Source organism: Hyla sarda, chromosome 3 (assembly GCF_029499605.1).
Source record: "Hyla sarda isolate aHylSar1 chromosome 3, aHylSar1.hap1, whole genome shotgun sequence".
NCBI lineage: Eukaryota > Metazoa > Chordata > Amphibia > Anura > Hylidae > Hyla > Hyla sarda.
In genome coordinates, this window is record NC_079191.1 from 441,111,511 (window position 1) to 441,183,599 (window position 72,089).

Here is a 72,089-nt window from a genome sequence, read left to right on the forward strand (position 1 = left end):
TCAGATGGAAACTGAGGCCAAAGCCACAGCCGTCCGTGTAAAAGAAGAAAAACTGCTTGTGGGGCAAAAGCTACTGGAGACAGGGATGCTTTCTCTAAAAAAGGCGGAGTCTGAACAATGGACGCAAGAAACAGTAGAGTCTGAAGACCATGAGGAGAAACCATATGGGAAGTCCTCTGAAGCTGCAGAGATATTAACATTGCATGGTGAAAATTCTGAGGCAGAGAAGTTCTCTGAGGTAGAAGTTAAACCAGAGATAACTGCAGAAGCTGCAAGTAAAGTCAGTGACACATCTGAAGGTGCAGGTGAAAAACTGGTTAAAGGCGCCAAGAGTTCTCAGCCTAAAAATGAGCCTGTGAAAGTCGGTGTCCCTAAAGAAAGGGCTAATAAGAAAGCAGAGTCCTTAAAAAGAGGTCACTGTGATAGAAGATTGGGTCGTGGTGGAAACCCTGAGAGGCACTGGATTAGAAAACACTGGAAGAAAGTCCGCAGAAGTAGAATTTGGAGAAGAGTCCGTCTCAAGGAGAAGATGGACAGGTGCATTAAAGGGAAGCCTCCTGAAATTGTGGAGGATGACTTAGAAGACCTGCAAATGGGTGATACAGGCTCGGTTGGCCACCAGCAAAGTTCGTGCAATGGTCATACCAGTGACAGAAGAAGACAATGGCCTAGAGCATCTGCCTTGTCCGCACCTAGTGTCCAGAGCACTGCACAGACCAAGATGAAGAACCTGGTGTTGGAAAGGTGTGACATGAATGGAGCTTTTTACAAGGAATTTGTCAAAGGTGACCAAAAGTCTTGTGCTCGGTGGCTGATGAAAGTGCGAATGAAAGAAGGGTGCACCATTGAAGTGGTGCAGATAAAATCTACTGATGAAGGAAGCCAATTGCCTCAAAACCTGTTGGACGTAGCTGTTCAAGGAAAAGGAAAGGCAGTTGGACTCTGCCTTTTGAATACAAGTGCTCCTTCCCGGTGGTCTGAGCAGAGGGGGGGGATATGTGGCAGTGTGGCAAGTAAAGGGTGTATTTCCCTTGCTATCTCTGCAGAATGCTCCACCTGTGGCCTGATTTAATGAGGTATCAGGAAGGGAAAGTGTGTGTTTTAAAAGGAAAAGAGACAGAATAGTTGGGGCTCTTCCTAGGAGACAGCATGTGGGCTGTAGGGAAGAGACAGAGGCTGCTGAGGAGTACACAGCCCGAGCTATGAGTGGCTCAAAGAGAGTGACATGAATTGTGAGTAGAAGGTTGCAGGGGACATATGTTTAACCGGCTGAGGGAAGCTCAGCGGTTGTTAGTCAAGACAAGCTGATCTGTTTAGTCAGTGACCAGACGGTCTAGGATTTTGTTTTGTTCCTGCTTTTTGTTTATTTCTTTCCCTGCAACCTGTCTAATAAAACTGGCAAGGTGCCAGATTTGCATTATAAGCATTTGTTTGCTGGTTTATTGAGAAGAAACGCATCCTGTGGCGTGGTCCAGGACGATCCCCGAGCTAATCCCCAAGACGGATCATCACAATATATATATATTTGTATTATTATTCTTTAAATTACTGGACCGGAATAAAAAAAACTCTAATATGGCGGAACGCTGCGCGACCGAGATTATATTTCTAGGTAACCGGAGGGCGGGACGCGCTGCCATCTTTTAGATTAAAGATTAACGTGTGTAGCGCCAATATGTAGGAGGAATCTCAACTAAATGAAGTGTTCGCAACAAGTTGTTTTTTTACTTCTTAACCCTTTAATACCATGCTCCCCCCCACAGCCATTGGCTCCTCCCCCTGTCAATCTTGCTTGTGACTGCCAGGACTGTATTGTCCAGCCGTCACAATAGGCCGCTATCCTCCTGCACAGTTCGGCACATGGTGATGAGTGATGTCATGGTGCACTGAAACGCGTGCGGATGAGAAACAGAAGAGGAGCGGACATGCACTAGACTGCGCTGGAGCCATCAACTAGGTGAGTATGTTTTTTTTTTTTTTTTATTAATCTTGCGAAGACAACTATCTATAGGGGGGGCTGCTACATTTGGGGGAATGGAGGGGCAGCTATCTACAGGTGGGGCACCTATAAAGGGGCAACTACACTGCTCCAAAAAATAAAGTGAACACTAAACACCACAATGTAACTCCAAGTCACTGACACTTGTGTGAGATCCCACTGTCCACTCAGGAAGAACACTGATTGACAATCAATTCCACATGGAACAGACAACAGGTGGAAATTATAGGCAATTAGCAAGACACCCCCAATAAAGGAGTGGTTGTGCAGGTGGTGACCACAGACCACTTCTCAGTTCCTATGCTTCCTGGCTGATGTTTTGGTCACTTTTGAATGCTGGCGGTGCTTTCACTCTAGTGGTAGCATGAGACGGAGTCTACAACCCACACAAGTGGCTCAGGTAGTGCAGCTCATCCAGGATGGCACATCAATGCGAGCTGTGGCAAGAAGGTTTGCTGTGCCTGTCAGCGTAGTGTCCAGAGCATGGAGGCGCTACCAGGAGACAGGCCAGTACATCAGGAGACGTGGAGGAGGCCGTAGGAGGCAACAAACCAGCAGCAGGACCGCTACCTCCACCTTTGTGTAAGGAGCAGCAGGAGGAGCACTGCCAGAGCCCTGCAAAATGACCTCCAGCAGGACACAAATGTGCATGTGTCCACTCAAACGGACAGAAACAGACTCCATGAGGGTGGTATGAGGGCCCGACATCCACAGGTGGGGGTTGTGCTTACAGCCCAACACCGTGCAGGACGTTTGGCATTTGCCAGAGAACACCACTTGTGTGAGTACTTACATTAGTACACAGGGGGATCACTGAATTTTAAACAACCTTTTCACTTTTTTTCTCTCTACTCTGCCTCTAGGGGGAGGGGTAGATTGGTCACAGGTGCTTAAATCTTAGTTTGGGACTCAGTTCTGAGCGTGCTCTGTCTTGCTTTGAAAGAGAGTTGTAAAACAGGAGTTAGAGATCGCTGTGAGTGTTACTTTGTGAAATCCCCAAATCTAGTCTGGCCCCCATGTTGTAAAATGCAGTCCGGTGCACATGATACACAATGTATACAATCCTCGACCAGCAGTTTGAGGTGCAGATTGTTGTGCGAGTTGTTCATTTGGAAGCCCAGATCCTGGATCTAGAGGAGCGACTGGCAACACTGAGAAGCACTGACAACTTGGGGAGGAGTCTCCGGCTCACTGAGCAAGTACTCTCTGGGGTAGAGGTGGGGAGGATAGTGGGACGGAGGGGCAGGACAGTCAGGCAGTTAGCTGGGTTACAGTCAGAAAACGGGGTAGAGGGAAAAGTGTCAGGGAGGCTAGTCCTGATCTGGAGGGGTAGAGGGAAAAGTGTCAGGAGGCTAGTCCTGATCTGGAGGGGTAGAGGGAAAAGTGTCAGGGAGGCTAGTCCTGATCTGGAGGGGTAGAGGGAAAGTGTCAGGGAGGCTAGTCCTGATCTGGAGGGGTAGAGGGAAAGTGTCAGGGAGGCTAGTCCTGATCTGGAGGGGTAGAAGGAAAGTGTCAGGGAGGCTAGTCCTGATCTGGAGGGGTAGAGGGAAAGTGTCAGGGAGGCTAGTCCTGATCTGGAGGGGTAGAGGGAAAGTGTCAGGGAGGCTAGTCCTGATCTGGAGGGGTAGAGGGAAAAGTGTCAGGGAGGCTAGTCCTGATCTGGACACCCCAACAAGTTTGCCCGGTTGGCAGATGAGGGGGATGCCATTACAGAGCTAGCGGTACTGCAGCAGGACTCTGCCTCTGACCACCAGGGGGTGTCTGCTCCAGTAAGGAGGAAGGGAGGAGTACAGGGCAGGCCAGACAGGTACTAGTGGTGGGGGACTCAATTATTAGGGGACAGACAGGGCAATCTGTCACAAAGACCGGGATCGCCGAACAGTGTGTTGTCTGCCTGGCGCTCGAGTTCGGCACATCGCGGATCGGGTTGACAGGTTGCTGGGTGGGGCTGGAGAAGACCCAGCAGTCATGGTACATATTGGCACCAATGACAAAGTAAGAGGTAGGTGGAGTGTCCTTAAAAATGATTTCAGGGACTTATGCTGCAAGCTTAAGGCAAGGACCTCCAAGGTAGTATTTTCTGAAATATTCCCTGTACCACGAGCCGCACCAGAGAGGCAGCGGGAGATCAGGGAGGTAAACAAATGGCTCAGAAGCTGGTGTAGGAAGGAAGGGTTTGGGTTCATGGAGAACTGGGCTGACTTCGCTGTCGGTTACCGGCTTTACCGTAGGGACGGGCTGCACCTCAATGGGGAGGGGGCGCTGTGCTTGGGGAGAAGATGGCTAGAAGGGTGGAGGAGTGTTTAAACTAGGGACTTGGGGGGAGGGAACCCACAACATAGAGGGGGAAGATAGTGTAGATAGAGAAGGGGGGAATTATTAATGTACCTGGGGGTGGAGCGGAGGGAGTGGTTAGAATAGTTAATAAGGATAGGAGTGGGGGAGGGGTTAGAATAGTTAATAAGGATAGGAGCGGGGGAGGGGTTAGAATAGTTAATATGGATAGAAGCGGGGGAGGGGTTAGGATAGTTAATAAGGATAGGAGCGGGGGAGAGGATAGAATAATTAATAAGGATAGGAGCGGGGGAGGGGTTAGAATAGTTAATAAGGATAGGAGCGGGGGAGGGGTTAGAATAGTTAATAAGGATAGGAGCGGGGGAGGGGTTAGAATAGTTAATAAGGATAGGAGCGGGGGAGGGGATAGAATAATTAATAAGGATAGGAGCGGGGGAGGGGTTAGAATAGTTAATAAGGATAGGAGCGGGGGAGGGGTTAGAATAGTTAATAAGGATAGGAGCGGGGGAGGGGTTAGAATAGTTAATAGGGATAGGAGTGGGGGAGGGGTTAGTATATTAGGGATAGGAGCGGGGGAGGGGTTAGTATAATAGGGATAGTAGCGGGGGAGGGGATAGTATAATAGGGATAGGCTTCATACACAGTGAATTACATGGTGACTAATACCAAACGTCTGACCAATAAACTGATGCCCCGGAGTGGTTATGTCTGAGGAGGATTATGACATCGCGGTATAACAGAGATTTGATTGGACGATCGCTGTGACTGGGCGGTAACATACAGGGTTATAGTCTATTCAGGACGGATCGGACAAAACGGAAATGGGAGGAGTCTGTCCTTATGTAAAGTCCAGTCTGAAGGCCGCAATGCGGGAGGATATACGGGAGGAGACGATAATGTGGAGGCCGCACTGCGGGAGGATATACGGGAGGAGACGATAATGTGGAGGCCGCACTGCGGGAGGATATACAGGAGGAGACGATAATGTGGAGGCCGCACTGCGGGAGGATATACAGGAGGAGAGGATAATGTGGAGGCCGCACTGCGTGAGGATATACAGGAGGAGATGATAATGTGGAGGCCGCACTGCGGGAGGATATACAGGAGGAGATGATAATGTGGAGGCCGCACTGCGGGAGGATATACAGGAGGAGACGATAATGTGGAGGCCGCACTGCGGGAGGATATACAGGAGGAGACAATAATGTGGAGGCCGCACTGCGGGAGGATATACGGGAGGAGACGATAATGTGGAGGCCGCACTGCGGGAGGATATACAGGAGGAGATGATAATGTGGAGGCCGCACTGCGGGAGGATATACAGGAGGAGATGATAATGTGGAGGCCGCACTGCGGGAGGATATACAGGAGGAGACGATAATGTGGAGGCCGCACTGCGGGAGGATATACAGGAGGAGACGATAATGTGGAGGCCGCACTGCGGGAGGATATACAGGAGGAGACAATAATGTGGAGGCCGCACTGCGGGAGGATATACAGGAGGAAATGATAATGTGGAGGCCGCACTGCGGGAGGATATACAGGAGGAGATGATAATGTGGAGGCCGCACTGCGGGAGGATATACAGGAGGAGACGATAATGTGTAGGCCGCACTGCAGGAGGATATACAGGAGGAGACGATAATGTGGAGGCCGCACTGCGGGAGGATATACAGGAGGAGACGATAATGTGGAGGCCGCACTGCGGGAGGATATACGGGAGGAGACGATAATGTGGAGGCCGCACTGCGGGAGGATATACAGGAGGAGATGATAATGTGGAGGCCGCACTGCGGGAGGATATACAGGAGGAGATGATAATGTGGAGGCCGCACTGCGGGAGGATATACAGGAGGAGATGATAATGTGGAGGCCGCACTGCGGGAGGATATACAGGAGGAGATGATAATGTGGAGGCCGCACTGCGGGAGGATATACAGGAGGAGATGATAATGTGGAGGCCGCACTGCGGGAGGATATACAAGAGGAGATGATAATGTGGAGGCCGCACTGCGGGAGGATGTACAGGAGGAGACGATAATGTGGAGGCCACACTGCGGGAGGATATACAGGAGGAGATGATAATGTGGAGGCCGCACTGCGGGAGGATATACAGGAGGAGATGATAATGTGGAGGCCGCACTGCGGGAGGATATACAAGAGGAGATGATAATGTGGAGGCCGCACTGCGGGAGGATGTACAGGAGGAGACGATAATGTGAAGGCCGCACTGCGGGAGGATATACAGGAGGAGATGATAATGTGGAGGCCGCACTGCGGGAGGATATACAGGAGGAGATGATAATGTGGAGGCCGCACTGCGGGAGGATATACAAGAGGAGATGATAATGTGGAGGCCGCACTGCGGGAGGATGTACAGGAGGAGACGATAATGTGGAGGCCACACTGCGGGAGGATATACAGGAGGAGATGATAATGTGGAGGCCGCACTGCGGGAGGATATACAGGAGGAGATGATAATGTGGAGGCCGCACTGCGGGAGGATATACAGGAGGAGATGATAATGTGGAGGCCGCACTGCGGGAGGATATACAGGAGGAGATGATAATGTGGAGGCCGCACTGCGGGAGGATATACAGGAGGAGATGATAATGTGGAGGCCGCACTGTGGGAGGATATACAGGAGGAGATGATAATGTGGAGGCCGCACTGGGGGAGGATATACAGGAGGAGATGATAATGTGGAGGCCGCACTGCGGGAGGATATACAGGAGGAGATGATAATGTGGAGGCCGCACTGCGGGAGGATATACAGGAGGAGATGATAATGTGGAGGCCGCACTGCGGGAGGATATACAGGAGGAGATGATAATGTGGAGGCCGCACTGCGGGAGGATATACAGGAGGAGACGATAATGTGGAGGCCGCACTGCGGGAGGATATACAGGAGGAGATGATAATGTGGAGGCCGCACTGCGGGAGGATATACAGGAGGAGACGATAATGTGGAGGCCGCACTGCGGGAGGATATACAGGAGAAGATGATAATGTGGAGGCCGCACTGTGGGAGGATATACGGGAGGAGATGATAATGTGGAGGCCGCACTGCGGGAGGATATACAGGAGGAGATGATAATGTGGAGGCCGCACTGCGGGAGGATATACAGGAGGAGATGATAATGTGGAGGCCGCACTGCGGGAGGATATACAGGAGGAGATGATAATGTGGAGGCCGCAATGCGGGAGGATATACAGGAGGAGATGATAATGTGGAGGCCGCACTGCGGGAGGATATACAGGAGGAGACGATAATATGGAGGCCGCACTGCGGGTGGATATACAGGAGGAGACGATAATGTGAAGGCCGCACTGCGGGAGGATATACGGGAGGGAGACGATAATGTGGAGGCCGCACTGCGGGAGGATATACAGGAGGAGATGATAATGTGGAGGCCACACTGCGGGAGGATATACAGGAGGAGATGATAATGTGGAGGCCGCACTGCGGGAGGATATACAGGAGGAGATGATAATGTGGAGGCCACACTGCGGGAGGATATACTGGAGGAGACGATAATGTGGAGGCCGCATTGCGGGAGGATATACAGGAGGAGACGATAATGTGGAGGCCGCACTGCGGGAGGATATACAGGAGGAGATGATAATGTGGAGGCCGCACTGCGGGAGGATATACAGGAGGAGACGATAATGTGGAGGCCGCACTGCGGGAGGATATACAGGAGGAGACGATAATGTGGAGGCCACACTGCGGGAGGATATACAGGAGGAGATGATAATGTGGAGGCCACACTGCGGGAGGATATACAGGAGGAGACGATAATGTGGAGGCCGCACTGCGGGAGGATATACAGGAGGAGATGATAATGTGGAGGCCGCACTGCGGGAGGATATACAGGAGGAGATGATAATGTGGAGGCCGCACTGCGGGAGGATATACGGGAGGAGACGATAATGTGGAGGCCGCACTGCGGGAGGATATACAGGAGGAGACGATAATGTGGAGGCCGCACTGCGGGAGGATATACAGGAGGAGACGATAATGTGAAGGCCGCACTGCGGGAGGATATACGGGAGGGAGACGATAATGTGGAGGCCGCACTGCGGGAGGATATACAGGAGGAGATGATAATGTGGAGGCCGCACTGCGGGAGGATATACTGGAGGAGACGATAATGTGGAGGCCGCATTGCGGGAGGATATACAGGAGGAGACGATAATGTGGAGGCCGCACTGCGGGAGGATATACAGGAGGAGATGATAATGTGGAGGCCGCACTGCGGGAGGATATACAGGAGGAGATGATAATGTGGAGGCCGCACTGCGGGAGGATATACAGGAGGAGACGATAATGTGGAGGCCGCACTGCGGGAGGATATACAGGAGGAGATGATAATGTGGAGGCCGCACTGCGGGAGGATATACAGGAGGAGATGATAATGTGGAGGCCACACTGCGGGAGGATATACAGGAGGAGATGATAATGTGGAGGCCGCACTGCGGGAGGATATACAGGAGAAGATGATAATGTGGAGGCCGCACTGTGGGAGGATATACGGGAGGAGATGATAATGTGGAGGCCGCACTGCGGGAGGATATACAGGAGGAGATGATAATGTGGAGGCCGCACTGCGGGAGGATATACAGGAGGAGATGATAATGTGGAGGCCGCACTGCGGGAGGATATACGGGAGGAGATGATAATGTGGAGGCCGCACTGCGGGAGGATATACAGGAGGAGATGATAATGTGGAGGCCACACTGCGGGAGGATATACAGGAGGAGATGATAATGTGGAGGCCGCACTGCGGGAGGATATACGGGAGGAGACGATAATGTGGAGGCCGCACTGCGGGAGGATATACGGGAGGAGACGATATTGTGGAGGCCGCACTGCGGGAGGATATACAGGAGGAGAGGATAATGTGGAGGCCGCACTGCGGGAGGATATACAGGAGGAGATGATAATGTGGAGGCCGCACTGCGGGAGGATATACAGGAGGAGAGGATAATGTGGAGGCCGCACTGCGGGAGGATATACGGGAGGAGACGATAATGTGGAGGCCGCACTGCGGGAGGATATACGGGAGGAGACGATATTGTGGAGGCCGCACTGCGGGAGGATATACGGGAGGAGACGATATTGTGGAGGCCGCACTGCGGGAGGATATACATGAGGAGACGATATTGTGGAGGCCGCACTGCGGGAGGATATACATGAGGAGACGATATTGTGGAGTCATTATGGGTAGAAATATATGGAGATAAAAATAAAAAAATTCTGATCGGGTTATAACCTATAAACCTCCAAACATAATGGAAGAGGCAGAAGATCAATTACTGAGGAAATAAACACAAATCAGAACGAGGTGATAATAATGGAGACTGAGTCCTGTGAATCTCATAAAGGAGACAGGTTTCTGACTTTACCTTAAAGGGGTACTCCGGTGAAAACCCTTTTTCTTTTAAATCAACTGGTGGCAGAAAGTTAAACATATTTGTAAATGACTTCTATTTAAAAATCTTAATCCTTCCAGTACTTATTAGCTGCTGAATGCTACAGAGGAAATTCCTTTCTTTTTGGAACACTGATGACATCACGAGCACAGTGCTCTCTGCTGTCATCTCTGTCCATTTTAGCAACCGTGCATAGATATATTCTAAGGGCAGCATGGTGGCTTAGTGGTTAGCACTGCTGCCTTGCAGTGCTGGGGACTTGGTTCAAATCCCACTAAGGACAACAATAAATAAAGCGTTATTATTATTATAATAACATCAGCAGAGAGAACTGTGCTCGTGATGTCATCAGAGAGCATTCCAAAAAGAAAAGAATTTCCTCTGTAGCATTCAGCAGCTAATAAGTACAGGAAGGATTAAGATTTTTTAATAGAAGTAATTTACAAATATGTTTAACTTTCTGCCACCAGTTGATTTAAAAGAAAAAAGGTTTTCACTGGAGTACCCCTTTAATATTAACCAACAGACCTGACAGAGTAACTAATGTGCAGGTAGAAGGACACCTAGGAAATAGTGATCATAATTTAATACATTATAACTTGTTCTTCAATAAGGGAATCTCTCGAGGGGCCACAAAAACAATGAACTTTAGGAAGGCAAAGTCCGATCAACTCAGAGAAGCCCTGAACAATATAAAATGGGATAATGTCCTCAAAAAGAACAATACTGACACTAGATGGGAGACTTTTAAAAATATCTTAAAGGGGTGTTCCAGGAATTTTTTTTTTTATTTGACTTTGCTACAGGGACTGTAAAGTTAGTGTAGTCCATAATATAGTGTCTGTACCTGTGTGTGATGGTTTTATCTCAATTCTTCTGTGATTTTCACCCCAATATTTATTTTTACCAGCATACAAAATGACTGTTGTCTCAGATTTTTCCCAGGTTGCAATGCTGCCGAGACCTGACCTCACTAGTCAGCTGATGACAGGGAGCCTGTCTGCTTCAATGGGTGGAGCGATCGCTTGGTGAGAGAGAGATCAATCTGCAACTAATGCAACAGCTGGAGGCACCCTGATTGAAAACCACAGGTCTTTTGAATGGATGCAGCTCATTTATGCTTCAATGGGTGGGGTGGCTGATGTGTGGGAGGGAGGAAAATGGAAAATGGAATTGTGGGATTTGTAGTAAAAAAAAAAGAAAAGTCAAACAGGAAATACCAGTTCACAAAAAGCTAGCCACAGTGTTCTGGTAATCTCACAGCATAGCCATTTAGCCCCAAGACAAGCAGATCCATCCTAAGCCTGTCCATTACTGTCTGCCAGGTACGTACTAAAATCACCTTATGGTAGAGAACCCCTTTAAACTCTCACTGTAAGATGTACATACCTTATGGGAATAAAAGGGTCAGAAATAAAAGAAAACCAATATGGATGAATAAAAATGTTAAGGGGGCAATAAATGACACAATAAAGCATTTAAACTACTAAAACAGGACGGCAGTGAAGAAGCATCAGCCCCTTAAGGATCCATGACATACCGGTAAACCATGAGTCCGCTCCCGTCCTATAACGCAGGCCTTGGCGTGGCCCCGCGTCATAGCGGGTTGGGCCCTGCCTCTATCGCTGTCCGGGACCCGTGGCTAATAGCGCGCGGCACTGAACGCCACGTCAAAAGTGAAAGTAAATCATTGCCAGTTAGCTCAGGGGGCTGTTCGGGATGTCCGCGGCGAAATCGTGGCATCCCGAACAGCTGTAACACAGCAGGAGGGTCCCTACCTTCCTCCTCGCTGTCCGATCGCCGAATGACTGCTCAGTGACGGAGATCCAGACATGAGCAGTCAAGCGGCAGAATCATTGATCAATGGTTTCCGATGAGAAACTATTGATCAATGAAAAGATCAGTGTGTGCAGTGTTATAGCCCCCTATGGGATAACAATGATCAGTATAAGAGATCAATGTGTGCAGTGTTATAGTCCCCTATGGGATAACAATGATCAATGTAAGAGATCAGTGTGTGCAGTGTTATAGCCCCCTATGGGATAACAATGATCAGTGTAAAAGATCAGTGTGTGCAGTGTTATAGGTCCCTATGGGATAACAATGATCAGTGTAAAAAAATCAGTTTGTGCAGTGTTATAGGTCCCTATGGGACAACAATGATCAGTATAAGAGATCAGTGTGTGCAGTGTTATAGGTCCCTATGGGATAATAATGATCAGTATAAGAGATCAGTGTGTGCAGTGTTATAGGTCCCTATGGGATAATAATGATCAGTATAAGAGATCAGTGTGTGCAGTGTTATAGGTCCCTATGGGATAACAATGATCAGTGTAAAAGATCAGTGTGTGCAGTGTTATAGGTCCCTATGGGAGCTATTACATTGCAAAAAAAAAGTGGGGGAAAAAGTGAATAAAGATAATTTAACCCCTTCCCTAATAAAAGTTTGAATCAGTCCCCTTTTCTCATAAAAAAAAACAAAAACGGTGCAAATAAAAATAAACATATATGGTATCGCCGCATGCGGAAATGTGTGAATTATAGAAATATATCATTAATTAAACCGCACGGTCAATGGCGTACGCGCAAAAAAATTCAAAAGTACAAAATAGTGTGTTTTTGGTCACTTTTATATCTTGAAAAAATGTCGATAAGTCCTATCAATGCAAAAATAATACCACTAAAAACTTCAGATCACGGCGCAAAAAATGAACCCTCATACCGCCCCATACACGGAAAAATAAAAAAGTTATAGGAGTCAGAAGATGACAATTGTAAACATGTACATTTTCATGCATGTAGTTATGATTTTTTTCAAGAAGTCCGACAAAATCAAACCTACCGTATTTATCGGCGTATAACACGCACTTTTTAGGCTAAAATTTTTAGCCTAAAGTCTGTGTGCGTGTTATACGCCGATACACCCCCAGGAAAGGCAGGGGGAGAGAGGCCGTCGCTGCCCGCTTCTCTCCCCCTGCCTTTCCTGGGGTCTAGAGCGCTGCTGTCGGCCCTTTTCACCTCCTGGTTATCGGCGCCGCTGCCCGTTCTGTCCCCCTGACTATCGGTGCCGGCGCCCCACTGCCGGTGCCGATAGCCAGGGGGAGAGAAGCGGCGCCGACAGCCAGGGGGAGAGAAGGGCCAGCGGCACCCATTGCCGGCGCCGCTGCCCCGTTGCCTCCCCCCATCCCCGGTGGCATAATTACCTGAGTCCGGTCCGCGCTGCTCCAGGCCTCCGTCGTGCGTCCCCGGCGTCATTGCTATGCACGGCGCGGCGCATGACGTCAGAGCGCCGCGCCGTTCAGCGCATAGCAATGACGCCGGGGACGCACGACGGAGGCCTGGAGCAGCGGAGCAGCGCGGACCGGACTCAGGTAATTATGCCACCGGGGATGGGGGGAGGCAACGGGGCAGCGGCACCGGCAATGGGTGCCGCTGCCCCTTCTCTCCCCCTGGCTGTCGGCAACGCTTCTCTCTCCCTGGCTATCGCTGGCTAACCAGGGGGTGAAAAGGGCCGACAGCAGCGCTCTAGACCCCAGGAAAGGCAGGGGGAGAGAAGCGGGCAGCGACGGCCTCTCTCCCCCTGCCTTTCCTGGGGGTATATCGGGGTATACACGCGCACCCTCATTTTTTCATGGATATTTGGGTAAAAAACTTTTTTTACCCAAATATCCGTGGTAAAATGAGGGTGCGTGTTATAGGCCGGTGCGTGGTATACCCCGATAAATATGGTATATAAGTAGGGGATCATTTTAACTGTATCTACCTACAGAATTATTGGGTAAAATGACATAATGACAAAGTAGAATTGGTGGCGTAAAAATTAAGCCATCATATGGATTTTTAGGTGCAAAATTGAAAGAGTTATGATTTTTTTAACCCCTTAAGGACCCAGCCATTTTACACCTCAGGACCCGGCCATTTTTTGCACATCTGACCACTGTCACTTTAAACATTAATAACTCTGATGCTTTTAGTTATCATTCTGATTCCGAGATTGTTTTTTCGTGACATATTCTACTTTAACATAGTGGTAAAATTTTGTGGTATCTTGCATCCTTTCTTGGTGAAAAATCCCAAAATTTGATGAAAAATTTGAAAATTTTGCATTTTTCTAACTTTGAAGCTCTCTGCTTGTAAGGAAAATGGATATTCCAAATATTTTTTTTTTTATTCACATATACAATATGTCTATTTTATGTTTGCATCATAAAATGTATGTGTTTTTACTTTTGGAAGACACCAGAGGGCTTCAAAGTTCAGCAGCAATTTTCCAATTTTTCACAAAATTTCCAAACTCACAATTTTTCATGGACCAGTTCAGTTTTGAAGTGGATTTGAAGGGTCTTTATATTAGAAATACCCCATAAAAGACCCCATTATAAAAACTGCACCCCCCAAAGTATTCAAAATGACATTCAGTCCGCGTTTTAACCCTTTAGGTGTTTCACAGGAATAGCAGCAAAGTGAAGGAGAAAATTCACAATCTCCATTTTTTACACTCGCATGTTCTTGTAGACCCAATTTTTGAATTTTTACAAGGGGAAAAAGGAGAAAATGTATACTTATATTTGTAGCCCAATTTCTCTCGAGTAAGCACATACCTCATATGTCTATGTAAGCCCCTATGGTGCCAGGACAGCAAAAAAAAAAACACATGGCATACCATTTTGGAAACTAGACCCCTTGAGGTATGTAACAAGGAATAAAGTGAACCTTAATACCCCACAGGTGTTTCACGACTTTTGCATATGTAAAAAAATAAAAATAAAATTTCACTAAAATGTGTGTTTCCCCCCAAATTTAACATTTTTGCAAGGGCTAATAGCAGAAAATACCCCCCAAACATTGTAACCCCATCTCTTCTGAGTATGAAGGTACCCCATAAGTTGACCTGAGGTGTACTATGGGTGAACTACAATGCTCAGAAGAGAAGGAGTCATATTTGGCTTTTTGAGAGCAAATTTTGCTCGGGGGCATGTCGCATTTAGGAAGCCCCTATGGTGCCAGGACAGCAAAAAAAAAACACATGGCATACCATTTTGGAAACTAGACCCCTTGTGGAACGTAACAAGAAATAAAGTGAGCCTTAATACCCCACAGGGGTTTCACGACTTTTGCATACGTAAAAAATAAATAAATAAAAATCACTAAAAGGTGTGTTTCCCCCCCAAATTTCACATTTTTGCAAGGGTTAATAGCAGAAAATACCCCCCAAAATTTGTAACCACATCTCTTCTGAGTATGGAGGTACCCCAAAAGTTGACCTGAAGTGCACTACGGACGAACTACAATGCTCAGAAGAGAAGGAGTCATATTTGGCTTTTTGAGAGCAAATTTTGCTCGGGGGGCATGTCGCATTTAGGAAGCCTATATGGTGCCAGGACAGCAAAATAACCCCCACATGGCATACCATTTTGGAAACTAGACCCCTTGAGGAACATAAGAAGGCGTAAAGTTAGCATTTACCCCCCACTGGTGTCTGTCATATCTTTGGAACAGTGGGCTGTACAACATTTTTAATTTGCACAGCCCACTCTTCCAAAGATCTGTCAGACACCAGTGGGGTGTAAATTCTCACTGCACCCCTTATTACATTCCGTGAGGGGTGTAGTTTCCGAAATGGGGTCACATGTGGGGTTTTGTTTTTTTTGCGTTTGTCAAAACCGCTGTAACAATCAGCCACCCCTGTGAAAATCACCTCAAATGTACATGGTGCACTCTCCCTTCTAAGCCTTGTTGTGCGCCCCCAGAGCAGTTTGCACCCACATATGTGGTATCTCCGTAGTTGGGAGAAATTGCGTTACAAATTTTGGGGGGCTTTTTTCCCCTTTACCTCTTGTCAAAATGAAAAGTATAGGGCAACACCAGCATGTTAGTGTAAAAAGTTTATTTTTTTTACACTAACATGCTGGTGTAGACCCCAACTTCACCTTTTCATAAGGGGTGAAAGGAGAAAAAGACCCCGAAGACCCCCCATATGTGACCCTAAACTGTTGCCCTGAAATACGACAGGGCTCCAAAGTGAGAGCGCCATGCGCATTTGAGGCCTGAATTAGGGATTTGCATAGGGGTGGACATAGGGGTATTCTACGACAGTGATTCCCAAACAGGGTGCCTCCAGCTGCTGCAAAACTCCCAGCATGCCTGGACAGTCAACGGCTGTCCGGCAATACTGGGAGTTGTTGTTTTGCAACAGCTGGAGGCTCCATTTTGGAAAGAGTGGCGTACCAGGCGTTTTTCATTTTTATTGGGGAGGGGGCTGTGTAGGGGTATGTGTATATGTAGTGTTTTTTTAGTTTTTATTTTATTTTGTGTTAGTGTAGTGTAGTGTTTTTAGGGTACGGGCGGGGGATTACAGCGAGTTTGAGCTGCCGCGCAAAATTTGCTGCATTGCAAACTTGCAGCCCGATACTCACTGTAAGCCCCCTGCCCATGTGAGTGTACCCTGTACATTCACAGGGGGGGGGGGGGGGACCTCCAACTGTTGCAAAACTACTACTCCCAGCATGCCTGAGAATGTTTGGGAGTTGTGGTTTTGCAACAGCTGGAGGCACACGGGTTGGGAAACACTGAGTTAGGAAACAATGTTTCCCAACCAGTGTGCCTCCAGCTGTTGCAAAACTACAACTCCCAAACATTCTCAGGCATGCTGGGAGTAGTAGTTCGGCAACATCTTTAGAGCCAGATGTTGCCGAACTACAACTTCCAGCATGCTTGGAGTTGTAGTTTTGCAACATCTGGAGGACTACAGTTTGCAGACCACTAATACAGTGGTTCCCAATCTGTGCCCTTCCAGATGTTGCAAAACTACAACCCCCAGTATGCCAAAACTGTCCAGGCATGCTGGGAGTTGTAGTTCTGCAACATCTGAAGGGCCAGATGTTACAGCACTACAACTCCCAGCATGCCTGGACAGTAAGGGCATGCTGAGGATGTGTAGTTTTGCAACATCTGCAAGGGCACAGTGGTCCAAAAACTGTGGACCTCCAGATGTTGCAAAACTGCAACTCCCAGCATGCCCAGACGCCAAGGGCTGTCTGGGCATGCTGGGAGTTGTAGTTTACAGGGTCCTATTACAGCAATGCATGTCGCTTTACGGCGACGTGCATTGCTGTAAAGGGCCCGACCGCGGCTGAAGATATACTCACCTGTCGCCACCGCCGCCATCTTCCTCGCCGGGATCCGTGTCTTCAGGGACGAGGTAAGTACCGGGGCCAGCACTCCCCCGTCCCCCGCCGCGTCCTCCGGTCTTCCTCCCGTCCTCTCCGGACTTTCAGGGGCCGGGCAGGGCTGGAGGAAGTAACCGCCCCCCCTCCTGCGATTGGTCGGTTAACTAACCGACAGATCGCAGGGAATAGGAGGAGGTTGCCGGCTTGCCACCTCGCTCCTATACGTTAGAATGGTCCTGGCTGTCTGTGACAGCCGGGATCATGCGAAATTACCGGGCGGTCGGGTCCCAGAGACCCGATCAGCCCGGTATCGCCGCAGATCGCAAGGGCGATTTCCCTTGCGATTTGCGGCGATCGCCGACATGGGGGGCCTACATGGCCCCCCTCAGCGTTTGCCCTGGATGCCTGCTGAAGGATTTCAGCAGGCATCCAGTTCCGATCTCTGCCCGGCGAGCGGCAGAGACCGGAAAACGCCAGGACATACGGGGACGTCCTGGGTCCTTAAGGCCCAGGGTGCGGGGACGTCCCCGTACGTCCTGGGTCAAAATGTTCTTTAACTATATAAATAGCAAAATGGATTAAAATGAAAGTGTTGGCCCTTTAAAATATGATGAGGAAGAAATTATAGACGGGGATCAGGAAAAAGCAAATATATTAAACAAATTCTTCTCCACTGTATTCACTGAGGAAAATGAAATACCAGGTGAAATATGAGATAAGGTAAACTCCCCTGTACAGGTCACCTGTCTAACCTAGGAAGAAGTACAGGTCACCTGTCTAACCCAGGAAGAAGTACAGGTCACCTGTCTAACCCATGAAGTACAGATCACCTGTCTAAACCAGGAAGAAGTACAGTGCCGCCTACAAAAAATCAAAATGGACAAATCACCAGGTCCAGATGGCATTCACCCCCGTGTTCTAAAGGAATTAAGTAATGTAATAGACAGACCCCTATTTTAAATATTCAGGGAATTAGCATCCCTATTTAGTTAGTACTAGAAACCCCCTTTACGTAGTCCTGACACGGACAGAGGTGTCAGCAGAGAGCACTGTGGACAAGACAAAAAAGAAATTCAAAAAGAAAATAATTTCCTCTGCAGCATACAGCTGCTAAAAAGTACTGGAAGGGTAAAACATTTTTAATAGAAGTAATTTACAAATCTGTTTAACTTTATGGCACCAGTCGATTTAAAAAATGTTTTCCACCGGAGCACCCCTTTAAATTCATCTCAGAACGACCGAACGGCGGGCCCTGCTGTGATTTGCTAATACTGTCCTAAACAAAGCAGCTCTCTGATGCCACCGATTGGACATAGCTTCACCTTGAAAGTCTGATTCCATTAAGAAGCCTTAGAACATGACTGGGGATTTAAATCAAGTTTAACAAGAGATAGGTTTGCCATCTGTAGACCACTGTTTCAGGGTTATAGGCCTCATCAGTACGGAGCAGGGTGCTGGCAGGTTTTGGACAGGTCTGTTCTCATGGAGTCTTTTTAACCCTTTGGTCACACGATGATAGACCTCTCTGCAGCCATCCAGATCCCTGCTCTACTTGTTTAATTATTGCTATTTGTTGTTACATTTAAAATTCAACAGAATTTACTTGCAATAAAAAAGGACAAAAACAAATGTTTTATATTTATTTTATTTTAGAAATGAGTCCATAAATCTGAATGAGGTTGTTGGAGAATCTCCATAGAATCTCTGTTAATTTGCACATAAAGACTAAAACCTGAACCAATCTGCACCGATCTGAACATTTTGCGTAAATTCCTTGGCTGTAATAGAATGTAACCGTATGGAGATCTGGAGAGGATTGTGCGCTCGTCTATAGTCACATGTGCGGACGGCTATTACTCCACTAATGACTTTATAATTGAAAGCCCCAGTAATATTGCAGCAAATGGGCCCATTGTAGAGAAGGTAATGGAAAGTTCCGCGGTGCTTGTCGGCCGGCGAGGATTGTGTAATTGTTTCCTTTGTGTCTGGGCGCGTTATCAATAAAGTCTTTAGAAGGGACGTTCACTTCTGTTTTTTCTCATTAAATTAAATTAACTGGAAAGGAAAATATATTTCACTATAATAACAAAAACATAAACATGTGAAATAATAGAAAAGACATCGATGTCATAATTACAGCGAGAAGAAGCGCGGACGATCAGGAGAGGCGCCAAAGTGTGTCTGAACAGTGCGTAATCTCATCGATAGAAAGATAATGTATACATGTTACCTGCAGTCCTATGTAACACCACAGATAACACAGTGATAACTCTCTGAGTACAGATAATGTATACATGTTACCAGCAGTCCTATGTAACACCACAGATAACAGTGATAACTCTCTGAGTACAGATAATTTATAGATGTGACCTGCAGTCCTATGTAACACCACAGATAACAGTGATAACTCTCTGAGTACAGATAATGTATAGATGTGACCTGCAGTCCTATGTAACACCACAGATAACAGTGATAACTCTCTGAGTACAGATAATTTATAGATGTGACCTGCAGTCCTATGTAACACCACAGATAACACAGTGATAACTCTCTGAGTACAGATAATGTATAGATGTGACCTGCAGTCCTATGTAACACCACAGATAACAGTGATAACTCTCTGAGTACAGATCATGTATAGATGTGACCTGCAGTCCTATGTAACACCACAGATAACAGTGATAACTCTCTGAGTACAGATAATGTATAGATGTGACCTGCAGTCCTATGTAACACCACAGATAACACAGTGATAACTCTCTGAGTACAGATAATGTATACATGTTACCAGCAGTCCTATGTAACACCACAGATAACAGTGATAACTCTCTGAGTACAGATAATTTATAGATGTGACCTGCAGTCCTATGTAACACCACAGATAACACAGTGATAACTCTCTGAGTACAGATAATGTATAGATGTGACCTGCAGTCCTATGTAACACCACAGATAACAGTGATAACTCTCTGAGTACAGATAATGTATAGATGTGACCTGCAGTCCTATGTAACACCACAGATAACAGTGATAACTCTCTGAGTACAGATAATGTATATATGTGACCTGCAGTCCTATGTAACACCACAGATAACACAGTGATAACTCTCTGAGTACAGATAATGTATAGATGTGACCTGCAGTCCTATGTAACACCACAGATAACACAGTGATAACTCTCTGAGTACAGATAATGTATAGATGTGACCTGCAGTCCTATGTAACACCACAGATAACACAGTGATAACTCTCTGAGTACAGATAATGTATAGATGTGACCTGCAGTCCTATGTAACACCACAGATAACAGTGATAACTCTCTGAGTACAGATAATGTATAGATGTGACCTGCAGTCCTATGTAACACCACAGATAACACAGTGATAACTCTCTGAGTACAGATAATGTATAGATGTGACCTGCAGTCCTATGTAACACCACAGATAACACAGTGATAACTCTCTGAGTACAGATAATGTATAGATGTGACCTGCAGTCCTATGTAACACCACAGATAACAGTGATAACTCTCTGAGTACAGATAATGTATAGATGTGACCTGCAGTCCTATGTAACACCACAGATAACACAGTGATAACTCTCTGAGTACAGATAATGTATAGATGTGACCTGCAGTCCTATGTAACACCACAGATAACAGTGATAACTCTCTGAGTACAGATAATGTATAGATGTGACCTGCAGTCCTATGTAACACCACAGATAACACAGTGATAACTCTCTGAGTACAGATAATGTATAGATGTGACCTGCAGTCCTATGTAACACCACAGATAACACAGTGATAACTCTCTGAGTACAGATAATGTATAGATGTGACCTGCAGTCCTATGTAACACCACAGATAACAGTGATAACTCTCTGAGTACAGATAATGTATAGATGTGACCTGCAGTCCTATGTAACACTACAGATAACACAGTGATAACTCTCTGAGTACAGATAATGTATAGATGTGACCTGCAGTCCTATGTAACACCACAGATAACAGTGATAACTCTCTGAGTACAGATAATGTATAGATGTGACCTGCAGTCCTATGTAATACCACAGATAACACAATGATAACTCTCTGAGTACAGATAATGTATAGATGTGACCTGCAGTCCTATGTAACACCACAGATAACAGTGATAACTCTCTGAGTACAGATAATGTATAGATGTGACCTGCAGTCCTATGTAACACCATAGATAACACAGTGATAACTATCTGAGTACAGATAATGTATAGATGTGACCTGCAGTCCTATGTAACACCACAGATAACAGTGATAACTCTCTGAGTACAGATAATGTATAGATGTGACCTGCAGTCCTATGTAACACCACAGATAACAGTGATAACTCTCTGAGTACAGATAATTTATAGATGTGACCTGCAGTCCTATGTAACACCACAAATAACACATTGATAACTCTCTGAGTACAGATAATGTATAGATGTGACCTGCAGTCCTATGTAACACCACAGATAACAGTGATAACTCTCTGAGTACAGATAATGTATAGATGTGACCTGCAGTCCTATGTAACACCACAGATAACAGTGATAACTCTCTGAGTACAGATAATGTATAGATGTGACCTGCAGTCCTATGTAACACCACAGATAACACAGTGATAACTCTCTGAGTACAGATAATGTATAGATGTGACCTGCAGTCCTATGTAACACCACAGGTAACAGTGATAACTCTCTGAGTACAGATAATGTATAGATGTGACCTGCAGTCCTATGTAACACCACAGATAACACAGTGATAACTCTCTGAGTACAGATAATGTATAGATGTGACCTGCAGTCCTATGTAACACTACAGATAACACAGTGATAACTCTCTGAGTACAGATAATGTATAGATGTGACCTGCAGTCCTATGTAACACCACAGATAACACAGTGATAACTCTCTGAGTACAGATAATGTATAGATGTGACCTGCAGTCCTATGTAACACCACAGATAACAGTGAAAACTCTCTGAGTACAGATAATGTATAGATGTGACCTGCAGTCCTATGTAACACCACAGATAACAGTGATAACTCTCTGAGTACAGATAATGTATAGATGTGACCTGCAGTCCTATGTAACACCACAGGTAACAGTGATAACTTTCTGAGTACAGATAATGTATAGATGTGACGTGCAGTCCTATGTAACACCACAGATAACAGTGATAACTCTCTGAGTACAGATAATGTATAGATGTGAGCTGCAGTCCTATGTAACACCACAGATAACAGTGATAACTCTCTGAGTACAGATAATGTATAGATGTGACCTGCAGTCCTATGTAACACCACAGATAACACAGTGATAACTCTCTGAGTACAGATAATGTATAGATGTGACCTGCAGTCCTATGTAACACTACAGATAACACAGTGATAACTCTCTGAGTACAGATAATGTATAGATGTGACCTGCAGTCCTATGTAACACCATAGATGACACTGTGATAACTCTCTGAGTACAGATAATGTATAGATGTGACCTGCAGTCCTATGTAACACCACAGATAACAGTGATAACTCTCTGAGTACAGATAATGTATAGATGTGACCTGCAGTCCTATGTAACACCACAGATAACACAATGATAACTCTGAGTACAGATAATGTATAGATGTGACCTGCAGTCCTATGTAACACCACAGATAACACAGTGATAACTCTCTGAGTACAGATAATGTATAGATGTGACCTGCAGCCCTATGTAACACCACAGATAACACAGTGATATCTCTCTGAGTACAGATAATGTATAGATGTGACCTGCAGTCCTATGTAACACCACAGATAACAGTGATAACTCTCTGAGTACAGATAATGTATAGATGTGACCTGCAGTCCTATGTAACACCACAGATAACACAGTGATAACTCTCTGAGTACAGATAATGTATAGATGTGACCTGCAGTCCTATGTAACACTACAGATAACACAGTGATAACTCTCTGAGTACAGATAATGTATAGATGTGACCTGCAGTCCTATGTAACACCACAGATAACACAGTGATAACTCTTTGAGTACAGATAATGTATAGATGTGACCTGCAGTCCTATGTAACACCATAGATAACACAGTGATAACTCTCTGAGTACAGATAATGTATAGATGTGACCTGCAGTCCTATGTAACACCACAGATAACAGTGATAACTCTCTGAGTACAGATAATTTATAGATGTGACCTGCAGTCCTATGTAACACCACAAATAACACATTGATAACTCTCTGAGTACAGATAATGTATAGATGTGACCTGCAGTCCTATGTAACACCACAGATAACAGTGATAACTCTCTGAGTACAGATAATGTATAGATGTGACCTGCAGTCCTATGTAACACCACAGATAACAGTGATATCTCTCTGAGTACAGATAATGTATAGATGTGACCTGCAGTCCTATGTAACACCACAGATAAAAGTGATAACTCTCTGAGTACAGATAATGTATAGATGTGACCTGCAGTCCTATGTAACACCACAGATAACAGTGATAACTCTCTGAGTACAGATAATGTATAGATGTGACCTGCAGTCCTATGTAACACCACAGATAACACAGTGATAACTCTCTGAGTACAGATAATGTATAGATGTGACCTGCAGTCCTATGTAACACCACAGATAACACAGTGATAACTCTCTGTGTACAGATAATGTATAGATGTGACCTGCAGTCCTATGTAACACCACAGATAACGGTGATAACTCTCTGAGTACAGATAATGTATATATGTGACCTGCAGTCCTATGTAACACCACAGATAACACAGTGATAACTCTCTGAGTACAGATAATGTATAGATGTGACCTGCAGTCCTATGTAACACCACAGATAACACAGCGATAACTCTCTGAGTACAGATAATGTATAGATGTGACCTGCAGTCCTATGTAACACCACAGATAACAGTGATAACGCTCTGAGTACAGATAATGTATAGATGTGACCTGCAGTCCTATGTAACACCACAGATAACAGTTATAACTCTCTGAGTACAGATAATGTATAGATGTTCCCTGCAGTCCTATGTAACACCACAGATAACACAGTGATAACTCTCTGAGTACAGATAATGTATAGATGTGACCTGCAGTCCCATGTAACACCACAGATAACACAGTGATAACTCTCTGAGTACAGATAATGTATAGATGTGACCTGCAGTCCTATGTAACACCACAGATAACACAGTGATAACTCTCTGAGTACAGATAATGTATAGATGTGACCTGCAGTCCTATGTAACACCACAGATAACACAGTGATAACTCTCTGAGTACAGATAATGTATAGATGTGACACAGTGATAACTCTCTGAGTACAGATAATGTATAGATGTGACCTGCAGTCCTATGTAACACCACAGATAACACAGTGATAACTCTCTGAGTACAGATAATGTATAGATGTGACCTGCAGTCCTATGTAACACCACAGATAACAGTGATAACTCTCTGAGTACAGATAATGTATAGATGTGACCTGCAGTCCTATGTAACACCACAGACAACAAAGTGATAACTCTCTGAGTACAGATAATGTAGTAGATGTGACCTGCAGTCCTATGTAACACCACAGATAACAGTGATAACTCTCTGAGTACAGATAATGTATAGATGTGACCTGCAGTCCTATGTAACACCACAGATAACAGTGATAACTCTCTGAGTACAGATAATGTATAGATGTGACCTGCAGTCCTATGTAACACCACAGATTACACAGTGATAACTCTCTGAGTACAGATAATGTATAGATGTGACCTGCAGTCCTATGTAACACCACAGATAACACAATGATAACTCTCTGAGTACAGATAATGTATAGATTTGACCTGCAGTCCTATGTAACACCACAGATAACACAGTGATAACTCTCTGAGTACAGATAATGTATAGATGAAACCTGCAGTCCTATGTAACACCACAGATAACAGTGATAACTCTCTGAGTACAGATAATGTATAGATGTGACCTGCAGTCCTATGTAACACCACAGATAACAGTGATAACTCTCTGAGTACAGATAATGTATAGATGTGACCTGCAGTCCTATGTAACACCACAGATAACACAGTGATAACTCTCTGAGTACAGATAATGTATAGATGTGACCTGCAGTCCTATGTAACATCACAGATAACACAGTGATAACTCTCTGAGTACAGATAATGTATAGATGTGACCTGCAGTCCTATGTAACACCACAGATAACACAGTGATAACTCTCTGAGTACAGATAATGTATAGATGTGACCTGCAGTCCTATGTAACACCATAGATGACACTGTGATAACTCTCTGAGTGCAGATAATGTATAGATGTGACCTGCAGTCCTATGTAACACCACAGATAACAGTGATAACTCTCTGAGTACAGATAATGTATAGATGTGAGCTGCAGTCCTATGTAACACCACAGATAACAGTGATATCTCTCTGAGTACAGATAATGTATAGATGTGACCTGCAGTCCTATGTAACACCACAGATAACACAGTGATAACTCTCTGAGTACAGATAATGTATAGATGTGACCTGCAGTCCTATGTAACACCACAGATAACAGTGATAACTCTCTGAGTACAGATAATGTATAGATGTGACCTGCAGTCCTATGTAACACCACATATAACACAGTGATAACTCTCTGAGTACAGATAATGTATAGATGTGACTTGCAGTCCTATGTAACACCACAGATAACACAGTGATAACTCTCTGAGTACAGATAATGTATAGATGTGACCTGCAGTCCTATGTAACACCACAGATAACACAGTGATAACTCTCTGAGTACAGATAATGTAGTAGATGTGACCTGCAGTCCTATGTAACACCATAGATAACACAGTGATAACTCTATGAGTACAGATAATGTATAGATGTGACCTGCAGTCCTATGTAACACCACAGATAAGAGTGATAACTCTCTGAGTACAGATAATGTATAGATGTGACCTGCAGTCCTATGTAACACCACAGATAACAGTGATAACTCTCTGAGTACAGATAATGTATAGATGTGACCTGCAGTCCTATGTAACACCACAGATAACACAGTGATAACTCTCTGAGTACATATAATGTAGTAGATGTGACCTGCAGTCCTATGTAACACCACAGATAACACAGTGATAACTCTCTGAGTACATATAATGTAGTAGATGTGACCTGCAGTCCTATGTAACACCACAGATAACACAGTGATATCTCTGAGTACAGATAATGTATAGATGTGACCTGCAGTCCTATGTAACACCACAGAAAACAGTGATAACTCTCTGAGTACAGATAATGTAGTAGATGTGACCTGCAGTCCTATGTAACACCACAGATAACACAGTGATAACTCTCTGAGTACATATAATGTAGTAGATGTGACCTGCAGTCCTATGTAACACCACAGATAACACAGTGATATCTCTGAGTACAGATACTGTATAGATGTGACCTGCAGTCCTATGTAACACCACAGATAACAGTGATAACTCTGAGTACAGATAATGTATAGATGTGACCTGCAGTCCTATGTAACACCATAGATGACACTGTGATAACTCTCTGAGTGCAGATAATGTATAGATGTGACCTGCAGTCCTATGTAACACCACAGATAACAGTGATAACTCTCTGAGTACAGATAATGTATAGATGTGAGCTGCAGTCCTATGTAACACCACAGATAACAGTGATATCTCTCTGAGTACAGATAATGTATAGATGTGACCTGCAGTCCTATGTAACACCACAGATAACAGTGATAACTCTCTGAGTACAGATAATGTATAGATGTGACCTGCAGTCCTATGTAACACCACAGATAACACAGTGATAACTCTCTGAGTACAGATAATGTATAGATGTGACCTGCAGTCCTATGTAACACCACAAATAACACAGTGATAACTCTCTGAGTACAGATAATGTAGTAGATGTGACCTGCAGTCCTATGTAACACCATAGATAACACAGTGATAACTCTATGAGTACAGATAATGTATAGATGTGACCTGCAGTCCTATGTAACACCACAGATAAGAGTGATAACTCTCTGAGTACAGATAATGTATAGATGTGACCTGCAGTCCTATGTAACACCACAGATAACAGTGATAACTCTCTGAGTACAGATAATGTATAGATGTGACCTGCAGTCCTATGTAACACCACAGATAACACAGTGATAACTCTCTGAGTACATATAATGTAGTAGATGTGACCTGCAGTCCTATGTAACACCACAGATAACACAGTGATATCTCTGAGTACAGATACTGTATAGATGTGACCTGCAGTCCTATGTAACACCACAGATAACAGTGATAACTCTGAGTACAGATAATGTATAGATGTGACCTGCAGTCCTATGTAACACCACAGATAACAGTGATAACTCTCTGAGTACAGATAATGTATAGATGTGACCTGCAGTCCTATGTAACACCACAGAAAACAGTGATAACTCTCTGAGTGCAGATAATGTATAGATGTCACCTGCAGTCCTATGTAACACCACAGATAAAAGTGATAACTCTCTGAGTACAGATAATGTATAGATGTGACCTGCAGTCCTATGTAACACCACAGATAACAGTGATAACTCTCTGAGTACAGATAATGTATAGATGTGACCTGCAGTCCTATGTAACACCACAGATAACACAGTGATAACTCTCTGAGTACAGATAATGTATAGATGTGACCTGCAGTCCTATGTAACACCACAGATAACACAGTGATAACTCTCTGAGTACAGATAATGTATAGATGTGACCTGCAGTCCTATGTAACACCACAGATAACACAGTGATAACTCTCTGAGTACAGATAAAGTATAGATGTGACCTGCAGTCCTATGTAACACCACAGATAACAGTGATAACTCTCTGAGTACAGATAATGTGACCTGCAGTCCTATGTAACACCACAGATAACACAGTGATAACTCTCTGAGTACAGATAATGTAGTAGATGTGACCTGCAGTCCTATGTAACACCACAGATAACACAGTGATAACTCTCTGAGTACAGATAATGTATAGATGTGACCTGCAGTCCTATGTAACACCACAGATAACACAGTGATATCTCTCTGAGTACAGATCATGTAGTAGATGTCACCTGCAGTCCTATGTAACACCACAGATAACAGTGATAACTCTCTGAGTACAGATAATGTATAGATGTGACCTGCAGTCCTATGTAACACCACAGATAACACAGTGATAACTCTCTGAGTACAGATAAAGTATAGATGTGACCTGCAGTCCTATGTAACACCACAGATAACACAGTGATAACTCTCTGAGTACAGATAATGTATAGATGTGACCTGCAGTCCTATGTAACACCACAGATAACACAGTGATAACTCTCTGAGTACAGATAATGTAGTAGATGTGACCTGCAGTCCTATGTAACACCACAGATAACAGTGATAACTCTCTGAGTACAGATAATGTATAGATGTGTCCTGCAGTCCCATGTAACACCACAGATAACACAGTGATATCTCTCTGAGTACAGATAATGTAGTAGATGTGACCTGCAGTCCTATGTAACACCACATATAACACAGTGATAACTCTCTGAGTACAGATAATGTATAGATGTGACCTGCAGTCCTATGTAACACCACAGATAACAGTGATAACTCTCTGAGTACAGATAATGTATAGATGTGACCTGCAGTCCTATGTAACACCACAGATAACACAGTGATAACTCTCTGAGTACAGATAATGTATAGATGTGTCCTGCAGTCCTATGTAACACCACAGATAACACAGTGATATCTCTCTGAGTACAGATAATGTAGTAGATGTGACCTGCAGTCCTATGTAACACCACAGATAACAGTGATATCTCTCTGAGTACAGATAATGTAGTAGATTTGACCTGCAGTCCTATGTAACACCACATATAACACAGTGATAACTCTCTGAGTACAGATAATGTATAGATGTGACCTGCAGTCCTATGTAACACCACAGATAACACAGTGATAACTCTCTGAGTACAGATAATGTATAGATGTGACCTGCAGTCCTATGTAACACCACAGATAACAGTGATAACTCTCTGAGTACAGATCATGTATAGATGTGACCTGCAGTCCTATGTAACACCACAGATAACACAGTGATAACTCTCTGAGTGCAGATAATGTATATATGTCACCTGCAGTCCTATGTAACACCACAGATAACACAGTGATAACTCTCTGAGTACAGATAATGTATAGATGTGACCTGCAGTCCTATGTAACACCACAGATAACAGTGATAACTCTCTGAGTACAGATAATGTATAGATGTGACCTGCAGTCCTATGTAACACCACAGATAACAGTGATAACTCTCTGAGTACAGATAATGTATAGATGTGACCTGCAGTCCTATGTAACACCACATATAACACAGTGATAACTCTCTGAGTACAGATAATGTAGTAGATGTGACCTGCAGTCCTATGTAACACCATAGATAACACAGTGATAACTCTATGAGTACAGATAATGTATAGATGTGACCTGCAGTCCTATGTAACACCACAGATAAGAGTGATAACTCTCTGAGTACAGGTAATGTAGTAGATGTGACCTGCAGTCCTATGTAACACCACAGATAACACAGTGATAACTCTCTGAGTACAGATAATGTAGTAGATGTGACCTGCAGTCCTATGTAACACCACAGATAACACAGTGATATCTCTGAGTACAGATACTGTATAGATGTGACCTGCAGTCCTATGTAACACCACAGATAACAGTGATAACTCTGAGTACAGATAATGTATAGATGTGACCTGCAGTCCTATGTAACACCACAGATAACAGTGATAACTCTCTGAGTACAGATAATGTATAGATGTGACCTGCAGTCCTATGTAACACCACAGAAAACAGTGATAACTCTCTGAGTACAGATAATGTAGTAGATGTGACCTGCAGTCCTATGTAACACCACAGATAACAGTGATAACTCTCTGAGTACAGATAATGTATAGATGTGACCTGCAGTCCTATGTAACACCACAGATAACAGTGATAACTCTCTGAGTACAGATAATGTATAGATGTGACCTGCAGTCCTATGTAACACCACAGATAACACAGTGATAACTCTCTGAGTACAGATAATGTATAGATGTGACCTGCAGTCCTATGTAACACCACAGATAACACAGTGATATCTCTCTGAGTACAGATAATGTAGTAGATGTGACCTGCAGTCCTATGTAACACCACAGATAACACAGTGATAACTCTCTGAGTACAGATAATGTATAGATGTGACCTGCAGTCCTATGTAACACCACAGATAACACAGTGATATCTCTCTGAGTACAGATAATGTATAGATGTGACCTGCAGTCCTATGTAACACCACAGATAACAGTGATAACTCTCTGAGTACAGAAAATGTATAGATGTGACCTGCAGTCCTATGTAACACCATAGATAACACAGTGATAACTCTCTGAGTACAGATAATGTATAAATGTGACCTGCAGTCCTATGTAACACCACAGATAACAGTGATAACTCTCTGAGTACAGATAATGTGACCTGCAGTCCTATGTAACACCACAGATAACACAGTGATAACTCTCTGAGTACAGATAATGTAGTAGATGTGACCTGCAGTCCTATGTAACACCACAGATAACACAGTGATAACTCTCTGAGTACAGATAAAGTATAGATGTGACCTGCAGTCCTATGTAACACCACAGATAACAGTGATAACTCTCTGAGTACAGATAATGTGACCTGCAGTCCTATGTAACACCACAGATAACACAGTGATAACTCTCTGAGTACAGATAATGTAGTAGATGTGACCTGCAGTCCTATGTAACACCACAGATAACACAGTGATAACTCTCTGAGTACAGATAATGTATAGATGTGACCTGCAGTCCTATGTAACACCACAGATAACACAGTGATATCTCTCTGAGTACAGATCATGTAGTAGATGTCACCTGCAGTCCTATGTAACACCACAGATAACAGTGATAACTCTCTGAGTACAGATAATGTATAGATGGGACCTGCAGTCCTATGTAACACCACAGATAACACAGTGATAACTCTCTGAGTACAGATAAAGTATAGATGTGACCTGCAGTCCTATGTAACACCACAGATAAAACAGTGATAACTCTCTGAGTACAGATAATGTAGTAGATGTGACCTGCAGTCCTATGTAACACCACAGATAACAGTGATAACTCTCTGAGTACAGATAATGTATAGATGTGACCTGCAGTCCCATGTAACACCACAGATAACACAGTGATATCTCTCTGAGTACAGATAATGTAGTAGATGTGACCTGCAGTCCTATGTAACACCACATATAACACAGTGATAACTCTCTGAGTACAGATAATGTATAGATGTGACCTGCAGTCCTATGTAACACCACAGATAACACAGTGATATCTCTCTGAGTACAGATAATGTAGTAGATGTGACCTGCAGTCCTATGTAACACCACAGATAACAGTGATAACTCTCTGAGTACAGATAATGTATAGATGTGACCTGCAGTCCTATGTAACACCACAGATAACACAGTGATAACTCTCTGAGTACAGATAATGTAGTAGATGTGACCTGCAGTCCTATGTAACACCACAGATAACAGTGATAACTCTCTGAGTACAGATAATGTATAGATGTGACCTGCAGTCCTATGTAACACCACAGATAACACAGTGATATCTCTCTGAGTACAGATAATGTAGTAGATGTGACCTGCAGTCCTATGTAACACCACATATAACACAGTGATAACTCTCTGAGTACAGATAATGTATAGATGTGACCTGCAGTCCTATGTAACACCACAGATAACACAGTGATAACTCTCTGAGTACAGATAATGTATAGATGTCACCTGCAGTCCTATGTAACACCACAGATAACACAGTGATAACTCTCTGAGTACAGACAATGTATAGATGTGACCTGCAGTCCTATGTAACACCACAGATAACACAGTGATAACTCTCTGAGTACAGACAATGTATAGATGTGACCTGCAGTCCTATGTAACACCACAGATAACAGTGATAACTCTCTGAGTACAGACAATGTATAGATGTGACCTGCAGTCCTATGTAACACCACAGATAACAGTGATAACTCTCTGAGTATAATGTATAGATGTGACCTGCAGTCCTATGTAACACCACAGATAACAGTGATAACTCTCTGAGTACAGATAATGTATAGATGTGACCTGCAGTCCTATGTAACACCACAGATAACAGTGATAACTCTCTGAGTACAGATAATGTAGTAGATGTGACCTGCAGTCCTATGTAACACCACAGATAACAGTGATAACTCTCTGAGTATAATGTATAGATGTGACCTGCAGTCCTATGTAACACCACAGATAACAGTGATAACTCTCTGAGTACAGATAATGTATAGATGTGACCTGCAGTCCTATGTAACACCACAGATAACAGTGATAACTCTCTGAGTACAGATAATGTATAGATGTGACCTGCAGTCCTATGTAACACCACGGATAACACAGTGATAACTCTCTGAGTACAGATAATGTATAGATGTGACCTGCAGTCCTATGTAACACCACAGATAACACAGTGATAACTCTCTGAGTACAGATAATGTATAGATGTGACCTGCAGTCCTATGTAACACCACAGATAACAGTGATAACTCTCTGAGTACAGATAATGTATAGATGTGACCTACAGTCCTATGTAACACCACAGATAACACAGTGATAACTCTCTGAGTACAGATAATGTATAGATGTGACCTGCAGTCCTATGTAACACCACATATAACACAGTGATAACTCTCTGAGTACAGATAATGTAGTAGATGTGACCTGCAGTCCTATGTAACACCACAGATAACACAGTGATAACTCTCTGAGTACAGATAATGTATAGATGTGACCTGCAGTCCTATGTAACACCACAGATAACACAGTGATAACTCTCTGAGTACAGATAATGTAGTAGATGTGACCTGCAGTCCTATGTAACACCACAGATAACACAGTGATAACTCTCTGAGTACAGATAATGTATAGATGTAACCTGCAGTCCTATGTAACACCACAGATAACAGTGATAACTCTCTGAGTACAGATAATGTATAGATGTGACCTGCAGTCCTATGTAACACCACAGATAACAGTGATAACTCTCTGAGTACAGATAATGTATAGATGTGACCTGCAGTCCTATGTAACACCACAGATAACACAGTGATATCTCTCTGAGTACAGATAATGTATAGATGTGACCTGCAGTCCTATGTAACACCACAGATAACACAGTGATAACTCTCTGAGTACAGATAATGTATAGATGTGACCTGCAGTCCTATGTAACACCACAGATAACAGTGATAACTCTCTGAGTACAGATAATGTATAGATGTGACCTGCAGTCCTATGTAACACCACAGATAACACAGTGATAACTCTCTGAGTACAGATAATGTATAGATGTGACCTGCAGTCCTATGTAACACCACAGATAACACAGTGATAACTCTCTAAGTACAGACAATGTATAGATGTGACCTGCAGTCCTATGTAACACCACAGATAACAGTGATAACTCTCTAAGTACAGATAATGTATAGATGTGACCTGCAGTCCTATGTAACACCACAGATAACAGTGATAACTCTCTGAGTACAGATAATGTAGTAGATGTGACCTGCAGTCCTATGTAACACCACAGATAACAGTGATAACTCTCTGAGTACAGATAATGTAGTAGATGTGACCTGCAGTCCTATGTAACACCACAGATAACAGTGATAACTCTCTGAGTACAGATAATGTATAGATGTGACCTGCAGTCCTATGTAACACCACAGATAACAGTGATAACTCTCTGAGTACAGATAATGTATAGATGTGACCTGCAGTCCTATGTAACACCACAGATAACACAGTGATAACTCTCTGAGTACAGATAATGTATAGATGTGACCTGCAGTCCTATGTAACACCACAGATAACACAGTGATAACTCTCTGAGTACAGATAATGTATAGATGTGACCTGCAGTCCTATGTAACACCACAGATAACACAGTGATAACTCTCTGAGTACAGGTAATGTATAGATGTGACCTGCAGTCCTATGTAACACCACAGATAACAGTGATAACTCTCTGAGTACAGATAATGTATAGATGTGACCTGCAGTCCTATGTAACACCACAGATAACAGTGATAACTCTCTGAGTACAGATAATGTATAGATGTGACCTGCAGTCCTATGTAACACCACAGATAACAGTGATAACTCTCTGAGTACAGATAATGTATAGATGTGACCTGCAGTCCTATGTAACACCACAGATAACACAGTGATAACTCTCTGAGTACAGATAATGTATAGATGTGACCTGCAGTCCTATGTAACACCACAGATAACAGTGATAACTCTCTGAGTACAGATAATGTATAGATGTGACCTGCAGTCCTATGTAACACCACAGATAAAAGTGATAACTCTCTGAGTACAGATAATGTATAAATGTGTCCTGCAGTCCTATGTAACACCACAGATAACACAGTGATAACTCTCTGAGTACAGATAATGTATAGATGTGACCTGCAGTCCTATGTAACACCACAGATAACAGTGATAACTCTCAGAGTACAGATAATGTATAGATGTGACCTGCAGTCCTATGTAACACCACAGATAACACAGTGATAACTCTCTGAGTACAGATAATGTAGTAGATGTGACCTGCAGTCCTATGTAACACCACAGATAACAGTGATAACTCTCTGAGTACAGATAATGTATAGATGTGACCTGCAGTCCTATGTAACACCATAGATGACACTGTGATAACTCTCTGAGTACAGATAATGTAGTAGATGTCACCTGCAGTCCTATGTAACACCACAGATAACAGTGATAACTCTCTGAGTACAGATAATGTATAGATGTGACCTGCAGTCCTATGTAACACCATAGATGACACTGTGATAACTCTCTGAGTACAGATAATGTATAGATGTGACCTGCAGTCCTATGTAACACCACAGATAACACAGTGATAACTCTCTGAGTACAGATAATGTATAGATGTGACCTGCAGTCCTATGTAACACCACAGATAACACAGTGATAACTCTCTGAGTACAGATAATGTATAGATGTGACCTGCAGTCCTATGTAACACCACAGATAACACAGTGATAATTCTCTGAGTACAGATAATGTATAGATGTCACCTGCAGTCCTATGTAACACCACAGATAACACAGTGATAACTCTCTGAGTACAGATAATATAGATGTGACCTGCAGTCCTATGTAACACCACAGATAACAGTGATAACTCTCTGAGTACAGATAATGTATAGATGTGACCAGCAGTCCTATGTAACACCACAGATAACACAGTGATAACTCTCTGAGTACAGATAATGTATAGATGTGACCTGCAGTCCTATGTAACACCACAGATAACACAGTGATAACTCTCTGAGTACAGATAATGTATAGATGTGACCTGCAGTCCTATGTAACACCACAGATAACACAGTGATAACTCTCTGAGTACAGATAAAGCAGTAGATGAAACCTGCAGTCCTATGTAACACCAAAAATAACACATTGATAACTCTCTGAGTACAGATAATGTATAGATGTGACCTGCAGTCCTATGTAACACCACAGATAACACAGTGATAACTCTCTGAGTACAGATAAAGCAGTAGATGTGACCTGCAGTCCTATGTAACACCACAAATAACACATTGATAACTCTCTGAGTACAGATAATGTATAGATGTGATCTGCAGTCCTATGTAACACCACAGATAACAGTGATAACTCTCTGAGTACAGATAATGTATAGATGTGACCTGCAGTCCTATGTAACACCACAGATAACAGTGATAACTCTCTGAGTACAGATAATGTATAGATGTGACCTGCAGTCCTATGTAACACCACAGATAACACAGTGATAACTCTCTGAGTACAGATAATGTATAGATGAGACCTGCAGTCCTATGTAACACCACAGATAACACAGTGATAACTCTCTGAGCACAGATAATGTATAGATGTGACCTGCAGTCCTATGTAACACCACAGATAACACAGTGATAACTCTCTGAGTACAGATAATGTATAGATGTGACCTGCAGTCCTATGTAACACCACAGATAATGGTGATAACTCTCTGAGTACAGATAATGTATAGATGTGACCTGCAGTCCTATGTAACACCACAGATAACACAGTGATATCTCTCTGAGTACAGATAATGTATAGATGTGACCTGCAGTCCTATGTAACACTACAGATAACAGTGATAACTCTCTGAGTACAGATAATGTATAGATGTGACCTGCAGTCCTATGTAACACCACAGATAAAAGTGATAACTCTCTGAGTACAGATAATGTAGTAGATGTGACCTGCAGTCCTATGTAACACCACATATAACACAGTGATAACTCTCTCAGTACAGATAATGTATAGATGTGACCTGCAGTCCTATGTAACACCACAGATAACAGTGATAACTCTCTGAGTACAGATAATGTATAGATGTGACCTGCAGTCCTATGTAACACCACAGATAACACAGTGATAACTCTCTGAGTACAGATAATGTAGTAGATGTGACCTGCAGTCCTATGTAACACCACAGATAACAGTGATATCTCTCTGAGTACAGATAATGTATAGATGTGACCTGCAGTCCTATGTAACACCACAGATAACACAGTGATAACTCTCTGAGTACAGATAATGTATAGATGTGACCTGCAGTCCTATGTAACACCAGAGATAACAGTGATAACTCTCTGAGTACAGATAATGTATAGATGTGACCTGCAGTCCTATGTAACACCACAGATAACACAGTGATAACTCTCTGAGTACAGATAATGTATAGATGTGACCTGCAGTCCTATGTAACACCACAGATAACACAGTGATAACTCTCTGAGTACAGATAATGTAGTAGATGTGACCTGCAGTCCTATGTAACACCACAGATAACAGTGATAACTCTCTGAGTACAGATAATGTATAAATGTGACCTGCAGTCCTATGTAACACCACAGATAACACAGTGATAACTCTCTGAGTACAGATAATGTATAGATGTGACCTGCAGTCCTATGTAACACCACAGATAACACAGTGATAACTCTCTGAGTACAGATAATGTAGTAGATGTGACCTGCAGTCCTATGTAACACCACAGACATGTAACATAATTTCAGCTCTGCTACATCTGTTTGTAGTTTAGTTTTTGGCTCAGATACTCTTATGATGATTTGTCTTTCTGGTAAGGACAGTGGCCCCATCCTTGTCTCTATTTCCGGCGGACGCAGCGTTGTTGCGGACACATTTTGGGCACATGACCGCTCGCCCTGTGTCGTCTCCTCAGATTCTCCGCACGTCTTTATTTTTCCGCTTTTTCTTCCTTCGTTTCTATAATTCCTGTTCTTATTCGGAGGAGACGCCTCAGGTCAGAGACTTTTCCCTTGATATTGGGATTATTCAGTGAGATTCGCTCCATTATCATACAGCAGGCGGCGGTGATGGCGGCGGCTTCACCCATTCGCTGCGGCTGCCGATGTTACATTACAGCGCGCTCTGTTCTGTTTCCTGAATGACAGATCGTTATTATTGATACATGAGTTTTCCATCAGAGTCGGAGCCACAATAACCGAGCAATCACATAGCAACAGATGATAGCGGTGCAGAGACTGTGACCTGCTAGGGACTGTGAACCACAAGAGGCTGTGACCTGCTAGAGACTGTGACCTGCTAGAGACTTTGACCTGCTAGATACTATGAACCACTAGAGACTGTGACCTGCTAGAGACTGTGACCTGCTAGAGACTTTGACCTGGCAGATACTATGAACCACTAGAGACTGTGACCTTCTAGAGACTATGAACCACTAGAGACTGTGACCTGCTAGAGATGGTGACCTCCTCAATATTATGAACCACTAGAGACTGTGACCTGCTAGAGACTGTGACCTGCTTGAGTCTATGAACCACTAGAGACTGTGACCTGCTAGAGACTGCAACCTGCTAGATTCTGTGACCTGCTAGATACTGTGAACGCTTGAGACTGTGACCTGCTAGATATTATGAACCACTAGAAACTGTGACCTGCTGGAGACTGTGACTTGCTAGAGACTGTGACCTCCTAGATACTATGAACCACTAGAGACTGTAACCTGCTAAAGACTGTGACCTGCTAGAAACTGTGACCTGCTGGAGACTGTGACCTGCTCGATACTATGAACCACTAGAGACTGTGACCTGGTAGATACTATGAACCACTAGAGACTGTGACCTGGTAGAGACTGTGACCTGCAAGAGACTGTGACCTGCTAGATACTAAGAACCACTAGAGACTGTACCCTGCTAGAGACTGTGACCTCCTCCATACTGTGAACCACTAGAGACTGTGACTTGCAATAGACTGTAACCTGCTAAAGACTATTAACCACTATAGACTGTGACCTGCTAGAGAATGTGACCTGCTAGATACTATGAACCACTAGAGACTGTGACCTGGCAGAGACTGTGACCTGCAAGAGACTGTGACCTGCTAGATACTAAGAACCACTAGAGACTGTAACCTGCTAGAGACTGTGACCTCCTCGATACTATGAACCACTAGAGACTGTGACTTGCAATAGACTGTAACCTGCTAGAGACTATTAACCACTATAGACTGTGACCTGCTAGATACTGTGACCTGCTAGATACTGTGAGCGCTAGAGACTGTGACCTGCTAGATATTATTAACCACTAGAGACTGTGACCTGTTAGAGACTATGACCTGCTAGAGACTGTGACCTGTTAATTACTATAAACCACTAGAGACTGTGACCTGCTAGAGACTGTGACCTGCAAGAGACTGTGACCTGCTAGATACTATGAACCACTAGAGACTGTAAGCTCCTCGATACTATGAACCACTAGAGACTGTGACCTGCTAGAGACTGTGACATGCTAGAGACTATGAACCACTATAGACTGTGACCTGCTAGATACTGTGACCTGCTAGATACTGTGAGCGCTAGTGACTGTGACTTGCTAGATATTATGAACTTCTGGAGACTGTGACTTGCTAGAGACTGTGACCTGCTAGAGACTGTGACCTGCTAGATACTATGAACCACTAGAGACTGTAACCTCCTAGAGACTGTGACCTGCTAGAGACTGTGACCTTCTAGAGACTGTGACCTGCTAGATACTATGAACCACTAGAGACTGTAACCTGCTAGAGACTGTGACCTGCTAGAAACTATGAACCACTAGAGACTGTAACCTGCTAGAGACTGTGACCTCCTCGATACTATGAACCACTAGAGACTGTAACCTGCTAGAGACTTTCACCTGCTAGAGACTGTGACCTGCTGGAGACTGTGACCTGCTAGATACTATGAACCACTAGAGACTGTGAGCGCTAGAGACTGTGACCTGCTAGATATTATGAACCACTAGAGACTGTGACCTGCTAGAGACTGTGACCTGCTAGAGACTGTGACCTGCTAGATACTGTGAATCACTAGAGACTGTAACCTGACAGAGACTGTGACCTGGTAGAGACTGTGACCTGCTAGATACTATGAACCCTAGAGACTGTAACCTGCTAGAGACTGTGACCTGCTAGATACTATGAGCCACTAGAGACTGTGACCTGCTAGATACTTTGAGCTGCTCGAGACTGTGACCTGCTTGATAATATGAACCACTAGAGACTGTAACCTGCTAGAGACTGTGACCTGCTAGATACTATGATCCACTAGAGACTGTGACCTGCTAGATACTATTAACCACTAGAGACTGTGACCTGCTAGATACTATGAACCACTAGAGACTGTGACCTGCTAGATACTATGATCCACTAGAGACTGTGACCTGCTAGATACTATGAACCACTAGAGACTGTGACCTGCTAGATACTATGAACCACTAGAGACTGTGACCTGCTAGATACTATGAACCACTAGAGAGTGTGACCTGCTAGATACTGTGAGCTGCTAGAGATTGTGACCTGCTAGATACTATAAACCACTAGAGACTGTAACCTGCTAGAGACTGTGACCTGCTAGAGACCGTGACCTGCTAGATACTGTGACCTGCTAGATACTATGAACCACTAGAGACTGTAACCTGCTAGAGACTGTGACCTGCTGGAGACTGTGACCTGCTAGATACTATGAACCACTAGAGACTGTGAGCACTAGAGACTGTGACCTGCTAGATATTATGAACCACTAGAGACTGTGACCTGCTAGATACTATGAATCACTAGAGACTGTAACCTGCTAGAGACTGGACCTGCTAGATACTATGAACCACTAGAGACTGTAACCTGCTAGAGACTTGATTTGCTAGACACTATGAACCACTAGAGACTGTGACCTGCAAGAGACTGTGACCTGCTAGATACTATGAACCACTAGAGACTGTGATCTGCTAGAGACTGTGAGCTGCTAGATTCTATGAACCACTAGAGACTGTGACCTGCTAGAGACTGTGAGCTGCTAGATACTATGAACCACTAGAGACTGTGACCTGCTAGATACTATGAACCATTAGAGACTGTGACCTGCTAGATACTATGAACCACTAGAGACTGTGACCTGCTAGATACTATGAACCACTAAAGACTGTTACCTGCTAGATACTGTGAGCTGCTAGAGACTGTGACCTGCTAGATACTATGAACCACTAGAGACTGTAACCTGCTAGAGACTGTGAGCTGCTAGATACTATGAACTACTAGAGACTGTAACCTGCTAGAGACTGTGAGCTGCTAGATATTATGAACCACTAGAGACTGTGAGCTGCTAGATACTATGAACCACCAGAGACTGTGACCTGCTAGATACTATGAACCACTAGAGACTGTGACCTGCTAGATACTATGAACCACTAGAGACTGTGACCTGCTAGATACTATGAACCACCAGAGACTGTGACCTGCTAGATACTATGAACCACTAGAGACTGTGACCTGCAAGATACTATGAACCACTAGAGACTGTGATCTGCTAGATACTATGAACCGCTAGAGACTGTAACCTGCTAGATACTATGAACCACTAGAGACTGGGGGCACTAGATACGGTGAGCCACTAGTAACCTGTGAGCTGCTAGAGACTGTGTGCTGCTAGAGACTGTGTGCTGCTAGAGACTGTAAGGCTGCTTTCACACTATACTTTTGCTCCATTAAAGCAACTTATTACCGTGAGCCACTAGAGACTGTGAGCGGCTGGAGCAGTGTTTCCCAAATTCCTTTGGCTGTCCGGGCTGCTGGGAGTTGTAGTTTTGCAACAGCTGGAGGCACCCTGCTTGAGAAACCCTGTTCTAGAGACTGTGAGCTGCTAGTAACCATGATCCGCTAGAGACTGTGAGCTGCTAGAGACTATGAGCCACTAGAGACTGTGAACTGCTACAGACCGTGAGGCGCTAGAGACCAAAAGCTGCTTGAGACCGAGAGCTGCTAGAGACCATAACAATAGAGACTGTGAACCAATAGAGACTGTAAGCTATTAGAGGCTGTAAACCTCAAGAGACGGTGAGTCACTGGAGACCTTAAAGGGGTACACCGGTGTGGAAAAAAAAAATCATATCAACTGGCTCCAGAAAGTTAAACAGATTTGTAAATTTCTTCTATTAAAAAATCTTAATCCTTCCAGTACTTATCAAGTTGTGTAGTTCTTTCCAGTCTGACCACAGTGCTCTCTGCTGATACCTCTGTCCGAGTCAGGAACTACACAGAGAAGGTGTAAAACCCCTCTTTGGCTCTGGACAGTTCCTGACATGGACAGAGGTGTCAGCAGAGAGCACTGTGGTCAGACTGGAAAGAAATTAAAAAACAAAAGAACTTCCTGTGGAGCATACTGCATCTGATAAGTACTGGAAGGGTTAAGATTTTTAAATAGAAGTAATTTACAAATCTGTTTAACTTTCTTGCACCGGTTGATAAAAAAAATAAAAATAATTTTCCACCGGAGGACCCTTTTAAAGAGTACTTAAAGGGGTACTTCTCCCCTAGACATGATACTATCCAAAGGATAGGGGATAACATGTCTGGTCGCGGGAGGGTCCAAGCCGCTGTCTCCAGACCGACAATGCGATGTTCATGAACCTGAATGCTCCCGGCTTCCATGGTCGTGATGTCACTAGCCATCACGCCCCTTCCATAGACATGAATGGAGGGGGCGTGACGGCGGAGATTGCCCGTCATTCGGTACGGAGCAGAGTTTACTCCATGTATCGGATGACTGGGGTGCCATGCTGGAGATGCTTCGGATCGGGGACCACATGTCTAGAAGCAGAGTACCCCTTAACCTCTTCAGGACGCAGGGTGTACCTGTACGCCCTGCACTCGGTCCCGGTGTTTAAAACGGGGTCACGCCGTGACCCCGCGTCATACCGTGTCGGTCCCGGTGGCTTATGATAGCCGGGACCCTGGGCTAATAGCACGAGGCACAGATCGTTGTGTCGCGCGCTATTAACCCTTCAGACGCGGCGATCAAAGTTGATCGCTGGCGTCAAAAACGAAAGTAAAAGCTTCCCGGCAGTTCAGTCGGGCCGATCGGGACTATCGCGATAAAATTGTGATGTCCCGATCAGCTAGGACGCGAGCGGAGGTCCTCTTACCATGCTCCGTCGTGTCCGATCGGCGTTTGATTACTCCAAGCCTGAGATACAGGCTTGAGCAATTGAGCCCCTATAACGCTGATCCATCCGAAGCTATGGCTTTGCAGGGATCAGGGTAAAAGATCAGTGTGTGCAGTGTTATAGTCTCCTATTGGATAACAATGATCAATGTAAGAGATCAGTGGGTGCAGTGTTATAGTCTTCTATGGGATAACAATGATCAGTATACGAGATCAGTGTATGCAGTGTTATAGTCCCCTATGGGATAACAATGATCAGTGTAAATGATCAGTGTGTGCAGTGTTATAGTCTCCTATGGGATAACAATGATCAGTATAAGAGATCAGTGTATGCAGTGTTATAGTCCCCTATGGGATAGCAATGATCAGTGTAAGAGATCAACGTGTGCAGTGTTATAGGTCCCTATGGGATAACAATGATCAGTGTAAGAGATCAGCGTGTGCAGTGATATAGTCCCCTATGGGATAACAATGATCAATATAAAAGATCAGTGTGTGCAGTGGTATAGGTCCCTATGGGATAACAATGATCAATGTAAAAGATCAGTGTGTGCAATGTTATAGTCCCCTATGGAATAACAATGATCAATGTAAAAGATCAGTGTGTGCAGTGTTATAGTCCCCTATGGGATAACAATGATCAATGTAAAAGATCAGTGTGTGCAGTGTTATAGGTCCCTATGGGATAACAATGATCAGTGTAAGAGATCAGCGTGTGCAGTGTTATAGTCCCCTATGGGATAACAATGATCAAAGTAAAAGATCAGTGTGTGCAGTGTTATAGTCCCCTATGGGATAACAATGATCAATGTAAAAGATCAGTGTGTGCAGTGTTATAGGTCCCTATGGGATAACAATGATCAATGTAAAAGATCAGTGTGTGCAGTGTTATAGGTCCCTATGGGACAACAATGATCAATGTAAAAGATCAGTGTGTGCAGTGTTATAGTCCCCTATGGGATAACAATGATCAATGTAAAAGACCAGTGTGTGCAGTGTTATAGTCCCCTATGGGATAACAATGATCAATGTAAAAGATCAGTGTGTGCAGTGTTATAGGTCCCTATGGGATAACAATGATCAGTGTAAGAGATCAGCGTGTGCAGTGTTATAGTCCCCTATGGGATAACAATGATCAATGTAAAAGATCAGTGTGTGCAGTGTTATAGGTCCCTATGGGATAACAATGATCAATGTAAAAGATCAGTGTGTGCAGTGTTATAGGTCCCTATGGGATAAGAATGATCAATGTAAAAGATCAGTGTATGCAGTGTTATAGTCCCCTATGGGATAACAATGATCAGTGTAAATGATCAGTGTATGCAGTGTTATAGTCTCCTATGGGATAACAATGATCAGTATAAGAGATCAGTGTATGCAGTGTTATAGTCCCCTATGGGATAGCAATGATCAGTGTAAGAGATCAACGTGTGCAGTGTTATAGGTCCCTATGGGATAACAATGATCAGTGTAAGAGATCAGCGTGTGCAGTGTTATAGTCCCCTATGGGATAACAATGATCAATGTAAAAGATCAGTGTGTGCAGTGTTATAGTCCCCTATGGGATAACAATGGTCAGTGTAAATGATCAGTGTGTGCAGTGTTATAGTCTCCTATGGGATAACAATGATCAGTAAAAGAGATCAGTGTATGCAGTGTTATAGTCCCCTATGGGATAACAATGATCAGTGTAAGAGATCAGCGTGTGCAGTGATATAGTCCCCTATGGGATAACAATGATCAATATAAAAGATCAGTGTGTGCAGTGGTATAGGTCCCTATGCGATAACAATGATCAATGTAAAAGATCAGTGTGTGCAATGTTATAGTCCCCTATGGAATAACAATGATCAATGTAAAAGATCAGTGTGTGCAGTGTTATAGGTCCCTATGGGATAACAATGATCAATGTAAAAAATCAGTGTGTGCAGTGTTATAGGTCCCTATGGGATAACAATGATCAAAGTAAAAGATCAGTGTGTGCAGTGTTATAGTCCCCTATGGGATAACAATGATCAATGTAAAAGATCAGTGTGTGCAGTGTTATAGGTCCCTATGGGATAACAATGATCAATGTAAAAGATCAGTGTGTGCAGTGTTATAGGTCCCAATGGGACAACAATGATCAATGTAAAAGATCAGTGTGTGCAGTGTTATAGTCCCCTATGGGATAACAATGATCAATGTAAAAGACCAGTGTGTGCAGTGTTATAGTCCCCTATGGGATAACAATGATCAATGTAAAAGATCAGTGTGTGCAGTGTTATAGGTCCCTATGGGATAACAATGATCAGTGTAAGAGATCAGCGTGTGCAGTGTTATAGTCCCCTATGGGATAACAATGATCAATGTAAAAGATCAGTGTGTGCAGTGTTATAGGTCCCTATGGGATAACAATGATCAATGTAAAAAATCAGTGTGTGCAGTGTTATAGGTCCCTATGGGACAACAATGATCAATGTAAAAGATCAGTGTGTGCAGTGTTATAGGTCCCTATGGGACAACAATGATCAATGTAAAAGATCAGTGTGTGCAGTGTTATAGGTCCCTATGGGATAACAATGATCAATGTAAGAGATCAGCGTGTGCAGTGATATAGTCCCCTATGGGATAACAATGATCAATATAAAAGATCAGTGTGTGCAGTGGTATAGGTCCCTATGGGATAACAATGATCAATGTAAAAGATCAGTGTGTGCAATGTTATAGTCCCCTATGGAATAACAATGATCAATGTAAAAGATCAGTGTGTGCAGTGTTATAGTCCCCTATGGGATAACAATGATCAATGTAAAAGATCAGTGTGTGCAGTGTTATAGGTCCCTATGGGATAACAATGATCAGTGTAAGAGATCAGCGTGTGCAGTGTTATAGTCCCCTATGGGATAACAATGATCAAAGTAAAAGATCAGTGTGTGCAGTGTTATAGTCCCCTATGGGATAACAATGATCAATGTAAAAGACCAGTGTGTGCAGTGTTATAGTCCCCTATGGGATAACAATGATCAATGTAAAAGATCAGTGTGTGCAGTGTTATAGGTCCCTATGGGATAACAATGATCAGTGTAAGAGATCAGCGTGTGCAGTGTTATAGTCCCCTATGGGATAACAATGATCAATGTAAAAGATCAGTGTGTGCAGTGTTATAGGTCCCTATGGGATAACAATGATCAATGTAAAAGATCAGTGTGTGCAGTGTTATAGGTCCCTATGGGATAAGAATGATCAATGTAAAAGATCAGTGTATGCAGTGTTATAGTCCCCTATGGGATAACAATGATCAGTGTAAATGATCAGTGTATGCAGTGTTATAGTCTCCTATGGGATAACAATGATCAGTATAAGAGATCAGTGTATGCAGTGTTATAGTCCCCTATGGGATAGCAATGATCAGTGTAAGAGATCAACGTGTGCAGTGTTATAGGTCCCTATGGGATAACAATGATCAGTGTAAGAGATCAGCGTGTGCAGTGTTATAGTCCCCTATGGGATAACAATGATCAATGTAAAAGATCAGTGTGTGCAGTGTTATAGTCCCCTATGGGATAACAATGGTCAGTGTAAATGATCAGTGTGTGCAGTGTTATAGTCTCCTATGGGATAACAATGATCAGTAAAAGAGATCAGTGTATGCAGTGTTATAGTCCCCTATGGGATAACAATGATCAGTGTAAGAGATCAGCGTGTGCAGTGATATAGTCCCCTATGGGATAACAATGATCAATATAAAAGATCAGTGTGTGCAGTGGTATAGGTCCCTATGCGATAACAATGATCAATGTAAAAGATCAGTGTGTGCAATGTTATAGTCCCCTATGGAATAACAATGATCAATGTAAAAGATCAGTGTGTGCAGTGTTATAGGTCCCTATGGGATAACAATGATCAATGTAAAAAATCAGTGTGTGCAGTGTTATAGGTCCCTATGGGATAACAATGATCAAAGTAAAAGATCAGTGTGTGCAGTGTTATAGTCCCCTATGGGATAACAATGATCAATGTAAAAGATCAGTGTGTGCAGTGTTATAGGTCCCTATGGGATAACAATGATCAATGTAAAAGATCAGTGTGTGCAGTGTTATAGGTCCCAATGGGACAACAATGATCAATGTAAAAGATCAGTGTGTGCAGTGTTATAGTCCCCTATGGGATAACAATGATCAATGTAAAAGACCAGTGTGTGCAGTGTTATAGTCCCCTATGGGATAACAATGATCAATGTAAAAGATCAGTGTGTGCAGTGTTATAGGTCCCTATGGGATAACAATGATCAGTGTAAGAGATCAGCGTGTGCAGTGTTATAGTCCCCTATGGGATAACAATGATCAATGTAAAAGATCAGTGTGTGCAGTGTTATAGGTCCCTATGGGATAACAATGATCAATGTAAAAAATCAGTGTGTGCAGTGTTATAGGTCCCTATGGGACAACAATGATCAATGTAAAAGATCAGTGTGTGCAGTGTTATAGTCCCCTATGGGATAACAATGATCAATGTAAAAGATCAGTGTGTGCAGTGTTATAGGTCCCTATGGGATAACATTGATCAGTGTAAGAGATCAGCGTGTGCAGTGTTATAGTCCCCTATGGGATAACAATGATCAATGTAAAAGATCAGTGTATGCAGTGTTATAGGTCCCTATGGGATAACAATGATCAATGTAAAAGATCATTGTGTGCAGTGTTATAGGTCCCTATGGGATAACAATGATCAATGTAAAAGATCAGTGTGTGCAGTGTTATAGTCCCCTATGGGATAACAATGATCAATGTAAAAGATCAGTGCGTGCAGTGTTATAGGTCCCTATGGGATAACAATAATCAATGTAAATGATCAGTGTGTGCAGTGTTATAGTCCCCTATGGGATAACAATGATCAATGTAAAAGATCAGTGTGTGCAGTGTTATAGGTCCCTATTGGAGCTATAACACTGCAAAAAAAAGTAAAAAATAAAAAAAAAAGTTAAAAAACATCATTTAACCCCTTCCCTAATAAAACTTTGAATCACCCCCCTTTTTTCATTAAAAAAAAACTGTGTGAATAAAAATAAAAATTTAAATGTGCAGTATCGCCGCATGCGGAAATGTCCGAACTATAAAAATATATCATTAATTAAACTGCACGGTCAATGGCGTACACGCAAAAAAAAAAGCTTATTTTTGGTCACTTTTGATATCATGAAAAAATGAATAAAAAGCGATCAAAAAGTCTGATCAAAACAAAATCGGTACCGATACAAACTTCAGAACACAGTGCAAAAAATGAGCCCTCATATCGCCCCATATGCGGAAAAATAAAGAAAGTTATAGGGGTCAGAAGGTGAGAATATTTAACATATACATTTTCCTGCATGTAGTTATGATTTTTCCCAGAAGTCCGATAAAATCCAACCTATATAAGTAGGGGATCAGTTTAATCGTATGGACCTACAGAATAAAGATAAGGTGTCATTTTTAATGATGGCGGGGTGCCGCAGCGGTGAACCCCGGGGTCCCCAGCAGCGGGACCTCGGCGATCTAACATTTTATCTCCTATCCTTTGGATAGGGGATAAGATGCCAGGGGCGGAGTACCCCTTTAAGGGACCAGACCAATTTTATTTTTGCATTTTCGTTTTTTCTTCCTCGCCTTCTAAAAATCATAACTCTCTTATATTTCCATCCGCCCATATGAGGGATTGTTTTTTGCGTTACCAATTGTACTTTGTAATGACATCACTTATTTTACCATAAAATGTACGGCGCAACCAAACAAATATTATTTATGTGGGAAAATTGAAAAGAAAACCGCAATTTAGCACATTTTGGAAGGTTTTGTTTTCACGCTGTACACTTTCCGGTAAAAATGACACGTTTTCTTTATTCTGTGGGTCAATACGATTAAAATGATACCAGGTTAGATGCTTTTCTATAATTGTACCGCTTAAAAAAAAATCACAAACCGTTTTAACAAAATTAGTATGTTTGAAATTGCCCTAATTTGACCACCTATAACTTTCTAATTTTTCCGTATATGGGGCAATATTAGGGCTCATTTTTTGCGCCATGATCTTTAGTTTTTATCAGTATCACTTTTTTAGGTTTTACTTTTTATAAATTTTTAATATTTTTTTTTGGAATAAAATGTGACAAAAAAGCAGCTATTTTGGACTTTTTTAAAACTTTTTTACGTTTACGCCGTTCATCGTACGGGATGATTAACAATATATTTTAATAGTTAAGACTTTTACGCACGTGGTGATACCAAATATGTGTGTTAATTATTTTTTTAACTCTTTTTTGGGGGTAAAATGGGAAAAACGGACGTTTTACTTTTTTATAGGGGATTTTTCAAATTTTTTAACTTTTTTTTTACACTTTTTATGTTCCCATAGGGGACTATTCATAGCAATCATTTGATTGCTAATACTGTTCAGTGCTATGTATAGGACACAGCACTGATCAGTCATCTTCTGCTCTGGTCTGCTCCATCTCAGACCAGAGCAGAAGACCCCGGGAGACGGCGGGAGCCAGGTGAGGGGACCTCCGGCGGCCATTCAGGATGATCGGATCCCCGGTCATCTGTTCAAAGTACCGCAATGCCGCAGATGCCGTGATCTGTATTAATCACGGCATCGGAGGAGTTAATGGCGGATATCTGCGCGATCGCGGATGTCCGCCATTACCGGCTGGTCTCTGGCTGCTGATAGTAGCCGGGACCTGCCGGGCATGACACGAGCACTGCTCTGGTGCTCGCGAGCATGTCAGCGCGTAAATGTACGTCATGGTGCGTTAAGTACCACGTCACCATGACGTACATTTACGTGCGTTGTCGTTAAGGGGTTAAAGGGTTACTCCGGTGGAAAACAAATCAATTGGTGCCAGAAAGTTCTACAGATTTGTAAATGACTTCTATTTAACTATCTTAAACCTTCCAGTACTTATCAGCTGCTGTATACTCCAGAGGAAGTTGTGTAGTTTTTTCCAGCCTGACCACAGTGCTTTCTGCTGCCACCTCTGTCCATGTCAGGAACTGTCCAGAGTAGGAGCAAATCCCCATAGCAAACCTCTCCTGCTCTGGACAGTTCCTGACATGGACAGAGGTGGCAGCAGAGAGCACTGTGGTCAGACTGGAAAGAATTACACAACTTCCTGTGGAGACTACAGCAGCTGATAAGTACTGGAAGGGTTAATATTCTTAAATAGAAGTCATTTACAAATCTGTATAACTTTCTGGCACCAGTTGATTTGTTTTCCTCCAGAGTACCCCTTTAAGTTTGCCCACCTTTTTAGTAGCACAGTGCCCCCTGTAGACATGTCCTGATGATCACATGACTTACAGTTCAGCACAATATTTCCCATAGTACCAGGCAGTTATCTTCTCGGTTTTATGATAGTGAATTGTATTCATTTTCTGTTTACAACGTCTTTTAACCTTAGCTGAGGGGAGAATCGTCACCGGGAAGTGTTGCGAGGAGCCGTTTCGTTTTTTCTACTTAATGAAATGGGAGAAGCAGCCTGGAGCGCTTTAACTAAGCTTTTATCTCTAATTGGCGGCTTTTTTTTCCCGATAACGGCGGCGCTCAGATTTCCTGGAAGCGCGCCAGTAACATTTTAACATATGCAATGTTTAATGATACAATGTTCTTTTTTTAATGCCCAAAATTTCCCTGTATAAACGGCGTGTCACTGACCGATGAAGGAGATTAGCTTGTCTGAGTAAAATTTTAGCTTTTCGATTAAAAAGGTATCACGAGCAACAGATGTTTTGTGAAGTGTAATTCGTACTTCAGATACTGAAGCGCTGGCGGGGGGCGCGGAGTTAACGTTCTGAATGCTTCTGCGAAGGAGACATCTGAATTCTATACAGGCGGGTGCGATAGATCAGATGATAACACCATCTAGGGAAGGGGGAACAAACACAGTATAATGCCATCAAATACCATACAGTCAGGTTCTGTGCCTGTATCATACTTATTGTAACGGGTATTGGGTGTGGACCCTCAGTGTTACCCACCCAGAGGACAAGGGACATGGGTGTCTGACTCCAAGCAGTCAAGCAGTAGCCAGTCCTGGTTCAAGTCAAAGTCATTGGCATCTCATGACTCTATTGTGCCATGATGTCTGTTGTTCTTGTGTTGTTAGGTTTTCACATTATCCTGTCCTTTGTCCCCTGCTGAAGCCTGCCATCTTTATGAGAGGAAAACATGTCGGGACAGGTGTTGTTGCGACAGGAATATTTTTAAAGGGCCACAGTCTTGCAGGTAATCATTCATATATTTTCATATGATACCTCGATGTTTCAATAACCAATCATGATCAATGAATACTAGTTGTGGCTCTGTTGGTTCCTAGCATGCTGGGAATTGTAGTTTTGTAAATATTTGTTGGAAAACACTGCTTTATCCCATTCCATGATGTGGATACTAAACTTAGCTGCAAGGGGCTACAAGGGCAAGAGTGGTCCTACTGTGGGTAGTAGCCGGCCCAGAGGATCAGGGGACACTGGTGTGTGAGACCAAACAGCAGCCAGTCCAGGATAAGGTCAAGGTCATTAGAAACTCATGATTTTATTCAGGGGCGGACACAGACAGCAGAGGGCCCCTGTGCAAAGAATGTGCCTGGGTGCTTCCCCCCCCCCCCCCCTTATTCATCAATTGTTCAGGAACCCACCCCCCTTCATATTTCACTTACTCAGCTGGACCCCCATAAGTCACTTGCTCAGGGGGGCCCCCACCCATATCAGTTGCTCAGGAGGACCCCCCCCCCCCAATATCAGTTGTTAATATCATTATTGACTGGGGGACAGGAAGAGTGAGCCCTATGCTTTCCCTAGTGACACTCTCCCTGCCTACTTGCCCAAATACCCTAAGCGGTGATTTGACAAGTTGGAGCCGGTCCCTCCCTGCGCTACAGTGCAGTGGCGTAAACACACATATATACATCGGCCAAAATACATTACAGGAAAACTATCAAACAGGCAGATACAAGACAGAATATAAACAGGCAAACTGATCAAGAACATAGGACACTGTTCACAAAACAGATACAAGTACAAAGGACATAGTTCAACCAAACAGGATATAAATATAGAACATTGTTCACATTGGACAGAGATAACTAACAAACAGATTAGGTCCAGAATACATGACTGGGAAATGGATGAGTCTGCATAGACTCCAGGAAACACGGGAATATCTTCTTACTAGAACTCAATCCCCCAGGGTCCACCAAGAAGCTCGGAGATATCTTGTTACTAAAACTCAATCCCCCAGAGTCCCACCAAGGGGGACAGGGATGTCTTATACAAAACATACAGCACAGATAAGAAAGGCTCACAGTGTGAACAAGACTAAGCAGAACGGACATACAAATCCTAAATCCAACTAATGTGACACAGACTAAAATCTACAAAAACAAGACTATATAACCATGGCAAAAACTCCGATAAAATCACAAGATAAATACAAAGTGCCTGCTCAAGCACACTTGGAAGTGTATCGCACAAACAGACATCATAGTGGCGTTATTGCACAATTGGGTGAAAAGCTTAAATCTTCCAAACATGGGAAGAAAAGCACAGAAAACAGATAATGCATGAAAAAACAAGGTCTGAACAGGGCCTAAAACAAAAAAATATATTACAGTTAATTATTAAGGCCATCCATATGCCACAGATTATTCAGACCCCCCCCCCACATTAGGTATCATAGTTTCCCCACATTAGGTAGCATAGTTTTCCAACATTAGGTAGCAGTTTCCCCACATTAGGTAGGCAGCAGGTTCCCGACATTAGGTAGCATAGTTTCCTCACATTTGTTGGTTTATTGATCTATCTATTAAATGCAACATTGTATGATTTTGAGGACTTTTTGGTTGACCAATTTCTAAATACATGAATTAAAGTTAAAATTTTAGATGGTGTTTCTTTAGTCCTGCGATAGTATATTTCTCTGTTGTATCTGAGTTTTCAGCCAATACACTGTGACAAATCAAGGCCATGGGAAGGCAGCATATAGCGTGGTCAGAGGTGGGAAGTATTGTTGTGGCAGGTTTGTCAGGTTCATGTTATACGCTGGGTCAGGCAGAGGCGGAGGTGATCCAGAGGAGGCAAAAAAACCCTCAGACTAGAGGTAAAAATTCCTTCCCGACTCCAAATATGGCATCAGAATAAATCCCTGGATCAATGTTCTGTCCCTATAGATCTAGTATAAATAACCTGTAATGTTATTGTGGTGTTCCGGTACCGTATTGCATCCAGTGCCTGGTGTAGAGGTCCCCAAAGTCAGAGTACCTACGTTCAGGTAGGATTCCTCAGGTGGGACAGCCCCTAGTCGCCTCTTTTTAAGTTTAACTTGTATATTAATAAATGTATATATTAGTAATTATAGCTATATTATATAGGAATGTATAGTATTTACCTTGTTCAGCGTCGCAGGACCTTCGGTCATGTGACCATGCTAGTAACCTATATGGTATGTTGCAGGACCTTAGGAAGTCCTTGGGTCACGTGTTACCCAGCATTCTCTGTAATGGTGATTGACATCCATATGGACCAATTAGCTTTAGTCCAGCCCCTGCCAATATAAGGTAGCTGCGTCCAATTATCGCTCTCTTGGGTTGCTGCTCTCGTGGATGCCGGACTAACAGGACGGTGCTACGCAACGTTCAACGAAACGCTAGGCCTCAAAACCTGTGGCCTCAGCAGAACCAAAAATCGTGAGTCTTATACTAATTCCTGCTAATACTAGCCTGACTACTGGACCGCAACTAATTCCCCTAAATCCAGTGGAGCAGCGCAATAGACTAAAAGACTCTTAAAGCTAAAGGCCCAATCATTGTCAATTTCCAAGACTTTTATGTCAGTAAAGTTAACGCTATTTATAGAAACTCTCCGGTTGTGGACAATCCATTATTACTATCTACTTAAACTCAGTATCATCTACCTCCCTATCGTTCCTGGGAAGGGCGGCGGTAGGAAAAGCTTTATTGAGGAGCCCTCACCCTGGCGTCATGAATAGCAAGGGTTAACAAGCACCCTTTATTACCTGCACAGCTACACTCCCCATACCCTACACCCCCCAGGCTACCACATTATTATTCTCCGAAAATGCATCCAGACCCCTTTTATATTCTTTTACAGAGTTCCCCATGACACCTCCTCCGGGAGAGAATTCCACTGTCTCACTGCTCTTACAGTAAAGAACCCCCGTCTGTGCTGGTGATGTAGAGGATGCCCCCTTGTTATATATACAGTCCTGGGTATAAATAGATCATGGAGAGATCTCTGTACTGTCCCCTGATATATTTATACACAGTTATTAGGTCGCTCCTAAGTCTTCTTTTTTCTAAACTAAATAACCCTAATTCTGCTAATCTTTCTGGGTACTGTAATCCTCCCATCCCCCGTATTACACTGGTTGCCCGTCTTTGAACCCTCTGCAGCTCCACTATTTCTTGTACACTGGCGCCCAGTACTGTACACACTATTCCATGTGTGGTCTGACCAGTACTGTACACAGTATTCTATGTGTGATCTGACCAGTACTGTACACAGTATTCTATTTGTGGTCTGACCAGTATTGTACACAGTATTCTATGTGTGGTCTGACCAGTACTGTACACAGTATTCTATGTGTGGTCTGACCAGTACTGTACACAGTATTCTATGTGTGGTCTGACCAGTACTGTACACAGTATTCCATGTGTGGTCTGACCAGTACTGTACACAGTATTCTATGTGTGGTCTGACCAGTACTGTACACAGTATTCTATGTGTGATCTGACCAGTACTGTACACAGTATTCTATGTGTGGTCTGACCAGTACTGTACACAGTATTCCATGTGTGGTCTGACCAGTACTGTACACAGTATTCCATGTGTGATCTGACCAGTGCTGTACACAGTATTCTATGTGTGGTCTGACCAGTACTGTACACAGTATTCTATGTGTGGTGTGACCAGTACTGTACACAGTATTCTATGTGTGGTCTGACCAGTACTGTACACAGTATTCTATGTGTGGTCTGACCAGTACTGTACACAGTATTCTATGTGTGGTCTGACCAGTACTGTACACAGTATTCTATGTGTGGTCTGACCAGTACTGTACACAGTATTCCATGTGTGGTCTGACCAGTACTGTACACAGTATTCTATGTGTGGTCTGACCAGTACTGTACACAGTATTCTATGTGTGGTCTGACTAGTGATTTTTACAGCGGTAGAATTATTTCTTGTCGTGGGCATCTATGCCTCTATTGATGCCCCCCATGATTTTATATGCCTTGGCAGCAGCTGCATGACACTGGTCACTACAGCTAAATTTACTGTTAACTAAGACTCCCAAGTCCTTTTCCACATCAGTCGTCTCAAGTGTTGTCCCATTTAATACATAATCCCAGCCCGGATTTTTCTTCCCCATGTGCATTACCTTACATTTATCAGTGTTGAATCTCATCTGCCACTTCCCAGCCCAAACCTCCAGCCTATCCAGATCCATTTGTAACAGTGCACTGTCCTCTATAGTGTTATCTACTATACACAATGTGCTGTCCTCTATAGTGTTATCTACTATATACAGTGCACTGTCCTCTATTGTGTTATCTACTTTACACAGTGCATTGTCCTCTATTGTGTTCACCGCTTTACAGAGTTTAGTATCATCTGCAAAGATTGCTACTTTACAATTCAACCCCTCTACAAGGTCATTAATAAATATATTAAATAGAACAGGACCCAAGACGGACCCTTGTGGTCCCCACTAGTAACAGTCACCCAATCAGAATAAGTACCATTAATAACCACCCTCTGTTTCCTATCACTGAACCAGTTACTTACCCACTTACGCACATTCTCCCCCAGCCCAATCCTTCTCATTTTATGCACCAATCTTTTATGTGGCACCGTATCAAATGCTTTGGAAAAATCCAGATATACGACATCCAGCGATTGCCCCTGGTCCAGTCTGGAGCTCACCTCCTCATAAAAGCTGATCAGGTGACAGGACCGATCCCTCATAAAGCCATGCTGATATGGGGTCATACATTTATTTTTATCAAGATTCTCCAAAATAGCATCTCTTAGAAAACCCTCAAACAATTTACATTGAGTTCAGGGACAAGGCCCCAAGTTCCTGTTCTCTGGTTTAGGCTGGAGGATAGCAAAATAACCTGGGGCATGGAGACTGCAAGCTCCTATTTACTTTAAAGGAGTACTCTGGTAAAAACCAATTACTTCTGTATAAAAATCGTAACCCTTCCAGTACTTAACAGCTGCTGTATGTTCCAGAGGAAGTTGTGTAGTTCTTTCCAGTCTGACCACAGTGCTCTCTGCTGACACCTCTGTCCATGTCAGGAACTGTCCAGAGCAGGAGCAAATCCCCATAGCAAACCTCTCTTGCTCTGGACAGTTCCTGACATGGACAGAGGTGGCAGCAGAGAGCACTGTGGTCAGACTGGAAAGAACTACACAACTTCCTGTGGAGCATACAGCAGCTGATAAGTACTGGAAGGATTAAGATTTTTAAATAGAAGTCATTTACAAATCTGTTTAACTTTCTGGCACCAGTTGATTAAAAAAAATTATGTTTTCCAGCCGAATACCCCTTTAACCCTTTAGTCCCCTGAGGCTTGGGTTATTGCTCTCCGAGTAGGATTGGCTTTATTTCAAGTACAGACCTATTTTAGTTTATTTGTGCCATCGTGGTGATATATAGTTTGTCATTTTCCATCATGTGCTGGCTTGGCGGTGTTTTTTATTGCTCTTGTAAAATATTTTATTTGTGTTTCTATTGAGGATGATTTATTGTCTATTGAGTTGCAAATTAAGTAAAGGTCTTTTGTTTTGTCTGGTTCCGTATTTTTATTCTTATATTGTAATAAAGAGTTCCAGGTTCTTTCATTACAATAGGGAAGGCAAAGGGTTTACCCACCGCCAAGGATGTGCACAGACATTTTAGAGAGCAGGGGCTCAGGTGAAAAAGGGCACTTCACTATGTGCATTATCCCTGTTCTGTGACATCCCTATACCCCCTATCTATACTGCCCCCTATCCCCCCTATATACCGATCCCTTTGGCCTTACTGTGGTAATAGCAGGATGTGTGTTGCAGGGCAGATGTTGTTACCCTAGGGGCAGATGACTAAGAATCATATGGTTCGAAACGCGTCAGTGTTTCATCTATGCTTTTAATTCTCTCCATCTCATTGATTTTTAAAGGATGAAATAAATTTTTTGTGTTTTTATGCCGTTATTCTATATTTTTCGGGGGAGCTGGATTTCCTTTTCCTTCTTGGATTCTATTGCAACTGGCTACACGGCTTGACCTGCATCCGTGCTCCTCCACCAACTACCCTTCCAGTGGCTACTTCTACTGGGCGGTGAGCTGGTCTAGTTTTTTCTTTATGTATTTTTTTTATTAACCCCTTGTGTTCATGATGCCAGAGCGTGGTTTAGCCTTAACCACCCGAAGGTAATACCGCTAGATCCTGGGCTAGGCACAGGGGCAATGAAGACACCGACGCCAAGTTACGGACAGCAGTAGCTTTACTGAGGGTAGACAGGTGATACAGTCTACGCAGTACAGCCAGGGCCCAAGGAGGTGACCAGTGACACAGGGGGACCTCGCAGGTTTGCTGGGACTTGTAGTAGACAAGACAATTTAGTGCAGGCCACGCTGGATAGACAGAAGACTTGACTTAAGGCCTCCAATGTTCTGGACACACACAGTAAGATGATTTGACTGGACTGGACCTCAGGAACAAGAGAGAGAGAAGATAGCTCCACCTAGGGTTTATATGGGGGAGACTAGCAGGGAGCCCAGAGGTCACCTTTGGGGTCAGCTGGTCACTAGTACCTCCTGGGTAACAATTACATGGTACATTTATTAAAGTCACTTAAACCTAATTAGAGACTTGTGTATAGAGGGTGGAATTAACCACTAACTTATAGGTTGCCCTTGGGCACCCCAATAATACCCTTATTTCCCATACACCCAAATAATGATAAAAGTGCAATCTTTAATAAATTCCGCACAACACATTTAAAATACCATCTGCCATATGTTCCAGTATGAAGATATTTGTTGATTGACCACAGCCGGTCTGCTCAATTGTCTGAATTAGAACACAATGCACGGTGTCTGCAGTACACCCGCATTATTGATAGTATGGAACATAGGCTTCTGTTATTAAAATTTAAACAGCCCCCCTCACAACATGTTTCGCTGCCCAAGCAGCTTTGTCAAGAGGCAAACGGTGCCCGTTTGCCTCTTGACAAAGCTGCTTGGGCAGCGAAACATGTTGTGAGGGGGGCTGTTTAAATTTTAATAACAGAAGCCTATGTTCCATACTATCAATAATGCGGGTGTACTGCAGACACCGTGCATTGTGTTCTAATTCAGACAATTGAGCAGACCGGCTGTGGTCAATCAACAAATATCTCTATACTGGAACATATGGCAGATGGTTTATTAAAGTCACAACACACAATAAAATGCATAACATATTTACATGAGGGAAAACAACTGCAAGAGGCCCTGGGGACACTGAGGGATACTGCCTGATAGGGCAGGAGAGTACTGGGAAACACCATCCCATACTGGGCCACCACACTACACCCTATCCCCCCTATATACTGCTCCCTATGACCTCCCCACATATATTTGTTTCTATACCTACCATATTTACTCTATTACCTCCTACTCTGTGCACTTATGCACGTCCTTTAGGGCCTGATGATGTCATTGCAGATCCTAAAATGTCTATAAAGGTCCAGTAAGAGGCTCTGTGCTGCTCTATGGGCTCTGCGCAGCCCAAACACCTATAGGACAACATTCTCATCATTGAAATCTGACGCACTTGTACTCAATTTAGGCAATTTTACTGCAATGTTTTGCAAATTGCGGCCAAATGTAATAATATGTCTGTCAATAGGGCATCAAAGGGCAGGTGTGTAAAAAGGGCAGGGGCTCAAGCGCCCTTTTATGTCTATGCGTGCACATCCCTGCTCTCTACCGCCTGGAGAATGAACGGCTCTGATCCTTCACTATGAACTTGTCGTATATACATCGATTTTATGAGTAGAATTTTTGCAGCCAGTTCCTTCTATGGCCGCTCACCCCACAGGATCTCCAATGATTTACAACAACAAGAAATAAGCAAAAAAGGAGAGAAGACGGGAAACGAAGAACCAGGAAGCTTCAGTGCCTGGAGATACATTTTCCCCAAGATTCGATGTCTTTCTAATATTTCCTTGAATCTTGTGTTTTTTGCACTTTTCCTCACACATTATATTTATTTCTGAAGATAATGTTTACCAAGGAAGGCGACCTGGGAAATATATTGCAGGTGCACGGTTTAATATAGGCCTTCACCATTTATAGTTTGCGACCCCTAAACTCCAGCAGGGAGCTGTGCAGAATATACGGATTGAAGTAGTCCAGGTGGAGGTTTGTTGCCGTCGTTTCAGGATATAGTTATTTTCATTGTATAAATGTGTTTAGTGGATTTGGGATTTCTTGGCAAAAAGTACATTCGAACAAAACAGTTTCTGCTTTATACAGAGAATGAACTCTGGTGTTCTAATAGGAAAAGCTGCCTATGCCCTGGTGGTCTGTGGGTAATAGTACATTGTTCCTGGTGGACAAGAGTAACAGAATTTGAAGCGTTACTGTCATTAGTAAGAAAAACAAAAGGCTTAAATCAGTGTAGTAATGTGCCTTAAGACCTGTATGCAGAATAATATGCATGTGTTAATATGTTAAATACATTTTGATCTAGTTTTCCTGTGCTCAGTCTTTCTTTTTTTATATAACTGTTTATTTTCATTTTCAAAAAGAAAACATAGAATATCAACATTAAGTGAAATATACAAAATTGGGAAAATAAGGCTTTCAATATTCTCGGTCTGCAACATATGTAGAGTAGTTCAAATAGTACTGTCACGATTCGGCTAGCTGATAGTGGATCCTCTGTGTCAGCGAGGGATTGGCGTGGACCGTGCCGGTTGACTGGTTCTAAGAAGCTACTGGTATTCACCAGAGCCCGCCGCAAAGCAGGATGGTCTTGCTGCGGCGGTAGCAACCAGGTCGTATCCACTGGCAACGGCTCAACCTCGCTGACTGCTGAGAAGGCGTGGGACAGAAGGACTAGGCAGAGACAAGGTCAGACGTAGCAGAAGGTCGGGGCAGGCGGCAAGGTTCGTAGTCAATATGGAAATAGCAGGAGGTCAGGAACACAGTATGGGTAACACAGTAATAGCTTTCACAAGGCACAAAGGCAACAAGATCCGGCAGGGGAGTGCAGGGGAAGTGAGGTATAAGTAGGGCAAGGAACAGGTGCAAGCTAATCAGGGTGATTGGGCACTGGCCCTTTAAATCTCAGAGCGCTGGCGCGCGCGCGCCCTAGAGAGCGGAGCCGCGCGCGCCAGAGCATGACAGCCGGGGACCGGGACAGGCGAGTGACTTGGGATGCGATTCGCGGGCGGGCGCGTCCCGCTATGCGAATCGCATCCCCGCCGGCCATGTCAGTGCAGCGCTCCCGGTCAGCGGGTCTGACCGGGCGCTGCAGGGAGAGAAACGCCGCGAGCGCTTCGGGGAGGAGCAGGGACCCGGAGCGCTCGGCGTAACAAGTACCTTGAAATGTTCAGTCATAAAGAGAGAAGTCCAATAAGAACATTTGTATAACATTGAGATGCAAAATCTCTTCACTTTAGTAAGTAAATATTTCGTAACAGTAAATACATTCAAGGCAGTTTGTCAAAACAATTATACTTTAACAATATATCTAACCAGAAATTGTAATGTCAATTGGCAGCAGACCAGAGGTATATATAAGTAATGGGTAACCTATATATCAGGTCCCCCAAAAGTATAGGAGCAAAATAAAATAAAATATCAAAAGGGTAAAGAAAATAGCAAATAAAAAAGAAGATAAGAGATTGGGGGTAATAGAGTAGAGAAAGAAAAACTTACAAGTACAATAGTTCCGCGAGACCATCGGGCATTAAGTTTGAGAGGAAGAGGAGTCTGATTCCATCACCTCCCAGGGTTGCTATGTCCGTTGGTATATAGAGATAGTATTGTCTATAACTGCAGATAAATACTCCATTCGTTTTGTTTCCCTAATTTTATCTGATAGCAGAGAAATGGGGGGAGCTTCCGACCTTAACCACCACTGTGCTATGAGACACTTAGCAGCCGTCAGAATATGTAGAACTAATTTAGTCTGAAATTTAGTGAGGTTAACAGGTAGTAAATTAAGAAGATATATACTGGGCTCCAAGGGTAATTGTATGTTTAGTGTCCTACGAATTATACGGCTAACTTCAAGCCAATAATGTTGAAGTCGAGAACAATTCCAGAAGACATGTGGTAAAGTACCAATCGTGTCCTTACAACGCCAACATGTGTCTGGAATTTGGGGGAAATATTTATGTAAGACATCTGGGGTGTGGTACCACTGTGTTAGTATTTTGTATTGGTTTTCTCTCATAGATATGTATGAATCAGATCTTGCTGCATTAGACCAAATTATGCGCCATTTATCTAAGGAAAGGTTGTTATCTAAGTACCTCTCCCACTTAGACATATAAGGATGTAAGTTCGATGATAAGTCAGTAGGTGTGGAGAGCATGGCGTAAATGTGAGAGATCAAGCCTTTGGACGAAACCACCCCTTTACATAAACCCTCAAAGGGCGTTGAAGGAGGAAGCGGAGTGGGGGTCTGAGTAGAGAAAAAATGTTCTATGATTCGTCTATATAGTGTGATAGAAGACTCAGGGAGAACATATTTATCACGAAGAGTTTCGAAAGACAAAACTGTATGTCTCAATGGATCAATTAGATGATAAAGATATATCAATCCCGCTTTTCTCCAAGGGGAGGTCTCATCCAAGTTATCACTCAAGGGAATATTAAAGTTAAAGATTATCAAAGTCTGTAAATTATTATGTGACTTCAATTTATATTCTGAGGCGCATTTATTCCAAACATCTAACATATGTTTCATAGGACCCAGTAGATTTTTTGTGGATATGGGGGGAAGGTCAGACCATATATACAGGTTTAAACGCAGGGGCTGGATCCACATCTGCTCCAGTTCACACCATCTATGGTAAAGGGAAATAGAGGACCAAAATGGAACCATCCGTAACTGTGCAGCCAGGTAGTATTTATAAAGGTCTGGGAAAGCTAAACCTCCATATATTTTAGGCGATGATAAAACTGAAAAGGACACCCTATGTCTACCGCCCCTCCAAATAAACCGTAACAGCGGGGAATGGATTTCTCTTATAGCAGTTTTAGATATGAGTACAGGCAGTGTTTCCAATAGATATAAATACTTAGGTAGGATAGACATCTTGACAGCTGCGATTCTCCCTAATAACGACAAAGGTAAATGTAACCATTTCTGGAGTAAAGAATTCACTTCTTGCATTAAAGGGGGGAAGTTAGATTTATATAGAAGGGAATATTTGGGAGTGAGTTTAATCCCTAAATATTTCAGGGTGGACTTCTGCCAACGGAAGTTGTAATTCATTAGTAAATTATCCAAATCAGCAGCAGCAGTGTTAATAGGTAATGCCTCAGTTTTGGAAGAGTTTATTTTATAGCTCGATAATTTTAAATAATCTTCAATAGATGTAAAAAGATTCGGCAGTGAGATATGTGGGTTAGTAATTGAGAGAAGGACATCATCCGCAATAATGTGATTTTGTATTCGGCTGATGCTACTTTGACTCCTGAAATATCAGGATGATTTCTAATATTCGCAGCTAGTGGTTCTATACTAAGCACAAAAAGAAGTGGGGATAAGGGGCACCCCGGTCTAGTACCATTTGATATTTGAAAAGAAGGGGACATGGCATTAGGGAAGCGTACCTGTGCTGATGGAGATGCATACAGGCCCGCAACGGCAGAGGCGAACTGGCCAGTAATCCCATATGTTTCAAGTACCTTCAACAGGAAAGGCCAGCTTAACCTGTCGAATGCCTTTTTTCGGCATCAAGACTCAATAACAGACCAGATTCTCTACACTTATTGAGGATTTCAATAATATCAATATTACGCCTAGTGCCAATCCCCCGCCTGCCTGCACCTCACAAAACCGACTTGGTCTTGATATATTAGTTTCGGTAGGATATTACTTAACCTATTTGCCAGTAATTTGGAAAAAATCTTCAGATCTGAATTTAGAAGGGAGATGGGCCAGTAACTAGTACATTCAGTGGGATCTTTATCGGGTTTCGGTATAACAGTAATGTAAGAGTTTAGCATTGTAGAGGGGATTGGGGAACCAGACAGGAAGGCATTATATAAAGTTAACATGTAGGGGGAGAGGTTTGCAGAAAAAGTTTTAAAACACAAATAAGGTAACCCATCAGGCCCGGGAGATTTATTATTGGGTAAATTTTTGATTACATCAAGTAGCGTGCTCAGTCTTTCTAAGTCTTTTGCATTTCTCCCAGAGGCTGGGGGTGTTTCCCCTGGAGTATGATCAGCTCCTCTGCTCCCCCCTCCCTTCTCTCCTGTCATGAGTTCTGCACAAACATTTTTACATTTGCAAAATATACTGTCTAAATGCATGTTCTACATAACTGTAATGCGGCCATGCATGTTCTATATAACTGTAATGCAACCATGCATGTTCTACATAACTGTAATGCAGCCATGCATGTTCTACATAACTGTAATGCAGCCATGCATGTTCTATATAACTGTAATACAGCCATGTGAAACTATATGGTGCAAGGACAGAAGACAAAACATGCATTTTGTGGATGCTTTTTATAACCCTAAAGCAGCTATGTGAACTTATATGGTGCAAACACACAAGAAATAAGTTCATAAAATGACCAAAGAGAAACCATTTTGCATGTAAAAAATTGTTTAGCACCTTGTATTGCTTGTAACTGTGCATGAGGATGCTTCTCAAAGGCTGCAGCTGTCTGGATCCTGCTCTGAGGCAGAGAAGGGAGAACCCCCCCCCCCTCCTCTCACATATTTTGGTCCTTTATTTATTTTTAGTTTTTTATTAAAAGAAGCAAAAAATGCTGCCTTTTCTGGGTTCGTTGGCAAAATTAAAAAGACAGAGATTCCTAGTGGCCATTTTTTTAAAACCTTTTTTCACATCATTAGTAGTGTTTAGCGACATAGGCCATATTCGAATTTGCGATATTTCGCGAATATATGGACGAATATACGTCACGATATTCGCGAATAAAATTCGAATTGCGAACATTCGCAAGCAACACTAATCTTTAGCAATAACATTTTTTACTGTTTCTAACGACAGTAACGCTTTCCATTGTCCAGTGTTAGAGAACAAAACAAGCCCTTTTATCTGTTGGCCCAGTGTTAGTTAAAAATGCCCTATACCTGGTTATCCAGTGTTGGCTAACAATACCTTATACTTAGGGGTCTATTGTTAGTTAAAGGGGTTATCCAGGAAAAAAATTAACAGGGGCCAGAAAGTTAAACAGATTTGTAAATTACTTCTATTTAAAAAAAACGTAATCCTTCCGGTACTTATCAGCTGCTGTATGCTCCACAGGAAGTAGTTATTTGACCACAGTGCTCTCTGCTGACACCTATGTCCATGTCAGGAACTGTTCAGAGCAGGAATAAATCCCCATAGCAAACCTCTCCTGCTCTGAACAAATCCTGACATGGACAGAGGTGGCAGCATAGAGCACTGGCTGTGGCCGGGTAGCTTTCTGTGTCCGCTTATGGTAGTGGATTTCTACAGTGGAAAATCCCCCACTACTAGCGGAGACACAGCCGGGAGCAGGGCTGGCCCTACAATGGGTCCTGCTGTGTCTATTGGACCAAGACAGCACCTTCACAGGGGCTGAAAATTGCCACCCAACAAGATTTTTGACCTCTTTGCGACCCATGACAAACCTAGCCTGTCATGGTGCCGCTCAGGGGGCCACAGCTAATAGCACACATGGGGCGATCGCTGCAACAGGCTATTAACCCTTTATATCACCACTTTCAAAGCTTACAACGGCGTCTAATGGGAGCTTTAAAGGGGTACTCCGCTGCCCTGCTTCCGGAGCTCTGCTCCCCAGCATCCGGAAGTTTATTGTTCCGAACGCTGTGTGTGGGCTTCCGTGTTCAGGGCATCCCCTCGTGATGTCACGCCCACCCCCTTGTGACATCACGCCCACCCACCCCCTCAACAAAAAAAGTCTATGGGAAGGGGGAGCACCCCCTTCCCATAGACTTTCGTTGAGGGGGCGGGCATGACGTCACGAGGGGGCGCACGTGATGTCACGAAGGGCAGCCCTGAACACGGAAGCCCACACACAGCGTTCGGAACAATAAACTTCCGGACGCTGGGGAGTGGAGCTCCGGAAGTAGGGCAGCGGAGTACCCCTTTAAACCATCCTTGGCGGTATAGTGGGGTGGATCGCCCCCCCACAGCACGCTCATGGGGGGGGAGCCACTCCAGCTTAGCATTTCACACCTGGACCCAGGCAGCGCAATGTCTTGGACCATCCGGGAGCTCGCTCTTCAGTCCCCCTGTTACTGCCTTTGGCACATCTGCAGCATTAAATTTGCTGCGGATGTGCCCCCTGTGATCCTACCCTTAAAGAAGTTATTCTACAGGGGAGGGGAAGCTGAGCTGTGAGAATGATCTATTGTCTTCTTTTTCTGGCAGAATGACTGTAATGTTGTTCAGGTTAGTGGATTGGATCCATTTGTCACTTTCCCTTTAAAAATATTTTCTGCAAGATAGCCGCCCCCATAATTATGTAGAAAACAAAGAAATAAAAAATGGAAATAGATATGATAAAAAGATGGGGTTACGGTTTCTGTGTCTAATCAGTAAAACAATCAGACGATACAAATCCTATAAGGAGATTTAAGTGGAATTTGTTGTAAGAAACGTTCTCATCTACGGAGCCACAGGGGAAAGGACAATTAGGGAAATTACCTCGAGCTCTTCAGGAGAAATTCGGAGAAGAATCGGAGACGTTTCCCCAGTAACATCCTGTATTGTTGGTTTTGCTGTGAGAGATAATTTCAGTGGGAGCCATCTGCTCCGAGCCGGAAGAAGAGAGACGCTTCATGGAAAGATGGAGAGGAATTCTCTCCTGGAAGAAGGAGGCCCCACCGAGATGGTCCGCGCCAAATGTGATGGGTCATAATACGTACTTGGAATACACGAGAAAAAATGTTCAGAGCAAAGCGCCGGAACAATGAAAAATGAAAATAAATAAAAAATGTGCCCTGCGCACACACACACACACATATATATATATATATCTAGATATGTTTTGAGTTACCTGTAAATATGCATACTTTTAGCCCACTATATAGATACACCATGCACGGGCTTATGTTCTTTATTACCCATTAGTACCCAGACCTATCTGTGTACTATACCTTAAAGGGGTACTCCTGCTGCTCAGCGTTTGGAACAAAACGCTTAGAGCCGGGGCTGAGAGCTTGTGACGTCATAGCCCCGCCCCATCAATGCAAGTCTATGGGATGGGTGTGACGGCTATGACGTCACGAGCCCCCGGCGCCGGCTCTTAGCATTCAGAACATTTTGTTCCTAATGCTGAACAGCAGAGTACCACTTTAATACTTACCTCCTAACATATACCTGTCTATACTAATTATACTAGCCTACACATCGACCTATTTACAGCGCTTCATATTCATCGGCTGTCATTTCTGAAATAAACATCTGGCACATAGCTCACTTTTTACTAGCCTTCACAATGGTGGTACAGCGGCGCATAGCGCATCCATTACAGCGGCTGTCAACCACCATGTATTCTGATCTGAGGAAGGGAGGGCTCCTCCCGAAACGCGTCATCACCTGTTTTTTTTTATTTTTTGTATCAATAAATGGTTCTGCTGAGAACCTTTACACCATTACCTGGTCTATTTGGGAGTCCGTAGTACCATTCTACAGGGGTCTTTTTCCTCCGGTAATTCCTAAACTTCATTGAAGATCTGTAGAACGTACACACTACACTGAGGTCACCAGGGACCACACCTGGAGGTGGAGGCAGTACACACTACACTGAGGTCACCAGGGACCACACCTGGAGGGGGAGGCCGTACACACTACACTGAGGTCATCGGGGGCCTCTCCCAGAGGTGGAGGCTGTACACATTACACTGAGGTCATCGGGGGCCTCTCCCAGAGGTAGAGGCTGTACACATTACACTGAGGTCACTGGGGGTCACACCTGTAGGTGGAGGCCGTACACACTACACTAAGGTCACCAGGGACCACACCTGGAGGTGGAGGCAGTACACACTACACTGAGGTCACCAGGGACCACACCTGGAGGGGCAGGCCGTACACACTACACTGAGGTCATTAGGGGCCTCTCCCAGAGGTGGAGGCTGTACACATTACACTGAGGTCACTGAGGGTCGCACCTGTAGGTAGAGGCAGTACACACTACACTGAGGTCACCAGGGACCACATCTGGAGGGGGAGGCCATATACACTACACTGAGGTCATCGGCGGCCTCTCCCAGAGGTGGAGGCTATACACATTACACTGGGGTCATCGGGGGCCTCTCCCAGAGGTAGAGGCTATACACATTACACTGAGGTCACTGGGGGTTGCACCTGGAGGTGGAGGCCATACACACTACACTAAGGTCACTGGGGGTCATACCTGGAGGTGGAGGTGGTCAACGCATGTTAGTCAGTTCCATTGTCCTTAATCAGGACTGGGTAGAGATTCCCAAAATAAATAAATAAGAGTGTCCGTAACCCTCTGGTCTTTGCGACTGAAGACCGTTAATATGGACAAGGTCCTACAACTGTGGTCATGACAATGCCAGCATGTGGTTGAGCGAACTTCAGCCTCATTGGTTGGCAGCGGCCCCAATGGGTTTGTAATTAGAAATAGAAGTGATAGAAAAAAAAGTAAGATTGGGGAATACTAGATCCAGGGCTGTAGCTATGGGCAGTGTAGAGGCAATTACCCCCTGGTCCCGGTACCTGAGGGGCCCTAAAGGCACCCACTGTAGACATCAGTTTTAATAAATCAAGTATACGAAGTAGGGACAAAAGGAGGGTCTTGGGAGGCGCTACAGCGCCTCCCAAGACCCTCCTTTTGTCCCTACTTCATATACTTGCTATATCGATCCGCTTCTGTTGTTGGATTGGGCCAGAGTGCAGGGGCTTGATTATTGAATACACCTACTGTAGAGTTCTGCTTAATTATACCCCAACTCTAGAAGGTTTGTATACTGCATCGGAGTGGTAGTGGGGTTTACACCAGTCTAGAATCTACACGAGGGAGTACCCCTTTCTCTATTGCTCTTCCCCAATTTTATATCCAGGTTTATAAATGGCACATGATAAAGACCCTTCAAATGGGTTGGACCATGGGCCACATTTTCCCCCTATCCACAATATGATATCTGGGGATCCGACCAATGGGGATCCGACCAATGGGGTTCCAAGTCTTCCCTTTGAATGAAGTGCCAGCCAAGTTAGCACACTGTTGCCCCAGTTCACTCTATGGGACGGCTCTAGATAGCCGAGCGCTATACTTGTTTCCCATTTGGCAGCTTGATAGACTTTCGATAGAGAAGGACCTTGGGGCCTTGTTCTTGAGATCACAGAGGGTCCCAACGGCCAGATTCCCAGAGATCATATATTTATCTACTATCCATCGATATGTTGTTTGTGGTCCAAGATTTCGTCCAGGAGCTCCAAGTTACAGTAAACTTCTTTGGGGGAAACCATTGCAAAAGAGGTGAGCGATCCGAAGACGGATACTTGAAGGGGTTTTCCCATCTCATAACTTCAGTGTGCCGCCCCCTCTGGTCTGTTCGGTAAAAAGCAAAGCTCGTAGGCATACCCCATTTGTGCAACTCGGTTAAAGTAAATGAGAGTTGTGTGGAATGTGTGTATTCCAGTAAAATAATTTTTTTTATATCAACTGGCTTCGGAGAGTTAAATAGATTTGTAAATTATTTATATTAAAAAAAAATCTTAATACTACCAGTACTTATCAGCTGCTGAAATTGAGTTGTTCTTATCTGTCTGACCACAGTGCTCTCTGCTGACACCTCTGTCTGCCTCAGGAAATGTCCAGAGCAGGAGAGGTTTGCTATGGGGATTTTCTCCTACTTTGGACAGTTCCTGAGACAGACAGAGGTGTCATCAGAGAGCACTGTGGTCAGACAGATAAGAACAACTCAACTTCAGCAGCTGATAAGTACTGGTAGGATTAAGATTTTTTAATAGAAGTAATTTACAATTCTGTTTAATTTTCTGAAGCCAGTTGAAAAAAATAGTTTTTCACTGGAGTATCCCTTTAATTAAGTCACCAAGAAGTTACTGAAGTCTGTACAGCTTTGTGTTCTGCAATGCGGTAACATTGTCTTGTGTGAAGGTGCTGGTGTCCTCCTCCTGGCCTGGACAATGCGAAAACATTGTGCTTAAAGAGTACCTGTCAGATCCCACCAAAAAATAATTAAAAATAAATTAATATGTTACTTGGTACCTAATCCTGACCATGGAGAACGATTCTTCTGCCTCCATCACCGATATTTATTATAATAATCCCTTATTTCATTAGCTCACAGTGTTAGAAATCCTCTCAGGTAAAGGGGGCGTGTCCCTCCTTGTGGGAATGGTATGTGATTGGTGGATGGTGTGAGGGGGTGTGTCCCTCCCTTGTGGGGGTAGGAGATTGGTATATGGTACGAGGGGGTGTGTTCCTCCCTTGTGGGGGTAGGAGGTGATTGGTATATGGTGCGAGGGGGTGTGTCCCTCCTTGTGGGAATGGTATGTGATTGGTGTATGGTGTGAGGGGGTGTGTCCCTCCCTTGTGGGGGTAAGAGATTGGTATATGGTGCGAGGGGGTGTGTCCCTCCCTTGCGGGGGGTAGGAGGTGATTGGTGTATGGTGGAAGGGGGCGTGTCCCTCCTTGTGGGGGTGGGAAGCAATTGGTGTGTCTGCTCATGCAGCCTTGTCCATGACTCATGGACAAGCCTGATGCTGCTGCAGGACTGGTTAGTGTCCCAGTAGGTATGGGGACCCCTAGTGGTGGGATTTTCAGGAGCCATTTTCTTTATTAATTATAAAAAAAATTAACAACCATATTACAAAAGGTCTTTCATTTTCATCAGTAACAACATATAAAAGGTTTTTGGATCTGACAATGCCCATTTAAAGGGGTACTCCACCCCTAGACATCTTATCCCGTATCCAAAGGATAGGAGATAAGATGTCTGATGGCGGGGGTCCCGCCGCTGGGGACCCCCGCATTCTACAATGCGACACCCACCTGTAATGGCTTCCGGAACCGCTGGAGGCCCTCTGGCTAATACCATCCCGACCACGAGAACGGAAGATCGTGACATCACGACTCCGCCCCCGTGTGATGTCACACCCGCCTCCTCAATGCAAGTCTTTGGGAGGAGGCGTGACAGCTGTCACGCCCCCTCCCATAGACTTGCATTGAGGGAGCGGGTGTGATGTCACACGGGGCGGAGTCGTGACGTTCTCACATTCTCCATCCCAGGTTATTAGAATCCTTATAAGTCCCATTTGCTTCTTCCGTTTTCCATTCTGTAACATAATAGACATCTCAATATGTAGGATACATTGTCTCCCTCCCTGGACTGGGGGTTGGCGCTTCTTCAGCAGCGGCCATCTTCATTGTGTGCAGATTACTTTCGGCAGATTGACATTGAAGCGTTTTGCACAGTAAGTGTCTTCTGCTTTCATGTCATTTGTATCCGATAAGATTCTTCGCCCCCCCACCCCCGCTCCCGCCAGTGGATCCGATTCCCCCCTGGATTGCAGGTCAGTGATATCTCAGGCAGCAGAAAGCGGCTCTGATTTCGCGAGGACTGTCTGAAATATAATATCTATGACCTTAGTTCACGTGTGTAGCACAAATAATGACATAAAATCACAAGGAAGATGCCAAAATCAGACTTAGCATTTATTTCTTTGTTTTACTATGTTCTTTTTGTTGTTGTTTTATTTTTTTTTAATCCTCCCAATAGATGGACAGAGCAAATGTTCAGCTCTCGGTGGCTTCATTTATCTTACAGGAACGTACAGAATTATAAAATAATAAATGACTACCGTATTTTTCGCCGTATAAGACGCACTTTTTCTTCCCCAAAACTGGTGGGGGGGGCGGAAAGTCGGTGCGTCTTATACGGCGAATACACACCTATCGCGGCGGTCCCTGCGGCCATCAACGGCCGGGACCTGCGGCTAATACAGGACATCACCGATCGCGGTGATGCACTGTATTAACCCTTCAGACGCGGAAGAAGCTGACCGCCGCGTCTGAAGTGAAAATAACACTAACCCGGCTGTTCAGTCGGGCTGTTCGGGACCGCCGCGGTGAAATCGCGGCATCCCGAACAGCTTACAGGACACCGGGAGGGACCTTACCTGCCTCCTCGGTGTCTGCTCCGTGCCGGGATTCCCTGCATGGCCGGCGCTCACCTTTGTCGTCATCACGTCGTCGCGCACGCCGTCCCGTCATCCAATAGGAGCGGCGTGCGTAGCGACGTCATGGCGGCGACGGAGAGCGAGGATACCGGGCAGAAGAGACGTTCCGGAGCGACAGGGACACCACGGGGACGCAGCGACAGCGATGGAGGGCGACATCCAGGGCAGCGGTGACGAGCGGTGACGGTCCAGAGCGGCGGGGACACGTGAGTACTACCTCCTATACCAGTGGTCTTCAACCTGCGGACCTCCAGATGTTGCAAAACTACAACTCCCAGCATGCCCGGACAGCCAACGGCTGTCCGGGCATGCTGGGAGTTGTAGTTTTGCAACATCTGAAGGTCCGCAGGTTGAAGATCACTGTCCTGTACTTTACATTGTATTTGGTTCAGAATCTTTATTTTCTAGATTTTTATCCTATAAAATTAGGTGCGTCTTATATAACGAAAAATACGATATTTATAACATAATGACTATTCCTTATATCAATTAGTGTTGAGCACGAATATTTGTAATGCAAATATTTATCGCGAACATCAGCACCTTGCGATTTTGTGAATATTTAGAATATAGTGCTATATATTCGTAATGACGAATGTTTGTTTTTTTTCCACATGCAAATTTTTATGCAAATTTTCGCATGGGAAAAAAAAAGTGAACGAACATGGCGAATATGCGAATTTCACGAACATAGGACGATTAATTGTCAATATATTTGCGAAATATCGCAAATTCGAATATGGCCCCTGCTGCTCATCACTAATATCAATTATTATTATAAATTTTTTATCACTGTGCAAACTTTTTTTTTGATTTATGTCGGTTCATCCACTGATCATTAGAGCACATAATAAGATTACATTTCCTACATCCTGCAGCTGCTTTTCAGCTTTACTATGTAGCCTAGGACAAGATCGGCAGAGTCATCTCATTATCATTAAAGGGCAGGGTCAGCAGAGTCATCTCATTA